This window comes from Labrus bergylta, chromosome 17, assembly GCF_963930695.1.
Source record: "Labrus bergylta chromosome 17, fLabBer1.1, whole genome shotgun sequence".
Lineage (NCBI taxonomy): Eukaryota > Metazoa > Chordata > Actinopteri > Labriformes > Labridae > Labrus > Labrus bergylta.
The window spans coordinates 12,340,157-12,399,810 of record NC_089211.1 but is presented as its reverse complement, the minus strand read 5'-3'; the positions used below and the strand labels follow the sequence as shown (position 1 = coordinate 12,399,810).

The window sequence follows — 59,654 nt, the reverse complement described above, 5'->3', positions numbered from 1 at the left end:
ATTTGGGTTCGTTAAATTTATCACATTTTCTGTGATACATGTTATTAGAACCCATATAAGGCTGAAAATATGTTATCTTTGTAAAAGACTGGATCAAAATAATCTTTTTCTTTACAATAGGCATCTTGATAAATCTAATCCGAGATTAACTCCAAAACCTAAGGATTAATAGTCTATACAAAATATTCTTTATTAAATTCAATGCATTTTAATTGTTTATAATAATTAGAGTAAAATTATGCATTTAGTTCAAGAGAGGCTTACAATAGGCAAACAATACCTGCACCAGTTTAATTAATTTCCCTTTAAAAATGAGAAAGTTTACAGAGATTACATCTACATCATTGAGGCTGGACTGAAAAACACTACATTAAGAGTGATCTTTTTAAAATAGTGCCATCATTTGTTTCATGTTGTTCCTCCCCAAATCACATCCTCATTACTATTTGCTCTGTGTGACACAGTCAGGTTGCTCTAAATGATGATGTATTGAAAGTTCACTTTGGAACGGATCAGGCCGAATCGCTAATAAGGAAGGCAATGAGGCTCTGTCCGTAAAAACAACTGTAAATCTGTGTTTCTGTTTAGCCAGTAAGACACCTACCGGAAAAGTTGTTTAAGCTGGTGAAAAATTTGGACTTGATAGCTGGAAGTGATTTTAGGGAGGATGGACAAAATGATGGAATGCTGCAAGGTTTTTTTATTTTCTGAAAGATAAAGGTTTAAATGTTTTATTTTTCAGTCGTTGTTGTTTATTTGTGTTTTTTTTGGGAATTTAAAAAAATTAAATCTATCATCAACTTGCAGAATGTAACCTGAAGTAGGCCTACTACATATATACACATATATACTGTACATTCTAGATATTTTATTATATTATTATACTAGTCTATATTATATAACATTTAATCATATTACACTATATTGTTCATATTGCACTATATTAAATTATATTATACTACATTATATTATATAACTGCACCCTGCAGTACTGTGGTACAACACTGCCTCTCTTCTCTGCTGTTTACATTACTTGATGCTATTTATCATACCAAGTCACTTTAATCACTTGTCACTTTATCTTGTCATTCTCTGCAAATACTGTCTCAATTCTCAATTCCCCCAGTTAACTTCATCATTCATTTTGTACTGTATATACCCCCTGTTTTTATTTTTATTTTATTTTTATTTGTATTTTATTTTATTTTATTTTATTTTATTTTATTTTATTTTATTTTATTTTATTTTATTTTATTTTATTTTTATTTTTATTTTTATTTTTATTTTTATTTTTATTATCTATTCTGTTTAATGTGTATTTGAGCTTTCTTGTCTGTGCAGCTGTAACGCCCGAATTTCAATAAAGTACTATCCTATCCTATCCTACATGAAGCCCTGAAGTTACACACTCCGGTACAGTAGGTGGCGGTATGCACCATGTTTCCGCCATGATTAAACCAGAGAAGAAGAAGAATCTCCTTCCCCCCCCCCTGTCTGTTTGGGGATGGCCAGTTGTAGTTCTGAAAACTGTTAGCTAACGGTGTTATTCACGGGAGCTGGAGTCGCTTTGGTAGAATCATATTCTCAAGTCGGCTCCGCTGACAAATCACACCTGCAGATGGTTCACATTCAACTCTGGCAGTGAGTTTTGTCAAAGGGAGCAACACTGGTTCTGATTCCTCCAACACAGCTAGCATTAGCTGGCGGATCCCACTTCGTAGCTAGGTGAGTTAGTTGCTAAGCAGTGATGGAGTGGCTGGGCAACGTAGCTTCAAATCAACCTCACGAAGAGTCAAGCTGTGACGAGGCTTCAAGGGACCTCAGTGGTGTTTATCCTCAGCAGCAGGTAATTATCTCATGTGATCCTTTTGGGCCCTTCTTGGCACCAGAGAGGAAACTGAAAGGTATTAAAAAAAACAAAACATTGCTATCCAGCTAAGCCTGTTCGGGGGGTCATTTAAGTTATTAGATAGCTTGAAAGTTAGAGAAAACTGTAGACTTTGCTTATTTCTTTTCCAGTTATATTGTTTTTCCCCTCCATATTCTTGTCTTCTTGTTCAACTATATCAATTAGCTTTTAGGGGCTATCAATAACATTGAGCCAATAACTGTCCTGGTGAGTAATACTAGTGTCCAACCTGCATTTAAGACCGAAAGTTAATCTGATGGAGAACCTAAAGTTGCACAGTCACGCCAACTTGAATGTGGTGTTAGATGGTAAACGGTGTCACGCAGTTTCCAATCAGGATTTGTGCTAATAGAGGGAGATCAGCCGTACATGGGATGGTGAGATCAGAGGCCACAACAACCCTCTCTCTCTCTCTCTCTCTCTCTCCCCCCCCCCCCCCTCAGGTCCTTTCTGTTTTCAGATACTGACAGCTGTGTGTGTGGTGTCTGAACAGGATTGTTTTAGGCAAGCCGAATGAAGCATTGATTTATTTTTAGCCCCCCCTTTTGCCCCACCCAGGACCAAATACAGCATGGTGGTGATCATGACAGCTGAACAATGTGAAAGGCCTTACATTAAGGTTGTGATTCAGCGTGAGCAGGCTGTTTGGAGGGGTTTAGCTGAGCAGCTAAGGGGGAGCATATGAGTTTGTGCAAAGAAGAATATATTCAATGCTTAGGGAGGGTAAATGTATGACAAGCCAAAGCCCTGTTTAAACGAGAGCATCTGACATGTTGTCCAGTCTGAGCTTGATGTTGGCAAACTGTTTTTATTTTATTTTTAAAACACATTCAAAGGCACTTTCCTCTGTTGTCTTTCCAATGCTTGAAGCCTTTGCTCTTTTTGCATTCACTGTTTATCAGGCAAGTCATAAGTACGTTCATCAGTCCTGATATAAGCAGCTACATTCAGTGTAGTTGGCAGACAGAAGCTGTTTTAATAGTTGCATAATTTGTGAAGAATAATATAGATCTTGTTGAGTGTCTATGGAATTAGTGTGCATGTTAAGAGTGTCTACAGTTAATTTGATTATCGGTCTGGGATGAGGGAGGGCGTTAAGGCAAGCATGGGGGGGGGGGGGGGGGGGAGTGAGGTAGAGGACAGATGGAGGAGGAGGTTGATGGGTGGGGCGACGGAGATGGTGTTGGTTGGGGTTAGAAGTACATGAGGGAACCAGAGGAATTGAGACTTTGTCTGTGTGTGTGTGTGTGTGTGTGTGTGTGTGTGTGTGTGTGTGTGTGTGTGTGTGTGGGGGGGGGGGGGGGGTGCTGCTGTCTTTTTGTTGGCAAACACAGACTGTTTTTACCATCTCAAGTTGTTAGAAATGTTGGTGAGAAATTCTGAAGATCAGCCATCAGACTGCCTGTCAGGAATCAATGGAGGCAGGTCTGATGCCTAAGGAATGGCCAAACTATAGCTCAGGGTGATGTTTAAGATCTGACTCTGCTTCAAAGAGGAAAGGGACACGTAAGCTGTCCTTAATGCACAGCGTGGTTTGTGTGTGGTTATTTTCCCACACCTCGTTATGAATCATATTTAACTCGTTGACAGTAACCCTCTATTTCTCTGTGATCTCTTTTCTTGCAATAACCCCACAGCAGTCGCCATCGTTGCTCCGCTGTGATTGTGCCATGGCGTCTCTGTGCCAGAGCCAGCAGCGCTGCGTGAAGGCCTCCATCGTCTCCAGCTGGAGACTGGCTGAAGCTCAGGATCAGCTGTGTTCTCTCGGCGTCCACAGCTCCGAGTCCCTGGAGCAGGAACGTGCTCGCACTCGGGTGTGCGCCACAGAACTCACGCACACTGTGGAGGAGTGGCGCCGCAAGGAGAGCATGCTGGGAGGTCCAGAACCCAGCCGGAGTCCCGTGCTTGGAGCTGTGAGCAGTTGGGATGTTTTTAATAAGGTTAGTCGAACAGTGAAGATGTGTTCTGTTGAAAGGAGGGACAACCAAGGCAGAAGAACAGTTGCAGTCTGTTCCTTTTGTTTGACTTGTTGTTTTATTATTCTCCATCTTTCAGAGTATCATCAATGTCCCAAACCAGCCAGTAGAAATGGATCAAGACAAGTGCAAGACGTTTCTCCAGAAGTATGAGCAAGAGCTCAGGCACTTCGGTGAGTGAGATGCCGAATCTGAAGTTTGTAATAAAAATGGATTCTCACTCAGAGTCATGTTTTAAATGTCTATTGAGATTTAAGAAATGTATTGTATTATGTAGCTCTTAAGTTTGTTGCTTGGAGCTTTTTTGCAAATTTCCCCCTCAGTGTTCAATGCAGGGCAAAATACACACCCTACACATTTCTGTCTAGCTGTCATGTTCTCTGTGTTGTTCTCCGATGTGTGGACGCGTACTCGACTGTGTGTCCCGTTACATATGTTTTATTCTTATTTTTGAGTCCGCCTTTCTTGTAAACTCAGCATGCTTCGTAATTATGTAAGGCCGTGCATGTGTTGTATTACGTCATGTACAAGAGGTAACCGGTGCTCAGGTGCCCGACACGAGCCCTCCTCGCCCTATTTTGTGTCGAAACGAATATCTTCTGCGTTCAGTGGACCTTCCCCACACTGCAGCAGGAAAAGATTTAAAATGCAAAACATACCCATGAGGTCTCCTGTTGATGTCTGCAGAAAATATATACCGATGATGCTTTTAATGTTCTGTTCTGTCAGGAATGTTGCGGAGATGGGACGACAGTCAGCGGTTCCTCGCTGAAATGCCGCAGCTCATCTGCGAGGAAACGGCAAACTACCTAGTCCTGTGGTGCATGAGACTTCAGCAAGAAGGGGTAATGTACTGAAATGATGAGACTGCTGTTCTTTCATCTTTGAACCGCCAACAACTCATCAACGTTGAGCGGTCTACTGCAAACTGGTTTATAGTGGTACCTCCACAATAACAACATCATCAACAACAAAACCAGGAAGGGAATAACTCCTCTAACTAATGCGGCCTGTGTAGTCTCAGCTGGTTTTATGCCTCATGTACTGTCTGAACTCCAGGAGCACTTTGAGTTGAAGTTGGTGGCACATAACGATGAATCCGGATGAACCAGTTTGAGATTTGACCGTTGTGCTGTCAGAGCTAACCTCTTTGTAGACATCTGACATTTTATAGAAGATGCTTATCAGATGTTGCTGAGATTCCATTTGGACACAATTAACATCCATAGCAGCATCAAATACTAAGTAGCTGCAAACACACAAAGCAAATATTTAGTTACAGATTATACAGCACATGTCGTTTGAACAATGTTAAAAAGTTTAGCATTGGAAAAAAAAAGATTTTTAACGTCTATTTGGACAACTTCAAAGTTAATCAGGCGAGCTTCTCGCACAAACAGACGCTGAACATGAAGATTTTTGTTTTTCAGAAAGAAGCGCTGATGGAGCAGGTTGCACACCAAGCTGTAGTCATGCAATTCATCCTAGAGATGGCTTCAAACTCTCAGCAGGATCCTCGAGGCTGCTTCAGACAGTTCTTCCACAAAGCCAAAGTGAGACACACACACAACCCCTAAATGACATTGTTTTTATTTTTAACATATTTCACTTACCTGTGGACCACTCTTACAGTGCATGCTATAACAAATGTGCCAAAGTGTCTTTAGATATGTTTTTTGTTGCTTTTTTTTCTTTTCTTTTTTTTGGGATAGCATAAGGCGAACTGTTTCCTTACACTGTTGCCTTTGTCATTGTGTAGGACGGACAAGACGTCTACTTAGAAGTCTTCCAGACGGAGCTTGAGGCCTTCAAACACAGAGTGAGAGAATATGCACTCAAGTGCAGAGATGACACACACAACAACATAGAAGAACACAACACTGGCACAAACTGCAGACTGGACCCCAAAGAAGCCCTGGACTCTTTACCTCCAGTAAGTGCTCTTTCTCTCCTTTTGTTTTTTTTCCACAAGGATATTGAGATTCTTCTGTTATTGCAGTTTACCCACATAGCTGTAGGGGGCATCATTGAGCCAGTGAATATCAGTTCTCTAATATGTAGAACTCTTAAAGCTCATCAATACTTGAATCCTGGATTTGGAGGCAAATGCAGTCATGGTGAGATTATTTACTCGGAAAAGGGAAAATGTGTCTGATTGATCAGGACATCCTCTTTGCCACATTACTCACTGGAAATGTCATTCTGAAAACCTTAACTTCTGTCACAGTATTGGGATGGGCTTTTTAGGGCAGCTGCAGAGAGACAGGATATGTTGAGATGTGCAGGATGACACGCGGCAAATGGCTGAGTTTGGACTCGTACCATCTGCAGCTGCAACGAAGACTATATCTTCTGTGTGTGACATACACCCCCCCCCCCCCAAAAGACAGATCATTTTATATCTCAGATATCCCATTTCCACTAAAGTGTAATATTAAAACACTGCTACAGATAATAATCTCTATATGTTTTATTTGTAGAGCCTGACGTATATCTCTTTCAGCTCTGTAGCATGTCCTGGACATGCAAAAAGGGGTGAATAACTTTACTATAGCTAACGGAAGCTCACCACACATTAGTTAACTAATTATTGAACTAAATGAGAGCTCACTCCCTGCCAACCTGCTAGTCTACTCTTTCCTAGTGGAAGGAGCTATGTAACATTACTCCTCTAACACCCTTTGGAGGACAGATGAACAAGTTATAATCACAGCCCCAGGATTATCTGCCTAACATTAATTTCTAGAATAATTAGATTCAAGGATAAGCCCTGGTATAGGACTCTAGATTACCCCCCAGAGAGGGAATAACTGTGAACTCCCCACGCTAGGAAGTTAGGTGTGTATGAAGTGTGTAAAATAAATCAGTGTGCCGTGGTGTGACTGCTGAAGCTTACCTTCCGAGGTACACGGGGTCCTTAAGGGGAACTTCCAGTCTTTGTGGTGTAAATGATTTCAGTCAGAAAATGATTTCAAAAAGCTTCACAAAATGTATTAAAAAATTTCAAATGATATTCCAAATGCAAATACAAAAGAGTAAAAGAAAAATATAAAAAATGGAAAAGAAAATGAAAACTCAAAGACCAAAGTCTAAACCTGTGAGTGTAGACACTTGAGGTTTTAAGACCGTGAACCGAGCAGATACACAGAAGAGCTGATACTCAGAAACGCTATACGCCTACGAGCTCCTATGTGGTCTTGCTTCAATGTATGGCACACTGATCTTGACCTCACAGGAGCGTAGGCACTACGAGTGTGTGTAAGTTTAACAGGAAATGTTGAAAGCAGAAAAAGGTTATGACTTTATGACCTATGTATTAAATGATGAAAGAATGAAATGATAATAAAAGAAAAACAAATTCAACAATTGCTTAACTCTTTCTGATCTTTCAACAGCTCATATGAACCTGTCACAGACGTTTCTGGATGGAACTAGGTTATTATTGTCGTTAATAAAAACTAATGGAAAAAATATATATATTTTGTTTTAACTGAAACTAAAACAAGGCTTTAAATAAAAATGACAACATACTAAAACTGTATTATGTGTTTATAAAATTAAATAATATTAACTATAATTATAGCGAAAATGTCCTTACTGTAGTTTTAGTCTTTGACACGAGCACGCTCAGTGACACGTGATGTACGGTTTGTTTCTGTAATAGATGAGTTTATGCAGGGGGGGTGGCTTCATAAAGTTTGTGTGCACTAAACAGTACGATGTTTCCTTTTTCTGGACCTCTTGGGTCTCGACCCTGACAAGTCTCACTTAGGACTTTTACAAAAAAAACTACAAAGAATAAACACTGAGGATTTTTACAACATAATAACATAATAAAGAGTCCAAACGAAACAGAAAAAAAACCCTCAGAAAAACAAAACTATTTTAACCTCGTTATTGACCTGTATGTTTTCTGTAGTACAAAAGTATATAAGTCTGAATGCAAAACATCACACTGGATGATTAAGATGTTGTCTCATCTCAAAGTTTGAACGGCAGGGCCTGCTTCATAGTTTACAGTACAACATACAATCAAGTCTACATATTCTTTAATTGTTTGTGTAAGAAAACAGTCTTTGCAGAACCTTTGGATCAACATGTCAGCGCACAGTCATGGAGAGGCTCTAATTCCATTTCAGCTCGATGAAACCCTCCACAGCGTAATCTGTGAGGTTTCTAAAACTAGCATATAACTGTGTAAATGTAGAGACTGATACCATAGGCTGTGGTGTAGGTGGTATTAGGGCCAAATGAGCGACAGATGTACGCAGAGACATTTAATGCTACGTACTTATAATAAATCCATAGTTGTGTATTTTTGCATCTACTTAACAAAGTCCAAACAGTAGATCAGATCCACTCTTCTACCATCAGAGATCCTTTTAATGCATCATCCTGTTTCCTAAGACCGTATCAGACAGCTTTTTTTTTTTTTTTTTGCAAAAGTACCTTTACTGATCTCAGCAGTCATTACATCTTTGTACATTCATATTGATTCTGCAATGGCGTAATATTGGCGTCTCATGCATTGAACACAGCGCTGCGCTCCCCCTGCTGGCTCCCCCTGCTGGCTCCGCTGAAACTGTCTCACCTCCAGAGTTGCTACAGCGGTGGGATCACTTGCACTTGATGTCAAAAATGTCACAGGGGCATGAATATCATGGGTTTAAAAGGCAGTCTGAATAGGGATTTAGATACATGCTGCCTCACCAGAGGAGAAGAGAATAATGTAGAAAATGTGTAACAAATGACTACCTAATAGCACCTTCCCTCTCATACAAATAAAAGGCTTTTTTATGTGACAGTAACAAGCTTATTTAGACACAAATGCTTTTTTTTTTTTTAATTCAGCAAAGTTTATCAATAGTCAGATGATGTAGAGAGTAAATGTTACCAAACAGCTAAACTCTGAAAGGCGAGAGAGTGAATGAGGCCTCGTCCCCTCTGTGGCCTCACAGCTTGACCGTCTGCCAAACAGCTCCTCTGCGAAAAGAAAAGAAGACTCCTCCCCTTCTCCCACAAGGGAGAGACGGCCACGCAGGAATGCAATCCTGCCGGTTTAGGAAGCAGCTCGTCTTTCCTGGACCTGCTCCTGTGTTTGTGCTGATGTTTTGTTTTCCACACAGTTTTTGGGTAGATTTGACCATGAATCTGGTTTCAGTCCCTCGTTGATCCCTCGCAGACAAAAACCTGAAATAACATTATTTTAATACCAGATCAGTGCATGAAATGTTAAAGCAGCAGAGTGCAGTTACATCATCTGTATAATCCTCTAACTCTGCAAGAGTAGGTTAATCTCCCCATAATCTCATTCCATCTTAACTTTAACCTTTTTTTTTTTTTATTTGACGGGTCAATGACTAGCCTCATTTTCTGATCATAATGCCCCCCCCCCCCTGTCTTTCTCTCCTTCTTCTAGGTGGCAGAGTATCCTACAAAGCGATGTATAGAGTCCGAACTGTGGACAAACACCGTGCGATGGACAAAGGATGACGCCACAGAGACAGATGACATACGCATGATGGAGACATCCTAGTGATTGTAGAAACAGCGCCTCCTTTTTTCCCTCCCATCTCCATCGTCTCACCCATTTAGGATGAACCTGAGTTTTTACGCCCTCTTCCCCAGCAGATGTGTTTGGGGGAAAACGCCAGTGCAGAAGAAGGAATTAAGCGAAGACGTGACTCGATTTAAGAGTTGCAGATTATAAGTGGAGAACCTGCGGGAAATAACGTTTCTCCAGTGACGGACATTTCTCAGTGTAGTCCTCGTTATGTCGCTGTGGAAGGCCCTCCGGTAAGTCGGCTCCTGCTGTGTCTCTCTGCGTCAAGCTGGCTCTAAAAAAGAGAAACATCCTGAGTTCCGAAGTGAAAGCGAAGCAGATCCACTCAATTGTAAATTACTTCCAGACAACACAAAAGAATACCTAGACAATAAGTTAAGCACCAAATCCTGTGCCTCAAGGAGGACTCGTGTCAGAGGGACGCTGTAGGAGTGTTGTAGCTGTGAATGATTCTCAGATTTCAATCATGAGGGGAAAATGTATTTAATGAGGAAATGTTAGCAGTGGAGTTCATGAGAAAGCTGTCGTGTCCAGTCTGGTATGAAAGGGAGATTTCTTTAATGTGAGAATTTCAGGCTTACTGAAAACTTTTGTTAGATGTTTCACAAGAATTGACAGAAAGTAGGCAAATAGCTGACACTATTCTGATAAATAAATTGACATTTATATCACAACAAAGGCCCGGAAGCAGCTGTGCTTTTTCTGGCCGTTTTCACGTTCCTCCCATTTGGCTAGAGGAAAATTCTCCGGAGAATATCCTGCTGCATCCTCACATCAGCCCACTCGGATTTGCTGCAGAAAAAGTACCAGGGGTCTGGCAGGAGAAACTCCGGGGGAAGTCGGAGTGAAAAATGTGGCTGTTTGCAAACACACGTACAGCTCTGTGCCGACCTGTCGGATTCCTGTTTATTTCTTCAGCATTATGCTCAGAATCACTCAGCGAGTACAACCCTTTCTGACTGATCAGCATGAGGAGCTGCACACAATCCCACACGGGTTGATTATCATGAGAGGACCGATGATGTTGATATGTCAGCCAATAGGATCATTCAGAGTTTATGAAACGACAAAGCAATCAGCATCCAGTTTGTAAAACCAGCTTTTAAGAGCCGCTTTTGCATCGCTCAACAAACACCGGTGTAATCTGAACGCATGAGTCATTAAAGGTGAATAGAGGCCTCTGTGGTTGTCAGTTAAAGAGGTTGCTTTTCATCGTTTGAATTAAGATTATCTGATAATTAGCAGAGAAAGGTAGGTAATTGCAGGTGACGGAGTGCAAATCTGCATGTTTTAGCACATTCAAGGTTCATTAGCTTTCTGGATTTGCTTCTCTGGTTCAGAGGTTTGCAAGAGTAAAACTGTACCTTTCATAAACCCAGTATTTCAATCCACAAGTAGAAGACACAAGTGCTCCTTTCTCTCTTCACTAAGGGGAATATCAATTTTAAGTTCACGCTTTTGGAGCTACAAGTGAGTCAGAAGGTTTGAGTACCTTTAAGGAGAGAAGGGGGGGAAAAAAGGGCTGAGTTCACCACAAAGACTTTTACTGTTTATGAGCATGCAGAAAGGATGTCTGCATCTGAATGTGTCCTGCACTTTATATTTCTCTTATCAGAACAGAAGCGTTTAATTCAAAGAGATCGAGGTGTATGAAGCACTTGAAGGTATAGTTCTCCCCTGTACAATATTTCGATTTGGTCACTTTTTCTTTGTTGTGTCCCCTGGAATTTTTATTTCACCCGCAGGCTTTACTTGAGCATGTGGTGGTTTTTGTGTCACATTTTTTGTTTGTTTTGAATTATGTTTGCCAAGTTTTTAAGTTTTTTTTTTTTAAAGATTTGTTAGGCTTACAGTTAAGAAAATAAATAAAAGGACATTTTTGTTTAACTGGGTGGACAAAATCAGTGTGAAAAATCTGCTGAGAGGCGCAAAGAGTACAACTTCCACAACAGATCGTGGAACTGTAGACACCATGCATTAAAGAACATTGTATTTGTTTCTGACTTTCCACTTTTGGGGGATGCATTCTTGTCTCACTCTTCATATTTCACAGATTTGAGTTTGGCCTGAACGGTGCCATTTTTTTTTTCTTTACAGTGAATCTTCAAAACGTATCTGTATAAAAACCGTGAACAAAAAACATTATTGTTAGCATTAAAGCTCAAACAATGTGCCGTAGTGGTCTTAATCGATGTGTCACTGTCCACAGTGACTGACTATGCAAAAATAATTGTATGGCTTTAACTGTTGTACTTGGCCTGTGGCCTGTGTCCATGGGGTCTCCTTATTCAGATAGATATTAAATAAATCTGTGAGTGTACAACTGAGAAACTTTGCTACAAGAAATTCTGTAACCGAGATGTGATCAGCTTAGGAAAATGATACATCTCATTCAGACTCGTAGTAGGCCTCTGTAAGATTTTGTTAGTCTTGCTGCTGTAAGAAACTCAAATATAAGACCAGTGCTAATCTAAATGTCTGTCTTGTTAAAACTGCTACAGTTAATTGTAGATCTGCAGTTTGTAGCCTGCTCTATGCTCCCGATACCTGAAATTGCATCTGTGGTAAATTCATTAAGGATGAGGGAAAAGCTGTTTAAATCATTGTCGTCGCTCCTGTGTGACGTATTTATAAAAGTGTTGTTCGCACCTACAAATACAAATTAGGGTTACAAAAAAAAAAAGCAAGTTGATTAAAACTGTGTTGCCTACTCCTTGTATTCAATTGAGGCTTTAGCGGCTCAAGGCGACATAAGCTGGTGTTGCCAGTGTGCTAACAGTATACACCTGAACCTGTGACGACTCTGTCGCTGGTTGTGTTGCATTGTGGATAATGTAGACCCCCAGGTCTTGGTCATAACAATGCATTGAATAAAAATTCTGCTCTCCTTGTTTCTTCTCTGATTTGTGACGCTTTCTTTTTCATTAATTGGTGGAGTCCTTCTTAGCAGCAGGTGTTGTCAAATTCTACAGAGGAAAACAATGACTGTGAAGCTACAATGATGCTATTCTCTTACAAAGTAACATACACCACACTGAACCTAGTATCAGAGGTTTATTGTGATTTGCAATAAATACTTCGAAGCAGTTGTATGTTGTCTATGAAAAGGAGGTGTGCTTTAAAACATATTCAAGTGTTCAGAAATTCACACAGTAGCAACAATAATTCTACAGTACATCACAAGGCAAAGTTAGCGTTTCACCAACTTTTAACATGGTGAAATATTCTTAAGACAAAGCTCAGCTACAGATCAACCTTGAATTTTGTGAAAAATGATTATCAGCTGTTAAATCAAATGGAAAATGTAAGAACAGGCCTTCATGTACAGACTTGGTTTCCACAAGGAATGCCTGGTTAAAATAAAAACTGTTGTACTTCAGAAAAAGGGCAACATTATTAAGACTTAAAGTTTTAAACAGAGGGTATCACACACTGATGGTTTGAAAGAGATCAAAATGTTCAAAATAGGAGTGGTCCTCATTATTAATATTGACAGACTACATTAGCTGAGCTACCTGTTAGAGATTTCTAAAGCTGCAAAAGGCACTTATGTGTTAAAGTGAATTCACAGTTATGTGTGGAACAATTCCCTTTTGGGCAAGTACTCTGCATAAGAAACATTTCAAGTTCTTCAACTAGGAGACTATGTCATGATTACAATAGTGGCATTACAAGTTAGTCAGTTAGTAACTTAGAAAGGAGAGATTGTGAGAAATACCTATTTGCTTAAAAAAAGGCACATTATGGAATGACAATTTCTTTCAATCATAACGACTTCTGTTTTAAGGACTTTTATGCACAAATCCTGAGAATGCAGCATCAGTGCAACGTGTACTTCGTAAGTGAAGTTTCCCTAACAACATATGTTGTGGTGGTAGCTGTTACTGGCATGTAATGTTAAGAGCCTGCTTCTCCTTGTGAACATTCAGGATATATATATATAACAACACATATTGCTCTTCCTTTGTTTAACAGGAAGTGGCACCTGGTCGATCATTAAGTACAGCGTGGTTTCTGCTGGTAAACTTTAACCCTTCTTGTGCCGTTGTGTTCAGGCTTTCTATGCAACCTTCTGGTTGACGAGCTGGAGTTTTCGGTGGAGAAACGCCTCAACGAGTGGCCAGATTTTGTTGGTCTCTGTCCCAGAAAAGGTCTGAAGTACACCTTTACTTCTGTAAGGGAAAACAAACAGAAATCTGTTATTCCAATATAACAAAGAGAAAGAAGAGTGTAATTGCAGAACTTTATTTTAAATATCCAATGTGAAAAATCTGAAACAGCACAAAAGATAAATATTTTTTTGTATGCTAAAGTGACTGCTACTGTCCTCTTTTATTCCCTGTTCTGTAGGCCTGTCACTGTGTACCTGTGTACATCGGGGGAATAGTGATGTATGTGAATGAGAGGTGGTCTAAGTCTGGGCACATCACCGGTAAAGAACAGCGCTGCACTAAGGATGTGGAGCTGCTGGCTGTAAGCATTCGGCCATATTACCTGCCGAGGGAGTTTTCACACGTGATCGCCTGTGACTGTTTACATCCCCCCCCTCCTCGGCGGACGCTGCCGCAGCCTGTGAACTCATCCACAGTGTAGTGTCTCAGCTACAGACATCACACCCCCAAGTCTCTTATTCTCATCTCAGGAGACTTTAACCACTCTTCCCTGTCTGCCACTCTCCCTACTTTCACTCAGTATGTTGACTGCCATACCAGGGACAATAAAACTTTGCACTTACTGTATGCAAACACCAAGGATGCATACTGATCATCATCAAGATGTGAAGAAGTGGTCTAAGGAGGCTACTGAGGCGCTGCAGGACTGCTTTGACACCACTGACTGGGAGGTGCTGTGCAGCCCACATGGGGAGGACATCGACGGTTTAACTCACTGCATCACAGACTACATAAACTTCTGTGTTGAGAACACTGTACCCACCAAAAAAATACAGTGTTTCTCCAACAACAAACCCTGGGTGACCCCTGAGCTGAAAACCCTGCTCAATGAAAAGAGTTTTTAGATCTGGAGATAGAGATGAGCTGAGGAGGGTGCAGAAGGAGCTCAAGATAAAAAATCAAGGAGGGGAAAGCCAGCTACCGGGAAAAGATGGAGGAGCATTTGCAACATAAAAATGCAAGAGAAGTCTGGAGGGGCCTGAATAACATCTCAGGTCACAGCAGAAGGTGTGGGAGGGGCCCTGAAGCAGGAGACAGGGAGTGGGTAAATTAACTGAATGTTCTTCAATAGATTTGATTCTGCTCCCAACCCCACCCCCACCCACCAGAGCGCAGACCAGCCCGCTTCTCAGACACCCCATCTGAGTACCCTGAGTACCCTGAGTACCCTGCCACCCCCCTCAACACTCCATCTGAGTACCCTGAGTACCCTGCCACCCCCCTCAACAGCCCTCTCCTTCTCCTCGTCCTCCTCAAACGACCCCCCCAACAGCCCCCTCCTCCTCTTCTTCCTCCTCCTCCTCCTCCTCGGACGGCCTCTCCATAGCAGCTGATCAGGTGAGAAGCCAGCTGAGGAAGATCAAGGCGAGGAAGGCCACAGGTCCCGACGGCATCAGCTCCAGACTCCTGAAGGACTGTGCAGACCAGCTCTGTGAGGTCCTTCTGCACATCTTCAACCTGAGACTGGAGAGGGTACCGACTCTGTGGAAGACTTCCTGCGTGGTGTCAGTCCCAAAGACATCTCACCCAGGGAGCCTAACCACTTCAGACCTGTGGCCCTCACCTCTCACCTGAAGAAGACCATGGAGAGGATCGTCCTCAACAACCTCCGCCCCCTGGTGACTTCAAATCTGGATCCTCTGCAGTTTGCCTACCAGCCGAACATCGGGGTGGATGACGCCGTCATCTACCTGCTGCAGAGATCCTGGACTCACCTGGAGAACACCGGCAGCACTGTGAGGGTCATGTTCTTCGACTTCTCCAGTGCCTTCAACACCATCCAGCCTGCACTGCTCAGGGGGGAAGCTAGAGAGGGCGGGAGTGGACTGTCACCTGGCTGCATGGACAACGGACTACCTCACCAACAGACCACAGTACGTGAGGCTTCAGGACTGTGAGTCTGACACGGTGGTCTGCAGCACAGGTGTCCCACAGGGGACAGTTCTCTCCTCTTTTCTCTTCACCCTGTACACCTCGGACTTCTGTTACAACTCTGGGAGCTGCCACCTGCAGAAGTACAGGCAGGTCATCATGGACTTTGTCGACTGGAGTGAGCTCAACCACCTTCAGCTCAACGCCAGCAAGACAAAGGAGATGGTGATTGACTTCCGCAGACTGTCACCCCAGACTGCACCCGGTGAACATCCAGGGCTTGGACATCGAGAGGGTGGAGACGTACAAATACCTGGGTGTTCACCTCACCAACAAACTGGACTGATCACACAACACCGACGTCCTGTACAAGAAGGGCCAATGTCGACTTCACCTGCTGAGGCGACTGAGGTCCTTTGGAGTGTGCAGGACTCTGCTACGGACATTTTATGACACTGTGCAGTGTCTGCTGGGGAGGAGGGAGCACAGAGAGAGACAGAAAGAGGCTGAACAGACTGGTCAGGAGGGCCAGTTCTGTCTTGGACTGTCCTCTGGACTCTGTAGAGGAGGTGGGTGAGAGGAGGATGTTAGTGAAGCTGACATCCATCATGGACAACCCCTCTCACCCCCTGCATGACACTGTGGGGGCCCTGAGCAGCTCCTTCAGCAGCAGACTCAGACACCCACCCTGCAAGACAGAGCGCTACCGCAGGTCGTTCATCCCATCTGCCGTCAGACTGTTTAATCAGACTCTTTAACAACATCACCACCTCATGCTACACACTGTGTTTTTTTAAGAACAAGTTACTGTGTAATTTTACATTATTGTATTTTTTTTATTTTTTTTTTATTTAAATGATGTAAATATGTTTGATCTGTTTTTAACTTCTATTTTTATTTGTAATAAGTATATTCCCGTCCCCTGTTTTCTGGAGCTGCTGTAATGCACAAATTTCCCCCACGGGGGATCAATAAAGTTTATCTTTATCTTTATCTTTACCTGTTTCAAATGATAAATTACCTCTCAGGAAAATGGTGGGAAAATAAGTGGGACACTAGCTGAGTATGTCCCGTTGGTTTAGTTTGAGGTAACACACAATAAGTCTTGTTCTGCCTAATTGGTCCAGAAATAGCAAGTTACGTGTAAGTATACCCACAGTCTTGCATTTCTTGTATTTCTTTTGTATTGTTTGCCTTAAGGAGAGAGTCAGCAACATTTTCATAAAAAACTTAATTATATACTTATACAAAAGTAATGAGGCTCAACCATCACTGATGGTCCTCCGTACATGTGTGTTGGAGACTGAGTCTGCAGAGAGCCTGTCCTCTGTCTGTAATTTGATGTTTTGATTTGCTTTGGTTTCCTCTGGATGTTTCTGGGTGGGGAGTGGATGTGTTTCCCCCAGCGGCAGCCCACAGTGCGCAGGTGAGTTTGGTAGTGAACTATCCAATGATTGGAAGCCGTTCAAACCAGCGGATATTGTGGAGGTGGACATAGTGGCAAAGAAGAGAAAATACAATCATAGTGAGGCCAAACGCCACGCGGATAAAGCTCGTTCCACAACAAGGGTGGACTTTGGGTTGGCTTCCACCCACGGACAAGGAGTTGGCCTGATTTCTGAAGACAGTCAGATGCCAAACTCCAGCTTGCTAGGTTGTGGCAGCTTGCTAAATGATCTGCTTTTCCATTACAACAAATGTAATATTCTCAGGTAGATTAAAGCGCAGGTACAAGCAGTAAACGTACATTGCTAACATGGGCGTGCGCTTCTTGTGGCAATGATCCCAGATGAAGGGGCCCAGGTTCAATTTACAAGCTGCAACGAACAATGCTACTCTACCTTTAAGGATTCTGGTAAACCTTGAAGATAAAAGAAAGAGTGTCTTAAAAAAACATGTTTGTTTTTCATTTACTCCAGTAAAAAGGACAAAAATCAATGTTTGTACTTGTGAGCTTGTACCCTTGGAATGTGGTTTCTTAAGCAGTTTCATGCAGGGAACCATGAGGACTGTGCAAACAGGACAGGGTCAAAGTTCGAGTGTAGAGTGTGAGTTTGGCTGTAACACAGTCAAACATCTGCTTCAGCATTTTTCCTCTTTTAGCTTCTTGATTACTCTAATTAGCGAAGAGGAATATAAATAATATAAATACATAAAAGGTGCTGATATGTTTTGTAGTTATCTTTATTCTACCTGTAGTACTCTAAGACAGGCTCTGTCTGGGTTTCATAGGCCTTCAGTCTGTGTGTGACTGTCTCTGGTGTGTCGTCATCCCTCTGGACGAGAGGCTCCCCCGTTACATCATCCAAACCCTGAAGAAAACACAGACAGTAAAACATGATATATTAGCACCGTGTAAACATGCTTAAACATACTACAGGCTGCAAACGAATCGCTTTTTTTCATTTTTTTTTATAATAATAAGAAAAAACATTATCAGGGGGGGAAACATGAGGAAACTGATTTTCGAAAGATTCTCTTAAGAAATGCTACCGGTATTAAATCACCTAGCTGGTTAACACCCTTGGGATGTGTCCAATCCAAACCCTGACCCAGCTCACAGACTGGAATGTGAACACTGTTAACAAAACCCACTAGGAGCTTTTTTGCATTGGAAACAGTTGACCTAAAGAAGACGCTTGAAGCTTAATGCTAATGCCAGGCTAACATGTGCACAGATGGAAACAAGCTAACGCTAAACATGTATAATGTTCATAATGCTCATTATCCTAGATCAACACCATCTAGAGCTAATCTAAATAGAAACATTCACCACTGATGATGCTTGTAGCCTCGTACATTTTAACGCATTATTACATTTTCAATATACCAGAACATTAACACTGATCATCTACATCCCGAAATAGTATCAATCTACCACTCGAACAGGAGAGATGTTACAAAACATGCAATTGCAAGTATGACGGAATCAGCACTTTTGGGGAAAGAGCAAGCAGCAAACTCTGGTGTTGAAAAATAAAGCTGATACAGAAGTGAAATAAAACTGCAGTACGAGGGCTGAGTGTTCATTTGAGGCTTGATTCAAAAGCCCAGGGAGCCCCAATATTAAAAAAGCAATTTTTACAGCACAGTTAAACATGCTTAATTCAACATGAGTATGTACAAAAACAGTTTAGGTATAAATATCTAATTTCTTATTGGTACACACTGTAAGTTATCATAAGAAGCAAAGTGTTGAGTTGTTACTGATAGTGTAAAATGAGGATGATTATCCCTCTCACTCATTTCTGTATTTATACAATCCTTTTTTTTAAGCTTCTCATTGCACTAGCTCCTCTGTTTATTGGTGTGTTATTGCTGTGGATGAGAGCAAATGTCCCCACATGAATAGTCGGAGCAAACATTTTTTTCTTTGTGTCCTCTTTCCATTTTTTAATTCACTCTGTCCACAATTTGATCAATTTACAAGGCATGCTAAATGTCCCTATTCTAATCATCCTGTAGTGTCTCCTGTCACTTTTTGTTCCTACTCCTTTGGGTCATTCACTAAATGTGCCTTCCCGTGTTAAAACTATCATTTTTGCATCTCATTTTATCCAAGTTGTAGTTTAGAGAAACTCGAAACAGTTCACTAAACTAAACTAAATTGCGAGTGGCAGGCTTTTCTTCATGTCCTAAGTGACGTAGAGGGGCCAACACAAAGCTGGAAACAGAAACTTAAACAGTGATCTTAAATTATGTAAGAGAGGATGTATTTACAGGGACTTTAGGCGGGTTGAAATCTATGTTGTAGACTCTGCCGCTGGAAAGGTGAGTCCACCGAGATGTGAGCCGCTGTTTGATGGTCTGGAAAGGTACATTAAGATTGATGACTGTGTCCACACTGCAGGTGTCATCTAGAGCCTCTGCCTGTGTCACTGTGCGAGGAAAACCTAACAGAGAGACAGAAGGCAAAGGAATACAAGTCAAAAGGGACAGAGAGAAGAGGAGGTTTGGAGTAAAGAATATGCAAGGTCTAAGAAAACATTGTTTCTCACTTCTATAACAAACAATGATGGCAATGTGTTTTAACCAGCAGTTTTTCATTTCAGACGCAGGCAATGATTCAAACTCTTACCATCAAGCAGCCAGCTGCTCTGGTCTGTCGCTCTCAAGTCGCTCAGGATGAGACGAGACATGACATCATCGGGTATCAGCTGACCCTGATCGATACAGGACTTCATAAGCAGGCCGAGCTCTGATAGACACACAGAGGAACAGGATCAAGGATGGAGTGAGGATGCTGTTTAGCATTTTACAAAGCCAACATAAAACCCCTACTTTAATCCCTATATGCCTGATTAGCCTTTTGAAAAGCATACACTTCCTCCTTAATATTATAAACTTGGTGTTTTTAAAGCGTCCAAGACAGCACATGACTGTTATTCACAATTTTGGAAAAATAACAGAGGTTTAACAAATATAGATAGAAGTTTTTACATTTTTATTTAATTATTGTGTCATAAAAACATTGACTGTGTATGGCCAGCCTGCATGGGCTAACATGACACCATGACTTGAAATGTTCCATGATCAGAGTTCATAGTAGGTCTATTCATTGGCATGGAAAGGAAGAAGATAATGAAAACATAATAAACACAAATTAAACAGACTATCTTGTCGTTGTTTCAAAGCTTTGGGGCACAACATTAGCAAAGCTTAAACAGATCAAACTTTAACTGTCTTTGGTCGTCATATTTTGTACAGTGCAAAAGAACATGTGAATGATGCAGAGAAAGCATACCATATTTACTCTGATGAAATGCTGTTTTGTCATCGTGTGACTGAATATCTAAGCACATAGAGGAACAGTGTTCTGTAAAACTTTCTGAGACATTTTATTTTATTTTTTTATCTGTGAAGCAACAATATGGGAAATGTAAAACGGCTCTGTTTAGAAGTTGAAGGCATGAGAGTTTCTTTTTCTCCTGTCACTTCCAGTTTCATTGGTTGGGGTCGAGCTGAAGTAAGGAACTTTCTGACAGTTCTCGCAAAAATGTACCGACTTGTGCTAGTAGGCAAAGGGTGAAACAGACTGTTTAACTGTTGGCAAACTACACCCTCGGAAAATGATTTGTAAAAAATAAAAAAAATAAAAATAAAGTGTTGACATATTGCTCTGGCATACATTAACGAATAAGTTGCTGTTTCCGTGTATTTAGTACATGATAAAAGTAAGGCCACACACAAAAGTGCTTTGGGCCTGAACAAGGTGTTTAGAAAGCAAAGATACTGTTGCATGGATACCAGTTTGGCAAGTACAGTATTGGCAGAGTGACAGCTTAAAGCTGGGTTTAAAGTTTAAATATTCTCTATAGTGTTCATTACAGCTTGTGTGAGGTGAAGTGTAGCAGTCTCAGGAAGTGCAAGGTCACTGGTTCAGATCCAGGCTGTGTTTATCTTAAGCTGCATGGAGAAGTGAATATGGAGAACTGCTCTGACTGCTAACTGCTCCACTGGAGCTGCTCCGCTGAAAGCAACGGAAGCAATGAGTTATAGAGAGGACTTTGAAAATGTCTGCTCATGCACAGTTACAACACATTTTCTTTGACTGTAGTCTTTGCAGGAAACTCTGAAAAAGCTGTAAAAGCACACTTCTTCATCTGTAGTTCCTCCTCTCAAACGTCGAAGCTGTTGCAACTGTTCTTATCTCTGCAGCTTTGTCTTTAACCAAGGTGATATTGAGGAGTAGTATAGGCCTACTTCCAAAGTTCAGGTGATTTACAGCTCAAGTGTTTCCAGTACAAACACTACAACCACAAGCTCTGTGCTATAACTCCTGCTAACCTGTTTGACCTTGGTTAAAGAAAATACAGATTCTATCCTAGTTCAGCCTGTGTGGTTTGAGACAGAGAGATTAGAAATCTAACTGTTGAAGGACGGGTGGTCTTATCACATCAGCCCAGAAAAGCAGTTGGGGTGTTTTCATTGTTCACACTACAGTATAACAGTGGTGACCTCGTTTTCGTGCAATTTATCTGAGTTTTGTGTGCAGCATAGTGATCATTTTGTGCAATGCACTTCCTCCAGAAAACAAAGCTTTAGATGATTAAGCATGCCCATAAGGTGTTTATGTTTCCAAAACAGTGAACAGATCGTGTTACTTGCAGCGTATTGAAAAGTCAAAGTGTGCAGGTTTTCATTTCGGATCAAACCCATCTCTGTTAACTGTCGTAGAAAAAGGACACCGCAATCTTACCGGTTCTGGCGTTGATATTGGCTCTCAAAATGTCCCCACTAGAAATATGTTTAAGTCCAAAAGTTTTGGTGATGCGCGAAGACACTGTCCCCTTCCCCGAGCCAGGAGGTCCCGTAATAACAGCACGAAAAATTCTATGAAGAGCCATCTCTGGGCAATTACTAGGGAGGAGGAAAAAAAAAAAAGTTAAAGGGCAGAGACTAGCCGTGTCCTTCCCATGTAGGACTCTTCGGTTCTGGATGCTCAGTCGTGCCTGGATAAAAGCAGGTCTTCTCTTTTCCAAGAAGTGCGCTACGTCGCCAAGAGTGGGCGCGTCTTCTGCAACTCTCAACCTTGACTGTTATTTCCCCCGGTTTACAGAAACAGACGGAAGAGGGGGAGGAGGAGGAGGAGGAGGGAGGAGGGAGGAGAAACAGATGATAAGAAGTGCAACCAGTAGAGTCAGTTGGGGGCAGACGAGGATACCACGCCACCCTCACGACGCAATCTTAGCTTCCCAGCGTGTTGATAAACTTGATAGTAGATGACACTGTTTCACCAGAGATGTATTTATTGTATAACACGATTATGTAATTTGGACTACAGGCAGAGTGAAGCGTGTTGGAAAGGGTTTGCGATGATTAATCCCTTCCGAGCCTCGATGTCCTCAGACAGACCTGCAGGTTGGCGTGCAGGCTGCATGGGCTTGACCATCAACCAATCTGCTCCTTCATCTTCAGCATCCAAAATATTTCCGATTTATGTTGGAATGAGACTGATGAACTAAAAAGCACCCAGAAACCCTTATAGATGTGTGATACATTCATATTAAAATGGCCTACCTGTCTATCACTGTGGACGCGTTTAAATGAACATTTGCTTTAAGCCTAGTCTATCTCCCGACTCTAGTGAGGAATAGGAGAGGCGATCCTGCATGTGCATGCAAGTTTGTTTCATTTCGTTCATGTTATTGCCTGTTATATAAGCGTGTTGAAAGCCACGCCCACATTGTTTATTATGAATGATGGCATGGCGCTATCTAGTGGCCACCTGGTCCACTGCACCATCAAAACCAACGACATATTTTAGGTCCTCCTGCTTTGCCATGTCACCCCCATCTAACGTTTTCCTCCATACAAACTGTTATACACATGTAGGGTATAAACACACATGGATCATAGGCCTGTTGTACATAACATGCTATAGCACTAATTTAGTGTTTTTTATCCACAGAGATTAGGAAACGAAAGCATAAGCGTAACCTTATTGCTCTCCATTAGCCAGATGTTGCAGGCCTAGTAAAATACCAAATCACACGGTAGGTTATGTAAAGCATAACATATGTTAAAAATAAAACATAAATAAAAATAAAAATAAAAAATGCAATGGCTGTAATGCGCTGCAAATAAAACAAACGTGCTGCAAAGAAATTGGTAAAAAAATAAAAAAATAAAAAAATAAAAAGCATGATTCATCATCAAATGCATCAAGGCTGCAAATACAGCCTTTTCAGCAGAAGTGCTCCAGGCCTGTGTGGCCACCACCACCCCCGCATTAACACACCACAGCTCATTTGGCATTGCTTTTGACTGTGACGCAGGTTTTTGTTCTAATTGTTCTTAAAGTTTGAGCCAGATGATTGATTATATGTGTTCCTGTGATCATCATTGAATGTGTATCAGTAACTGCACTGAGCTGAAATCTGATCTTGTTATATTTCTGCTGACTGAGGAGTCCTCTGGGCTGCATGCACAGAATTGAATACAGTTCAATATTATTTTTGAAAATGAAATGTTGTACGTGTACTTATTTTCCTCAATAAAGCATTCACAGCATTGAGAAACTCTATCTTGATTGATTGATTGATTGCAGGTACAATTGTGGCCGACCCCTCTCACCTCAGACATGGCCTGTTCGAGACCTTCCCCTCTGTTAAGAGGCTGCAGTCTATCAAGACCAAAACCTCACGCCATAGGAACAGTTTCTTCCCCTGACAGCCTCATCAATAATAGTTACTTCCCTCCCCCGATATAACACAGACTCTCATCCAGCTCCACAGTCAGAGAACAATGGAGGCTGAAAACTGAAACTGATATGTGTTACATTATCCTGATCTGATTGAATTTTATTTTTAGACAAAGCCTGAAATTTGTATTACGTCAATGAAGCCGTTCCATTTACAACATAAAAATTGAAAAGATACATTTGCCACATCACTTCAAACACTTCATCGATGATTAGGCTCCATAATCTCATTTAGAATTCGCCGTTACAAAAGAGTGCTTCATTCTCCCTGACCGATCCTGTATCTCAGATTTGATGGTAATGGTTGATACTCACGGTTCATAGTGGTGTTAGGGTTAGTGACAATAATGTTAGCCAGTCTTAACAAGATTTTATAGGAGGCTGATTTAGACTTTGAAGTAGTGGACAGACATGTGTGACATGTGGTGTTACAGTCGGACACTCAGAAAAAAAGCCCCAAAAGCTCTGGTGGAGGCTGAGGAAATAAAATCTTTGTTTTGTCTTTTTGCAGACATATTCATATTCAATATGACATAATCAATATGGTCATCCAAGTACAATAAATTACCGACCATTACATTCAAACATTTATAAGAGCACAATTGTTTATTATGTAGGCCTATAACAAAATGGGCTTAAACATTTGGGAAAAACTGTAAATGGCCATTCCCCTATTATTATTTTTATGATAGGTGATCTGGCACCATCTCGTGGCCAACCAGGGCAATGTAATGTTAAAAAACAAACAAAAAAAAAACGCATTTTTGGCCCTCATGCTTTGCCGTATCCTCCCCATCCCACCGACGTGTTCTCGTGTACAAACACACGTGGATTTCCACTGACGCCAGACAGAAACAACAATAACATGGCAAGCCACGGGCTCATGTACGACGGCTGCAATTTCTTCAGACAGCGGCTGGTTTTGTCCACACTGAGTGGAAAGCGAGTTAAGATAAAAAACATCAGGTCTAAAGATGACAACCCGGGTCTCCGCGGTAAGTTGCAGCTTCACTCTGCTCTACATGTGGCGTCGCAGTTAGCTCGACGGCTAACGAGCTAGCTGTTACGCAGTTGGGAGTGCGTTTTATCACTTGGCTTGTGAGGCGGAGACACCACAGGACATTAACGCAAATGGGAGATAAAAGCAACATTGCCTTTCTGTACGAAGTTGTGTTTGCATTTAACTTCTCAATAGTTTGATTTCAGAGCTTGGAGCACACTGAACGAGTGACTTATTTTGACAGAAGTGTTAAAAGTTCCCACATTCGTTCAACACTTGTTGGCTCATTAAATTTCCATATTGTATAAAAACTTGGGGTGGGGGTAACGCTAGCTGTTACATTCCTTGTGGGCATGTAAAATAATTGTGTTTGTCTTGGAGTTGGATTAAATAAAGATCTGGCTGTAAAAGATGTTACCTTGTGTTTCCTCTCAAGATTTTGAGGCCAGCTTCATCAGACTGCTTGACAAAGTGACCAATGGCTCCAGAATAGAAATCAACCAAACAGGTGAGTCTTAAAGTTTGATGGGAGTGCAATAATATTTATGAATTTCAAGTGGGGATGCTGCACATCAATGATCATGAACGTGTTAAAATGCCAGATTGTATCCATGGGTGTCCCTTTTGGGCAGGTTGGTGGTACACACAGATAGAAATGAACATACAACCACAATTACAAGCAAAAGGCAAGATAAGTTTATTTATGTGGCATTTTCAGCAGCAAGGCGATTCAGTGTTTCACACACGACATCAAAAGCATCACCACAAAGAGAAAACAAAACATTCAAATTTATAAATCACTTTAACAGTGGACAAACAACAACATAAAGTGTACATTAAATGACCGAGACGATTATACTGGTGTACAAGCTTAAAAAAAGTAGCTTTTGTGTGAGATTTTGTATGAAGCAAATGTGGATAAAGTGACCTTAAGAGTTAAAGTGCATAAATATTACCTTGGTCACAGACTCTGAGGATTATGTAATTGCTGTTTACTGTCAGACAGGAGTGCAGAATGTCGACATTTCAATGTCTTGGGTGTGAAATGTTGAATTTAATTGGAAGCATTCACGTTGACGTTTAGGCATTTAACTGTAACCACTTTAAATGAATAAAAACAACAAAAAAAAACCGAATCAGTCTCGATGGAAATAAAAAAGGTCTTGACTCAATATTGATGCCTCCTTGTGGCGTACAAAACAAACCATACCGTGAGGAGGAGGAGGATTGATCAATTCTAGATAAAACACAATCTGATGGGTCAATGTCTTCATTTCCTTCCACAAAGTTTAGCATCACTTTAAAAGAAAACAGGGGACTATCTTTTCACAGAGAAACCTACACATGCGTGTGTATGGCAAGCTCAGCGAAAAGAAAAAAAACAAAGAATTTGCTAAATAAGAAAAGGGTTATGAGGTTCAAGTTCATCTTGATTATAAACTAATCCTGAATCGTCCCTCTTCCCCACCCTGGATGGTTGTGCAATAAGTTAGCTTTATTTATGAAATTCATTATTAGACAAGGTCGTGACAGATGTAGCTATAAAACAACTGTTACTTCATTGCTATGAATCGTCAGCTGTGCTCAACAAAGAAAAGTTGTATTAAAAAGAAGTTAGGGTTTCTTTGCCTCACTTCCTTTATAAATGCACACACAACCCATATAACGTCCACTGCAGCTGCCCAAACCAACACAAAATGAAAATCCCTCAGTGCTGCTTGAATAACCTCTTTTTGTGAGCAAATACTCATTTTAATTCTTCAGAAGGACCTCTTGCGTTTGACTTCAGCGGCTCAACTAAAGCCGGTCTGAAAAACTCTCTCTCTGTGTTCTTTCTTTGCAAGGTACGGTGTTATTCTATCAGCCCGGCTTGTTGTTTGGTGGAGCGGTAGAACATGACTGTAACACGCAGCGCTCAATTGGCTACTACCTGGAAGCCTTGCTCATGCTGGCTCCATTCATGAAGACTTCCCTGAAGGCCACGCTGAAGGGGGTCACCAACGACCCTGCTGACCCAACAGTAAGGACATTCATACATATATGCATCTGCTTACCTTCTGGTGTGCATGCTTCTGTGAAGAAAACAAATGTTATGTTACTATGTGTAAATGTTTTTGCTTTTCCATACGAGTTCGCTTATTTTAAACTGTGTCATGTGGAAGGGGTGTTGTCATGAAAACGGTGAGCAGTAGCTGCGTTTGCTGCCATGATGAGAAATGATCTGGTTTAGTTGACTTTTGTCCTGTTATTCTTTTGCATTATAGTTTCTTTTCCATAAAGTCAGCAAAATGTGTTTCTAAGCATGTAAACAATCTGTCTTCTGCAGGTTGACATGCTGAAGACCACCGCCCTCCCTGTGATGAAGAAGTTTGGCATTGATGGAGAGGGCTTTGATCTCAAGGTGATGACAAAACTGTGGCCTTTTTAAAAAAAAAAAAAAAAAAGAAAGAAACACACAGAGTAATGTTATAAATTTGAGCCTAAATATAACCTGAAAACAGGTCAGTCTATCCGTTTCTGTCTCACTGTCTCCCTGTCGCTTCTCCCTCAGGTGGTGAAGAGGGGTATGGCACCTGGTGGAGGAGGGGAGGTGGTATTCACATGTCCTGTCCGCAGGATCATCAGGCCGGTTCAGCTGACTGACCCCGGAAAGATCAAGAGGATCAGAGGAGTGGCGTATCTTTCTCAGGCTCATGGGCTTTTTTCATCTGTAAACGAACACTAAGTCGTAGAAGGCTTCACTGCAACCCTTTGACTGTCCAGTTATTAGGAAACATTATTGTGTTTTTAGGGCTGCAACTAACAGTTATTCTCATTTGTTTAATCTTCTCTTTTATTTTCCTATGAATTCTTCAGTTAGTAAAATATTAGAAAATGATAACAATAAGTTTCATTCTCATAATTGCCCAACACGACAATTTCAAAAGTCGTCTTTGGTCGAATCCACAGTCAAAAAACAAAAGACTACCAGTTTACAGCGTAAAGAATCTGCACATTTTAGAAGCTCTACAGAGAGATTGTTTTTCCTTTTTCATGAAATGATTACAACACATTGATGGTAAAAATAATGAATCTCTTCCTTTTTAGTTATTCTAGCTTACTAATCGATTAATTTTCTAATCATTTGTAAAAAACTTCAGTGTCTACCATGTTCTGATTGAATGAAACTAAATTTGTTTGCTTCAATCTGGTACACCACGTTGTCCTTGTTAAGTTGAGATGACTATTAATGACGGATGATGTCAGGCTTGGGAGGCTTGCATGTTCTTGAACGTGTTCTTCTAGCTCAATGTTAAACTCCCTTTTTCACTGTTGACTTTTGCTTACCTGCCATTGAGCAACATCCAGTTAGACCAAAAAGCGATGCACTATTTCGAGTCTTCTAAGGTCCTTAACAGTGTCAACTCAGATACTCTGTGCGAGTGTCCCCTCAGATGGCCAACAGGATAGTGGACTCAGCCAGGAGCGTGCTAAACAAATTCATTCCAGACATTTACATCCACACGGACCACATGAAAGGACCCAACTCTGGAAAGTGAGTATCTCAACATAAGTTCTTATACAGGGCCTTCACCTATTGGTCAAAAAAAATAAATCATGCACACTAACACGTGTACTTGCTTTTTATAAACATTTGGGTCCTACAACCTTCTTGTGGTAAAATATATTAAGCTCCTTCAGTTGTTAACCAGGGTTGTACTATCATAACTCATAGGTATGATAGAAAACTTCAATACGCAAGGCTGAATCCATTTCATCCCAACACTATCAGACAATAGGTATTGACTCAAATGTCACAGTGAAGAGGATGACAAAAAGTAAATCATGTTTGTTTGCTGCAGGTCTCCAGGTTTTGGGCTGACTCTGGTGGCAGAAACTCTGAACGGCTGCTTCCTAAGTGCTGAGATGTCATCCATGCCACAGGGGCAAGGAGACACTGTACTACCAGAGGACCTCGGCAGGAACTGTGCCAAACTGCTTCTGGAAGAGATACACCGGGTAAGTACGGCAGAGACCCTCACACATAACTTGACTCATTCCACACACGCTGATGGTGTTGGTGTTTGAGTTATTCAGGTCCTTGGTCAAAGGTCTGAGGTTTCACTTGTGTCTGCTTGCATCAGATTTTATTTGGTCTTTGATATGGAAATGTTTTTTTTATTTTTTTTATAGTAAAATCAGGGGTATGAGATGCTCTTTTAATACCTACATACCTTTTTAATACAAAGAAGCAGAGGACAAAATCTAGAAAGTGATGTTTTGCACACACAAGGCGATGCTTCATTATTCTGCATGGTGAATGTCTGTCTTGCGCTATCTTAAAAATCAAAGGTTATGATGGACCCTTCGATCAGCTAACTGATCTTTGTAACACCTTTTAATCGAAATACAAAGCTAGTCCGGTTTCAATCGCACAACTCAACCAGACAAAGTATTTCCCTGCCTGTACTCATCTCAAACTAAACCGATAGATGTTAACATAACGAATCAAAGTTTCATTTATTATCAGATCATTCAGGATGCATGCTTGCTTTTTCAATTGCTCATACATAAAGATTATTATGTATGAGTTTTAAACTTTTACCAGTTGAATATCAACGTGAAAGTCAAGTATTATGAAATAAAAACAGTTGGAAGGGTTAAGAGTTGCTACACATAATGTCAGTTATTACTGATCCGTCTAGATTAGTCTGCAAACAGCAGCTGAGGAATCAGCCCATGCCTGGACAAATCCAATTTCTCGGGGAATACCTGACATAAGCAGTCAGGACACACAAGAATCTCAGCATGCAACAATTACATCCGCTGCCCTTGTTTACCCACATTCCCCGATAATCACCACAGTCTGGAAGTCAACTGACGGACTGATTGTGAGTGGAAACCCAAATGTAGAAGTGGAGTAAAGTCAATTTGAAGTCAATCAAATGTTTAATCTGACACGATTTCAGTTGCACCAAGATGGAAAATGAAGTTAGTTTTCTAATGTCATCTGTTATCTAATGTTTTTGTGGTAGCCTTGTCCTGTCAGCTACAGTTAAGCCTGAGTAAAAAAAAAAAATACAGTTAACCAAACCTGACAGCCTTTCAGTTCTAGGTAGCATTAACCGTTTTGAATTAAGGTTGTTGAATGTTAACAATACTCCTGCTTAGGTTCAAGTGTTTTTTCCTGATGTTGCTTCCTAACACAAAATGTGTGACACGCCTTTTTATGTCAACTCATCTGCTGCTGTTATGAGTTTGTGTTTCTGAATTACTTTTATCAAGCCTTTAAAAGCTCTCTGTCGAAGCATTCAGAGGTTTTCTAAAAATGATTTATAAACAGTTAAAAAAACACAAGATAAAATAAAAAGATAAATTCAATTAAAGGTAAAAGATGAATAAGTCATAGTTGAAAACCAAAAAACTGTAATAATACTACAAAGAGTAAACAGTACCACTTGCGTATAATTTATTATTACATTATTTATAAATAAGAAACCATGAAATGAAGTCTTCAATAAAAAAGTGGCAAGACCTAAAAAATCCAGAAATATTTTTCAATTATTTCTTGATATCTCAGCCAATCATTGTATCATTTACTGTCATCCTGCTCACATGATATTCATTGGTAGAGTTAAGTTTATGGCAAAAGTTATTTCAAAAGATTCAGAAAGTGTTTATTTGTGATTTTTTTTTTTTTTTTCCCCCATGGATCAATGTTGCATTTTCATTGTTCATGACCGTGTCGATTTTTGCTCAGACTATAGAGGTGAACTTGTTTGCTGGCATTTAGCGACAAACCCCATCTCAGGACAGAAGAGCCACTTCATCAGAGTGTGTACAATTAGATCCAGTCATTCTGTGACTTGAGTTTGCCTCCAGCCATGTGAGTCCAGTTAGCCGGTCCGGGTACTGCTGATTAACTCTGAAACAGGGATATTGTTAGACGCGTCCTCTTCACTCCGGTGGGCAGACTCCGGGTTCTTCTTGTTTTTCTCTTTGGAAGCCTCAGACGACGGTGGATTAAAAATCTATTTTAACATTTTGAACCCTTTTTTAATTATTTTTTTATAAAGCTTCTGGTGGAAGGCTTACATTCACAAGTTTAGAAGTTTCACTGGAAACTCATAAAAGATTTTTTAATATCACGCTGTAGCAGGAGCACAGGGGGATTTTTACAGCAGAGGAGAAGTGATACTTCTACGGAGTGAAATTCATGTGTTGTTCTGGAAGTGTTGATAAAAACAGAGAAAGGACTAGAAGTGTGCTGGATTGGCATTAAAGGGCAAGAGTGCTCTGTATGTGTGCGTCTGTTTGTTTAATGGTTAATCAGTACTGTCTTCTTGTAGTAAACCAAAGCTACACCATGGACATTTTGTTTTCAAAGGCAACATCAACACTGGACAAGAGCCCATGTGAGTGGTGTCCTCTTCAGACTTTGTTGACTTTTAAATTTAAATGACGATTTTTCATATTTGTTCCTTTGAGGGGGCTTTGTTGTGTTCAGAGTGTGTCCATGCCTGTGTCTATGATTTTTGTCATTATTTTCAGCTTGAGAGCTACAGGTTAAAAAGTAGACGATAGACGTGGGTGTTCAGACTTTAAGGTCGGTGAAACTTTGTTTCCCAGGTTTGAATTTTAACTTGATGTGGTGTTGTTGTTGTACGCTAATGCTTCTGTTGAGCTTTTTCATTTGATTAAAAGTGTCCTAGATTGGTTTTCCAAAGTAGTAGACAGAATGAAATGTGTTTCAAATCGGTCTTTAGTGAAGAAGTGGTGTGGGCAGGACATTTTAATTTGCTTCAGTGCAAAAATTACAAAGTAAAATGATGGATTTCTACTGCTTTATTTTATACACATTTTTTTAAAGATTAAGGCCACATAAGTCGTGATTTTTTTGAGTACCAGTACATGGTTTATTTTTATTTTATTTACTTGAGTGTGTCCTCTACGCCCCAGTTGTTGGTGAAGGCGGTTGCCGTCCGTGAAGGATTTAAGGGACTTTTCCATGCGGCCTTGTGGTTGTTTGAGGGGAAGCTGGCGTCTCGGGACATCTGAAGTGTCTCGTGTTCTCCAGTAGGAAGGGCCTGGAACTAGCTGCCGGACATGTGGTCATTGTGTTTATATTAATTGGACTGCAGAAACGCTGCTCTTTTGAAAGCATTTTGTTTTTTTAAAAGTGGCAAACCAGAAACTGTTGAGGGGAAAAAAAAAGTAGTTGTGTGAACATCTTCAGTCCCTGAACAGCTGCTTACAAAGGTAAGAAGGTGCTCAGGGATTCTCTTTCCTAATACTTGACTTTATCTGTATTTAATCCACATTTGAAATGGGTTTAAAGTAAAAGTAACCTTTTAAATGTATACATTCTCTCAATGAGCTCTGTTTAAAGTAAATGTGGAGTTTAATATGAAAAATAAATTCACTAATTTGTTCAGACAGGAAAAACTAAATCTTGTGTCAAACCAGTTTTCAAAGACGGTGTGCACATTAATTTGTAAAGCTCATCAGTTCATCATACTTCTACTTTAATGACTGGTTAAGGAGTAACGTAGTGGCATCAGTGTGTGGTTGTTTTTTATATATTAGGTTAAAAATCACACTAATGTTTGGATTTATTTCCAGAGCATTTAGTTTAATATAACTCAGTATTTATTATGCATAATCTCTGCCTCATCAACAGTTAAGCCTGTTTCTGTACTCTTTCTTTAGATTTGCTTTTATATGATGATGTCATGAAATCATATTCCTGCTGACAAGCTTTAAGTATCATTTTGTAGCTGCAGTTTATTTGTGTAAAGTGTGTCTTCAGTTTATTTCAAGACAGTTGATGTTCATCTTGAGCTCTTAAAAGTAACCACAGAATGGACAGCCATTTTTTTCATTTTATGAAGTGTATTCATTTGGTTAATAAGATCCTCTTGGGTGTGTCCAGTCTTGCTTAGACCTCCTCGTGGCCTGGATGAGCTGTCGTCCAGTAATCACTGATGCAGAGTGGATCCTCTGTCCTCTAAATATCGTACATGGTGAAGAAAAAGGGGGAATAATAGATGAAGGGGCTGTAGGTCAGAGGGGCAGAAAATAAAGAATATTTTTTGGGAAAAGAGAAACACGAAGAAGACTTAAATCAACTAATGTGATGTGTGAGTTTGTAGAAAGTGTTGTGTGGGTGATAAGAAATGCAAATACTGCAGAGAAAAAAACCGTGCATCCTGTATTTTTGATGGTTATTAAATGTGCCAGGACGAGTAACCGCTAAAGAAGTCAAGAAATAATACCCAAAAAAAAAGCAGTTGAAAACATTTTGTACCTTTTACATTTCAATGTGTGTTTGTTTTGTGTTTGTTGTTCTTTTTCCGCTCTCTATATTTCAGTTTGGGTTTAAAACATTATCAGCCTTATGTTTGCCTTGATAGTGGAAAAACCTCTGACCTACAATAACCTCTCTTAGATTCTAACTTTGTTTTTTTGTGTGTGTAATTTGCTATCAGTGTTTGACCTGAGATAATCAAACAGTCAGGGGGTTGCCGAGTTCTTTTTCTCCACCTCCATCACGTATTTCTGTGTTGTTTTTGTCGCTCATACGCCTCAACTTTCTCTTTCCCTGTATAAGGGTGGCTGTGTGGATTCGTCGAATCAAAGTCTGGCGCTGCTCTTGATGACCCTTGGCCAGCAGGACGTGTCTAAAGTTTTGCTTGGACCGCTCTCCCCGTACACGTAAGCTAGCCAGTCACACTCAGTAAAAGACGCCCACAGAGCTGACTGCCCCTGTGAACTTTACAAACAGACTCTTGGTTTATTCATAAATTATTTAACTGATGCACTTTGTCCCAAGGCAGAACTCGAAGGACCTTACATTTTGTTATTCTTCCATTCATCCAATGTTGGCAGGAGACAGTTTTTTAAAGCTTTTTTTTTTTTTTTACACCTTCAGGGCAGGAGATGTTGGAAAATAGGAAATACATGCATCCTAATACCTGGAGTTTTTTTGTTTTTTTACTTAGAGTAGTTGCACTTCCACTTAATTTTCAAATTCCGCAAAAAAAAAACCCAAAAAAACACACAGACAGTTCACAGTTGATAAATTGTTAATGAAAGATTTCAAATTACACAAAGGTGAGAAAGAAATGAGGAAAGTCCAAATGAACAAATAATGACCAAAACAAAGATTTTGAATCGACTTTTGATTCCCCTGTATCCCTTTTAAATCTTTATCTTTATCTGGTATTATTAAACATGTTTTATCAGGAGACTGACTTGTTATGTACATGTCTTAAACATTCAAATGTTCTCGTATGTATTTAAACTCTTTTTAGTTTTCTTTTGAAAATGTCATGTTGGAGAATAACAGAGAAATAGGAATAGGATTGAACATAGAGTTGATTTCAGTGTCGTCACGGACGAGGAGGGAACTATGAACTGTCCATTTTCAGTTATCATGGTACCGGTGCTGTGTCCCTCTCAAGTACAGTACTATGATAACTGAAGATTGGCAGTGCCATCACAAAACACTCCTCCGTTTGCTCGTGCCATGCTGTTGACAGACAACACGCTGGCAACATGGAGTAGACTCGAGACATTGTCTTGTAAATCTCAGTTTATTTCTTTTATTTTTAGAAATGGTTTGAATGTTTTATTCAACATGCATTGATTGCCTCTTCTTGTCTTATAATCAAACACCCCTTTTTTTCTGTCTAATTTCCCTTTTCTCCCCCGTCTCTCTCTCATTCTCTCACCAGGATCGAGTTCCTCAGACACATTAAAGATTTCTTCCAGATCATGTTCAAGATCGAGGTTCAGACGCCTTTAGAAGACGAGAGTAAAGGTGGTGACAAGGTCCTGATGACCTGTGTAGGAGTCGGTTACAGCAACATAAACAAAACCCTGAAATAAACTAGTATTTTAATAATTCAAACAGTGTCTCAAAGTATCTCTTTTATCACTCATTAAGACACAGAAAACAGTATCACTTTGCTTATATTTGAAAATAAGGACAGTAATTTATTTGTGTGTATGATCTATTACATTATACAATATCATGAAAAGTAGATGTTTAGTTAACTACAGCTATCAGTCACATGGAATAATTCACTTGTATAAATTCAATAAGGCATTCCCCCTCTTCATATCCATGAATAACCCTCTTATTAAGGCACAGCACTACAGTTTTAAGATATAAATGTTGGGTTGAACATTGCTGGAATTCCACTTTAACAAGCATTTCTCAATGTTTAGTTCCAGCCGTGCTCTTGCAAATATATCACGCTATTGTAAAAGGTCAGCGACTGGTCATCCTCATATTTGGATGCAGTTCTCCCCCACCTGGGAAAAGCTTCAATTCACAACACGTGTTTCTCGTCACAGGAGTTTGGAGGAGTTAGTCATCTTGGCCACAGAGATGCTTGAGGGCGTCACCATAACTGCCAGAAACTTCAGACTGCACCAACATGAAGAGACGTAGGAATAATATATGTACATTGTAAAAAAAAAAATATTGTCCATTATCTCCAAACAAAAACACAACATACTAATTTTTGAAGTGGAGGAGTAAAATGAGCACTATCAATTTGAGCTCTTTGTGCATCATGACTTACCTCTAACTGGCTGTAGAGGGAACTTCCAAACAGCTTCTTGTACTCTGCTCTAATGTCCAGTAGATCCATCTCTGAGCGACTGACAAGTATTCTGGTCAGAGTTGACTCTGTGGTCCCTGCACCCTGGGAAAAATCAAACGAGATATTTCAACTGAGCAAAACCCACCTAGATAAAACAATTATCTTTTCTTAAAGGAGCAATATGACACCTAGTGTTTAAAATGGGTACAGCCGTCCAAATTCAAACCCCCCCCCCCCCCCCCCCCGTAGTGTCCATTTTCAAGCATGTTGCCAAGTCGCGGACTCCGAAGCTTCAGTGTTTAGCCAGCTCTGCAGTGGTCTTCAAACCTTTCTGCATTCTAACCTCTCTCCATTTTTTCAAAAGTATCTCCAATATAGTAAAACTGCCTACTGCTCTAGTCAAAACAACAACAAACCTTTCTAGACCGGAATAGAAAGGAGGACATACTGACTGCTGCATTGTTGTCACAGACAACACTTCAACATAGCATGTTCCCTTAATATCTGCTGATATAGTAAGGTCATTTTATAATTTAATTCAGTAGATATCTTACATATTGGACCTTTAACATTTTTTTATCAAATACATTACCCAGCAAAAACATCTACCTGTGTCTGTACATTGTTTTGGTTGCCTATATTAACGCACGTTGACACATTCAAACCAGAGTTGCACATTATCACAAAGCAGCAGCAATTCATAACAGGCTTAACATTCCTTTCCACTCTGCTGACAAATACAACTGTTGTTGTGGTTAAAAAAGGACCGGCTGCAATAAGACAATATGTGGATTTAGTTTTTGGAGCCACAGAAAAAAACTGCAGCCATACGACGACATATCAAACAGATTTACCTTCATACTCTTGAAAAGCCTCTCAGCAAGGTACACAGGGACGCTCTTTGCACACTTCACTAGGACGGGGAAAAAAGTCAAATTCAGTTATTTAAGTGTGTCAAATGCGCAGTGATTAGCTCACGTGAAACTGAAGATGCAGCACGTTTAACATAGAATGATGACATTAAGGATCAGAAATATAGCAACAATCTAACATGTTTTTCTTACCAACAGCCACTAGTATTTTCTCCAGGTTTCCAGACATCTCACTCTCAATGCTCTCCTGCAGAGTCTTCTTACTAAGGTTCTTGTACTCGACCAGAGCTGCAAAACACATTAGAGGTTGAAATACTTTCTTGTTTCAGTTAAAATGGTATTACAACGATTTATTTTCTGAGATCGTGGCTCATCACTTTTCCTTTTATCCAGCACCATTATCAAGTTAAAACATTTGGACTTTTGCTTCAATCATTTATGACAAAATACCTGCTTAACTAATGGCTTCCCATTAGCTTTCTTTGTGTTTAAAACTTACAAGCTAACGTATGTGTGCATGTGTGTAAGCCCAACTAGAGGGTGAACAACACTACACCTGTTTTGCATGAACACCCAGACATTAGCATTTAGCTCAAAGCAGTATTATGCCAATTCACAACCTCACATATCTTTTAACATGGCTGAAGGCTCTCCATTCTGTGTTTATTCATTTATATTTTTGTCTTTAAAAAGACATATGTGAGGGATGTACCTACTTTGTCGAAGCTGAGGAATGCTTCTGTGGCACAAGATGTCTATAAACTTGGCCTCATCGGTTCCCCATTTCTTCTCCCCTGCTTCATACATAGCCTTGGAGGGAAACACAAAAGAAACTCTTAAACATAAATACACTATTTTAAAGGACTAGTTGTGGGCTATCCCTGCAATCCAAGGTCTAATGTGTACATGTTTAGCATAGGAAAAGCATGTTCAGGCTTGACTCTGTGTAGAGCTGTGTTAACTGATGACGGAGGTGACTTTAAGCCTCATTGAGGTCAGGCAAAGAACGTCAACATAGCAACTGAAGAGGTTTACTATAACCATTCACAGATCTGTTTGACACAGTAGCCAAACTGCTGTACAAAGTTGTGTTCTGTAGCCACATGAATTAAGTCCCTTTAATACATGTTTACACTTTCTGAATGCGTTACAGAAACAAATGCTGATTACTCTAGTGACTATACCTTAGCATCTGCTTTAGCTTTGGCTGCATCCACACTGGTGCTCTCGTCTCTCTTTCCCTGTGGAGACAAGCAGAAGAATAGTTTTTGATACGATAATGAAATAAGAGTTTGCTCATTTGTCACAATTTTAGAATGACATTTAATACAATCCTCTCAATCAAATATATAAAGTAACAGGGCTAGTCAATTGACAAAATAAACGACTCTTTCCAAAGCTCTTCTATGATTCAGACCTCTTAATAAAGTTTTGCTGTTACATTAATTTATTAGTTTTTCAATGGTCTGTTTTATGCACAAGTTGTATTTATCAATATAAAATAGTTTCTACAGTATAGTAAGGTTTTAACCACATTTTTTTTTTTTTAAATATGACAGGAATGTTGAGAGCTATCTTTGCAGGGAGAATTTAAGACTTAAGTCTGACTTCCATTACTTCAATATGTGCAGGAGTAGCCTGCCACTGTTTCAAATGAAGGTCAAATACCTCGGCCAAGATGAGCAGTGCTGTGCCATATTCTCCAGACACCTCTGACTTCAAATCATGAATCATTGATTTTCCAGTTTCTGGGGGAAAAAAAAAGAAAAATACAGAATTTCACAACATTACAGACAAACAGATTTACAATCTAAAATGACACGTATGTTGTGTTGAAGACTAACCTGCAAGGTATGCTTCAGAAATAGCCTTGATTTGTCTGTTGGATCTTGAGGCAAAGATTTCAGTCAGCGTACTCTCTGTGGTTCCTGCACCCTAAAAGTTATAAAGACAACAAAAAAAGAAAGATAATCATTTACATTTTAGCCTCATTAGCTGACACATTTTTTCGTCGTAATGTATCCGTCGAGTGGATTGATTTGCCTGTGAGGCAAGGGAGGTTGGGTTTGCACAATCTCACCTTGATGGCTGCGATGACTTCATGACAATCATAAACATCAGGAGGCGTTACCAAGGCAACCAACAGGTCCTCAAAGTGTCCGTGAGTGTCGCCCTCTAGGTCAGCTACTAATGTCTGAGGGAGGAGATTTGAATAAACATGGACTTTACTCCACCACCATCATCATGTTTATCACAGAGCTGTGAAATGATATTTAAGAGGAAGTTATTTATTTTTTTAATACCCGTCCTGTGGCTTTGTGATAAGCCTTGGCAATAATCTGACGTTGAGCATTACTTCTTTGGGTCAGCACCTCAATCAGTGTCTTTTCTGTCGTACCTATAAACACAAGACAACCAACTAAATGCTTAACACTTCATGTTCACGTGTGTCTGATATAGTATTTAAAATATGTAGGCCTACTGATATTGTAACTCATTAACTCACCGATACCCTCGATGGCTTTCCGTAGTGCAGACACATCTTCTTCCGCTTTGAAGTTTGCCTTGTCCTTCACAGTCCCTCTGACATTGGACTGAGTGACACAGAAACACACTTAAACATAAAACTTATCAACCAGTATCTGAAGAGTAGAAATAGAAAGTGAGACATCTCCAAAAATCATCTCCCATCATCTTCATAATCATGCCCCCCCTCCTAAAAAGGGAAATGTTTGCCCAACTTACAGTGACAGTCAGAGAGGAGGGGGAGTCTAAGAGGAGGTCCAAGTCATCCTGATAATAGTAAGCACACATAGGTTTAAATTATCACCTGTATGTTGTCTTATCCTCGGCTTAAAGTTTCATAATATCACTCACAGAAAGTTATGAGTTCTTACCCAAACAGACATGGTTGTGGTTAGATGAAAGCCTGAAATGAAGGAGGAGACAAAAGCGTACTTTTAACATCCGAAATATAATTTATTACTATGCCTATAGCGGCTCAGGATATCCACTTCTGTTTGTTTAGCATTCCCCCTATTTTTTATCCTTTGTCTTCGACTTCAGGAAACATAAACCATTTCCTGGATCACGCTTTATGTCTTCCTTGAAAATGCACGATAACTTCCTTCATTTTGAAAGTTGAAAGTAGGAATTGGTCAACATAATCGAGGTGACACGTGTAGGCCTACATGACAAATATGCTGCCTAACACTTAAAAAAACAAACAAACATTGATAACAGACATAGAATAAAGTCGAAACATAGAATAAAGTCGAAACATGGATTGAGACGATAATAAACTGTCAGAAAATAGTTGTCTTACCTAAAGTGAGAGGACAGAATTGATACCAGAGGAGGAATTTCACAGTGAGACAGAATGGCCACACCTTTCAGAGAAGTTGGGAAGGCAACGCCCATTACAAACAGGAGGGAGTTGAATCATGGAGATGTTTGCTTTTTAACTCTTCCTCGGCAGTGACAGCCACCCTGATGTTGACATTCATGCGGTTCCTTTTTAACTTGACTCACTTGGGCAGCAATTTATTCACCTCACTATAAAAAAACATCCTATACCGTAGGCTACTGTATATTTTCCAAAGGCGAGCTATTTATTGTGCTATGTATTGGTATTAACCTACAGTGGAACCAAAGGCATGTTTACCCTCTCTGGTCAGGGCAGGGATATAACTCATGATGAAAAGAGGGAAGACCTTGAGAAATAGGATGTGCGTGTTTTTGGTCGTTCTTTCTTAATTGCGTTGCTGAAATAACTGTATGATTACGTCACAATTTTAAAGGACTTGACCCCCCCCCCCTGCCTGTAACACACAGTGTCACACACTGTTTCCCCCGTTCAAGCCTTTCAATGTTAGGTTTGAAAGAATTGCTGACAATTGTGTAATCATGCAATTTTACAAGTAGTATGTCAGTGGTTTGTGTTGTGATAGCAACAATTATTAGACAGACCTTCTTTACATCCCGAGGCAAATGTAGGTCTGTGTAGTGTATAATTTAAATCACTTCCACACAAGGACTGTTTTATTGCACCAGCGCATCTTGCAATGATTTCAGTGCAAGATGCGCTGGTGCAATAAATCAGTCGGAAGTAATTGCAATAAGGTAGACTTGAAAGTTTCCTTTGCACCAGAACAGAACACCCTGCTGTCAGGAGAGAGACAATAGTGACACCTCGTGGTAAAAAAAAAGTAGAAACAGTGGAATTACCTTTAATGATAAGGAACATAAGAAATAAACAAGTTAGGGGGCAAGCAATTGGGATTGAGGACTAGATACCTTACTTTTCAGTGGACGTGGATCAATTCGTCCAATAGAATAAAGTCATTTGCATGGGAAGATTCACATAAGATGAAATGCATGAAAATATGGATGAAATAGGCTAACTGATGTATGATGTATAACCATGGACTGTAAATAACCCCTTTGACTTCTCTCACCATGTGACGCATGTCTCTGTCAATGAAAAGTTGTGAGCTTTTTTTTTTTTTTATCCCTACTTTAAATCTGCCAGGGATAGTTCCCTTGCCTAGACAACTATTGGACGTCCGTCGACTTGCGAGACCAAATCCCTAAGCATAATTAAGATCTATGTTTCCTTTGCTTATAAATATACGCTCTAACGTGGAACTTTGTCAAACTGAGAGCATTATAAGCTTGCCTACGTGGGCGGTAAGCTTGCCTGGAGTGCATCGCTCAGGGCTGAATATGCCCTTTCATAACTGAAAGCGTTTGCCTGCCTGTCTCTTGACAGCTCGGTACTCGACGTCAGAGTACTATTATACATGTAGTGATACATGGCGACGTGTCATTGTCCATTTAACTGTACGACAATCAGGGTAAACGGAAAGGAAGCGTCTTTTTTAAACCAACATAATATCAAGACCTACGTTTCATCCTTTTCATATTGTCTAAACCTAAATTGAACACGGCGAAGTAGCAACTTGTTAGCTGGCTAGCAACAGCTTCCCAGCACTGTGATGGCTAACTTCAGCTAGCCACAATGTCTGGCTGGGCGATTCAGTTTTGTAAGTAGCCTAATTTTGTAAATAAATGTCAATTTGGGCATTGGACATTTTTTTTGTACTTTCTCTTATTAGCTGGCCTTGTTTTTCTTTACAGGCTAACGTCAACATTAATTGTTTATCCCGACTCAGCTGTAGCTAGCTGCCTCTATTGTTTACATGGATGCGACCAGCTGAGGTCCTCTGTGGGCATGTGGTGGTCCTAACAATACTGAATCAACTACAGTGCAAATATGGAAATGGAGCCGTGAGGTAGCTGACCTCTGTCGATAACCCACTGTCTACTAAAATGAGGATGGTCGTGGCTCTAAAGGGGGACAATTGTGCCTGCTGGGCTGTTTGACTTTGTGTTGGAGGTGGACAAAGGACAGGGGTTTGTTTGTCCATATTGAAGCTTGACCTGAGGCAAGACCACATGGCGAAAATGGGGAATAAACCGTGCTGGTGGCTGATCCATTCTTCTAGATCTAGAATGTCGACAACGATACTACTGATCACCTGTCTTCTTACCTGGGCGAAATGTCAAGAGAACCAGAGCATGACACAAGAGGAGAAACTTGTTATCAGGTGAGGAGAAAACTAAATAAAATACTGCTTGAATATGTTTGCGAATAAGTGACGGTGCAAGTCTTTGTGACAAATTGTTTACAGTCTTTGTGTTATTTTGTCATGTGATTGATGTGTTTTTCTTTTTTTTGGCAGGGACCAAATCATTGAAATGTTCGATCATGCTTATGGCAGTTACATGGTAAGTTGTAACTTATGCACGTATTACCCCAAAACTGCTGCGACACTTTCAGTATTTATAACTACTTTATCAAACCAACATTTGCTGATTTAGGGGTACGGTTGTGCAGCAAGCCAACATGCAGGATTTTGCTGCAGCTGTGTGTCATCCTCGTAAAACAGTGCCTGTAGAACATAATGTGAGACTCGTGGCAGTATGGATTGTGTTTATTCATTTTGGTCCTTTGATGAAAGATATGTCTTCCAAGAATGAGGATTTATTTAATGTGTAGTAAGAGCAGCCTGTTACTGAGAGTTATAAGAAGTAAAAAAAAAAAAAAAAAGGGCAATGAATGTGTTTTGTAAAATATGTGCCATAAAGTAGCAATAGGTGAGCCGTCACAGTAGCTAAGGAGAGTGCTTTAGGACAGAATACAGACCGAGATATTCTCCATTATAAATGAAGCGATGTTGTTGGCTTAGTAATAATATGCTACGCTTGGTATTTTGTCTAATTAGTGATGGCTTGGTAGAATTAAATCTGAAATTAAGTATGCAATACCAAATAAAATTCACCCATTCTTCAAATAGCTAGAATTGGTAGCCCCAAGTTACAAAAAAGTATTCAAGCATTTATGTTAGGTATTTACCTTTAAGCTGTTTTTTTCTTCCTCCTAGAGAATTTGAAACCTTCCAGGCCCCTTTCTTAATGATACCTTAACTTTAGACCTTTAAGTGAAGCTTTAGTACAATTACTGTTATTTGTGTTGCAGAAATATGCCTACCCAGCAGATGAGCTGATGCCTCTAAGCTGCAAGGGGAGAGTCCGTGGCCAGGAGCCTAACAGAGGGGACATAGATGACTCCCTTGGGAAGTGAGTTCATCATCATCATCACACAAGATACAATTTCTAATCCATCAGCTGCCATCAGGTTGGATCAAAATGGCATGTGCTCTTTTTAAAGTCTAAGGTTCTATATCTATAGAGCTTTGCCTGTAAAACTGCAACACAGTAAAGATTTGGATCATGAAAATGTTACTACAAACAATGTAACTATTAAAATACTTACATATGTAATGCAAAGCACTCACCTATGATTTATATGTCAGTAAACAACGTAATAATTCATAAATCGGTTAATACTGTTTTTAATGGCAAGTCGGTTCACAAACTCACAAATACACGCGATACTAAAAACAGAAACGTACGTTTTTCCTTTACTCCAACTCTCCCTTGAAACCCACAACACAGACAAAAACAGTATTCATAATCATTGTGACAACTTCAATCACAATCATTACAGGAGCTGCGTCAGGCATCCCTGTCTTGAATCAAGATGCTCCTGACACAGCACCTCTGCTTCCTTAGTGACTTCATCCCACTGTCGTAGAGGTTCTAAAGTTTCCTGTCTTTCTTTTGCACGCTCTATTCAAGTGGGTTTCTGTCTTTTTTCCAATACTTTTTAATGCCCCGATGACAACATAAGGCTTTTGCAACTAAGTAGTCACTGGTATACACTGGAAAGCTTGATGAGACCCCCATTGTGTTTACTGAAGCCATGCAACTTCCATTTCCCCAGATGGCTCTGGGGATTGTTGTCTGTGAACACAAGAAACTTCCGACCCAGCAGATATTCAGAAAAACTTGTCTGTTACAGCCCTCTTCAAGGCAAGCAGTTCAAGCTTAAGCAGAAGTTTTCCCACATATCTCCTATAGTAGCCTACAAAGCCCAAGAATGACTGGAGATTGGCAAAGGTTGCAGGACATCTCCATTTCACCACTGCTCATATCTTCTCAGGGTCCATTGCAGCACCATCTTCAGATATGACGTGGCTCCAGTGTGACACCTCCCGTTCAGAACATTTGCTCCACTTAAAGCCATTCTTCCCGAAACCGTAAAAGAACCATCTATAAGCAGCTTGCTTAGGTGCTGGTTGAAAGAGATCGAGAACGCCACAATGTTGTCCAAGTAAAGGAGCAGTGATTGATGATACTCATTGCCAAAGATGCGCCCAATAAGTCACTGGAAACCCCCTGGAGCTTTGTACAGACCAAAAGGCATGCAGTTAAATCACACAAGTCAAATAGTCTGCAAAACACAGTCCTCAGGCGATCACTCTCCCTGCCACCACCACTTGGCTGTATTTGCTCACCAAGTCAACACTTGACCTAGCGAGCACCTTAGCAAAACCTTGAGCAGCGGCTGAGGGTTAGGGATACATGAAAGACCAGATGGAAATGATGAACATTATTTGCATTTCTTTATTATATTAATCCCGATCATATCCGGCACCATTTTTTTTTTCTCTCATGTTTCAGAGTCAGGGCGTTCTTTCATAACTACATAACAGTCTTCATCGGGATACACGACTCCTGCAATTGCCAAATCCAGTTGTAATTACCCCAATTATGGCAATGGAGTCCAATTTCCCCCCTTTAAACTGAACCACCCACATGCCCTTAACATATGGAGATAGAATTGTCTCAAAAAGATTTATACATATAGAAATGATATGTATAAATATGCATACATTTATAAATATACAAATACAAATATACAAATATAAAAACATGATATACAAATAAATGAACTAATTGGTATAAATAAACGTGTATTTGTAAATATATTTTCGAGATTTGAAAATAAATATGCTTGGCTTTGTGTGTGGATTCTGCATTTGTGGATTGCTTTTGGGCTTTTCTCTCGATGACGTAAATTTGAGACATTCTTACCGCACACTGCGATCCACAAATAAATACCCCCGAATTTGAACGCAAACACACCCTCCCCTTAACAACCAGTAGATGGCAGTGTTGTGCAGTCACCGCTGGTTATGGTTAGGTATTTGGCAGAGGCTTTTATCCAAATTTACCGTCTATGACTGTTGCAGGATCAACAACATGGAAGCGAACAGTGGACTAACTGGATGGGTAAGTAATAACTAGTGAAATCGAGAGAAAAGCCCAAAAGCAATCCACAAATGCAGAATCCACACGCAAAGTCAAGCATATTTATTTTCAAATCTCGAAAATATATTTACAAATACACGTTTATTTATACAAATTAGTTCATTTATTTGCCTTTTCACGCACCAGCCTTTCCTTGAGTTCTCAAATCTCATACTCCAAATCCTGATGCGACATTCTTTGACTGTCAAAGAGAAAACACCTGCCGTAAGCGTACATAAAAAGCACAATCAGACCGCACAGCTTTCACACCATTGATACATAGAAACCCTCAGTACAAATTTACTGAATATTAAGTTCCCCTTCATTCGGCCTCAATTCAGCATGCAATATTGCCTTACATAGCCCAGCAGCATGTATCTATCAAGCAGGATCCCCAAATTAGGCTTGACACTTCTTTATGACGGTGCTCGTTGAAACTGTATTACCTGTGTCGACCCACCAAGGGCAGCTCTGCAGCTGCCATGCCTTACACATATATGCTTCATTTGTCCAGGTTACTATAAATGTCCACCGGTTTGCTCACTTCAAAGTTTCACTCTTCACTGAAAACTTGAAAGATGGAGATAGGGAGGGGGTTCAAAGAAGAAAAATCCACCTCTGCAATTATCTTTCCACCTTCCACAGTTTCCACACTGTGTTTTTTTTATAACAAATTAAAGGCTGTTAAAGTGTTTTTCATTATATAAAACAAAGACCTGTTTATGTATGAATGGCTATACGATTGTATTTATGTAATGTCTGTAGTATTTTCAAAAAAGACAAAGACCAATTTTAATACTGTGCTGTTCCCAACAGATTAAATTCTACATGGAGTAGATGTCCCAGTTTTAGGGGAACACATTAATTAGATGCTATTATTAATTATTAATTAATATTAATTATTAATTATTATTATTAATTAATTATTAATTAGATGCAACGAGATTAACAAGGAGGCAATCAATCATGGATTTAAAGAAATGTACATCTATTTACAGTATTTGCCAGGCATGTTTCATGTTGTAATTTAGCTGGAAAATTCAGCAGATTAGACATGTAAGAGTCTGTGATTCATTACAGATTCATTACAGATTATTGGCAATGTGAGAGTAGCTCCACTGTGCTCTGCCAGAAGCTTTCCTCATAACATGTCCTCCTCCTTTTCTGCAGGTTTTCTCTCACATTGATTGATACTCTTGATACCTTGGTGGTGAGTACTTGCTTTCACTCTATGTACAGGCACAAAAGAACTTTGATCTGCTTTTGGTGTTTCATTCTTTTTCCGCATGTTGACTCAAGATTTATTCGATTCTGTGTTTTTGCTTGTGTGTATGTGTGTGTTTGTGCAGGTGCTTAACAAGCTTGATGACTTTGAGGATGCAGTGAGGAAGACTGTGAGGGATGTACGCCTGGACAACGATGTGGTGGTGTCTGTGTTTGAGACCAACATCAGAGTTTTAGGGTATGAAGCATGTCTTTTATATATGAACTCATACAATAATATGGCTCGTTTTTAACAATATGTCTTTAAAAAAACAGTTTTTGTCCATATTATTAATATTTTTAATTCCTCTCAGAGGGCTCTTGGGAGCTCATGTGATGGCGGACCTGCTGCGGCAGCGTGGGGAGAGGATGCAATGGTATCAGGATGAGCTTCTACACATGGCCAAAGAACTGGGTCATCGATTACTGCCTGCCTTTAACACCACAAGTGGCCTTCCATACCCTAAGGTGTTCTTTATTCTGTTTTTCGAATGCACAGAAATTAAATGAGTATAATTCTAAGCAGTTTGTGTGTCACAGATGAACAAATGAAAAATACTCTATTTAAATGATTTGATATTATTTAATATCAAAGAATGTTACTCAAATGATTTTGGTTGAGAGAAGCTTCAATTCATCTGTTTTCCAGGTGAATCTGCGGTACGGAGTCCTGAATCCTCTTTCACGCACAGGCACTGAGTCGGACACCTGCACAGCATGTGCTGGAACGATGATCCTGGAGTTCGCTGCCCTCAGCAGACTGTCAGGAGAGTCTGTGTTTGAGGTATTACCACCCTCTGCCTCCTGTGAAATTATACGAGAAATAACACAGGACCAGAGACAGAAAATAACTTCGAAATAATATCTGGCTATCACTGGTGCAAGTTGCAGGAAGGTAATAAAATGTCATATCAAAGGTTTAATCTTTTATGCACATAATACCTCTTTTATAGGAAAATGCAAGGAAGGCTCTGGACGTCCTGTGGGACAGGAGGCAGAGAGGAAGCGACTTGGTGGGGACTGTGATAAACATCCATAATGAAGAATGGGTCCGAAGGGGTGAGGCAATGTGAACAAATAGTGTAAAACAATCAAAGCTTTATTACATCAAGAGGTGAAAGAAGATGACAGTGGATCACTGATAAAACAGTACATACATATTCCACACCTGGAATATGTATAAAGCATTTTACAGTGAGTTGACCGTCTTCTAACGTCTTCGTTTGCAGACAGTGGAGTTGGTGCTGGGATTGACTCATACTATGAATATCTGATGAAGGCCTACATTCTTCTAGGAGACAATGTTTTTCTAGAAAGGTTCAACATTGTAAGTCCTCCTCCATCAGTGTGTGCTTCATCCAGTTAGGCACATCACACACAGTGATTGTGGCTCAAGAAAATTGCTCTTTGCTGATATATTGTTCATGTTGTATGTTTACCACAGCACTATAGTGCCATTATGAAGTACATCAGTCAGCCTCCCCTGCTACTCAATGTGCACATGCACAACCCCACTGTAAGCGTGCGCAGCTGGATGGACTCTCTCCTGGCGTTCTTCCCTGGGTTACAGGTGAGGGATCCCATCTAAAGATTTCATTTGATAAAGTGACATTTACTATCATTAAAACATCCTGGAAGGCTTTTTAGACATTGAAGTGCATATAATTATGTAAGGGACATTTGTTTTTTCCCACAGGTTTTGAGAGGAGATCTGAAGCCAGCTATTGAGACTCATGAAATGCTTTACCAAGTCACCAAACAGCACAAGTTTCTTCCAGAGGTAAAGAAGCTCTGCTCTTTTTTTAACCATTGAATTACATTTTTAGGCATGTATGCTCAAATAATGTATTCTGAACACTGAATAGAGATGGATATTATAGACAAAATCTTTTGTCAATAGTACAGTTTTTTTCACGCACCTATGAACAATTATCCGACTGTAATGTCTGCTACTTCCTAGTCTGCTGATGCTGCTGATGCTACCATTAAACAGGCCCTCTCATCAGAACATTGTCTGTATTAGCAAAAGAGACAATGCAAACCCAAACTACTGATGCCATTAATATACCTAATCTGTATGGTTTTTTTAAAGTTACAATACGACATACATCAAATTAACTTATTCACAGTCTTAAAGAAATGTGATAATTAAGGTCCATCAAAACATTTTTAGTGTCCCTAATGTACGTTTCTTTCCTTTTTTGTTTTGCTGCAGGCTTTCACTACAGAGTTCAGAGTTCACTGGGGCCAACATTTACTGAGACCAGAGTTTGCAGAAAGCACCTACTACCTCTATAAGGTAAAAAAAAACAAAAACTGTCAAAGAATATAACAGCCTTTTCTCTAAAACGTGGACTACAGCTTGTTACAAACAGGCCTATTTATGAAATGATTCCACTTCTGTACTAAATTCACAAAGCATCTTATCGGCAAACTGAATGATCCATGTAGGATAATTGTGTTGATGATATTTTGATCTCTGCAGGCAACTGGCGACCCGTACTACCTCAGAGTTGGACAGTCCATTGTGGAGAAGCTCAATGCCTATGCCAGGGTGCCTTGTGGATTTGCTGCTGTTCAAGATGTCCGCACTGGGACACATGAAGACAGGTATTCACATGCCATTACACACATTTTTTAAATAAGTAACTGTAGAAGTCGTGGATTATATTTTTTTTGGACGGAATATCTGTTATAAAAACCTTAAAATACTTCCTATGAATGTCACATCTTTCCTCCGTGTGTTTGTGTGTGTAGGATGGACTCGTTCTTTCTGGCTGAGATGTTTAAATACCTGTACCTGCTGTTTTCGGAGAAGACTGAGCTGCCAATCGATATTGATGACTACATCTTCACCACAGAGGCTCATCTCCTCCCTGTGTCTTTGTCCACCACCAAGCCGCCCTGTCCAGGCAACGACACGGTGAGAGATCTCACTTTGTCACTAACACAGGTACACACATTGTAATACTATTTTATGTGTGGCATATCTTTATTGAGCTATTGACTACTCTTTCTGTGCTTCAGGAAACTGATCCTGTCTCTCATGAAGAAGATCTGTTTACACACTCCTGTCCCAGCTTGGAGACATTGTTTCCCAACAACCCATCATTTGCCAAAACCATCCGGGACAGCTACAAGTACCTCACTGGGGTGGGACGCGCCTTTCACCCCTTACCTGTCAGGTATGTTCAGTTGTAGAGTGGGCTTGATTTTAGATTCAAATCCCTGTTGAAAGTTGTTAACTAGGTATAACTTTAATGTCAAACTTGTTTGCATGTTACAGAGAAATTGAACTTCCACTCCACGATAACGGCATGGAGCCCGTGGAGTTCCTCAAAAGCATGGGCATTTCACTCACTCCACTGAATGAGGTCATGGCTGGAGAGGGCAGAAGACAGAAGGTATTTAAGTTGCTGTTTCTCATATTCGTCCTCTGGCCTGTCTTTCTTCGTTTTATATTTTTATCTTTGTAAAATTACCAAACTCTTAACAGGTAAATGTTTTGTTTCCTTGGATTACACCTTTCTTCCAAAACAGAAATAGACAGGGTATAAAATTCAGCCACTTTTTCTGCGTCTGATTCCCTTTAGGATCGTAAAGGAGTGTACCGAGTAAAACTTGTGGCAGAGTTGAGCCAGACACAGGAGGAGGAGGAGGTGTTGCCTCATGTTGTTCAGCTCATATCCCCCCCATACCTGGGCAGAACGGTCCTCACAGCTGGACCTGCCAAGTTTGGCTTGGACCTCACCAAGCAGGAGCACGGGGTATAATATTTTTTATACATTAGGAACACACCGGCCTCTCCCTGCACACTCAAGCACATTTTTACATATGCTCTCCTGAATATTTCTTAGAAGATTTTTGCTTTAACATCATTGCTACATATACAGTATTTCCACATAGAGAAGAACATACTGCAACCCCCACCCCCGACTCTCAATGATTATAGGGTCACTTAAAATTCAATGTTTGTTGTTTGCTGTTTTTTCACATGTAACTCTATTATCGCCATAGTTTTGCAAGCAATGACTCATAATAACACAGTCAAACTCTCGTGCTACAGGTGAAGGGCAGCATAGTGAAAGCCTCCCCTTACACTGCATGTGGACCGATAGATAATGCACAGGAGCTTGAAGGCCATATTGCTCTGGCACTGCGTGGTGACTGCATGTTTGCTGCAAAGGCTCGCCGGCTGCAGGAGGCAGGAGCCATTGGAGTCATCTTTATAGGTGAGGAGCATTACAAAGAAGAGCTGCATACACACTTTTTCTACATTCTAGCATTCTAGCTCAGCGGGTCATTTACAGATCTTACGAATAATTGTAAAATTCTAAAGGCTGTACCTTACAAATACAAAAGTTCTAATGTTTCACTTAATCTCCTCAGACCACAGAGAGGGGAGTAACAGCAAGGAAACCCCCCTCTTCCAGATGGTTGGAGATGGTGACTCCACTGAGGACATCAACCTGCCTTTGGTGTTTGTGTTCAGCCGAGAGGGTGCCGTGCTCACAGCAGCTTTGGAGGAACATCAGAATGTAGACGTGCTCCTGCTGCCAAAAGAGAGGCAGCTGGGACATGGTGAGGATGAAGAAAGAAGATTACAGTATAAGACTGATGATGTTCACAGTTTTTGTTATTGTATTTAAATAGTAAAGGTATAAATGCAACTTTCAATATGAATATAGCAGATATCACATATATTCTTACTAAATATATTGTGAAGTCATGATTGTAAAAAGTCAAACTCCCTCTGGGTTTGTTTTTCTATTGTATGTTATGTCTGTGTTCACAATGGCAGGACGGCCTTTCTGTCAGCTTTGATTATGTTATGTCAAGCTCAAACATTTTCATACATTATGTCTCCTTGCCATGAACGCCTCCCTGTCCAACCATTAAACCTGCCTCTACATTGGGAAAGAGAGACGGCCCTTCCCTTCACCCATGGTGGAATGTTGTCGTAAGAGAACAATAGCAGGAGAACCAACAGACTTCACAAACCAAAGAAATTAAAGATTTGGTTTGGTCTAAAGTACTTCATAGGAAAAAAAAAGAAAAAAATCATCTTTATCAGTCCTACAAATTGCTGCGCAACATCTACCAGATTGAAAGTTGCATATTATACCTTTAAGTACTTTAAGGTTGTCTTTCATTGCTTTTTCAATTCTGTATCTTATACTTCTACACGGCAAAAGAAGAAAGGCTTATTAACTCCCAACAATAGCAAGGCACTGTATCTTAAAGAAATGAGTGTGAGTCAAAGTTTGTGTTTGATAACAGTGGCCTCATTTGCATATCATTTTTTGTTCTCATTCTCGTTGTCCAGATAAGACGGAGAAACCCGTCAGCATGAACATCAAACTCCGCTTGGCAGAGGAGGGAGAGCTCGATGAAGGAGCAGCAAGAGGGCCAACCCTGGAGTTTTTCCTGGAGAAAGAACAGTTGCTTCTTAAGGAAGAAGAAGAGGAAGAATTAGAGCACAGGGAACAGCAGCACAAAGCCTGCACCAAGGCAGACAAGGATGGCAGAACTGCACCCTGTACAGCAGGTTCATCACCAACTACAAAATCTAACTGTGGACCAGACACAAACCCTTGACCACTGCTGATCCTTTGTCAGTTTCTGAACGGCTTGTGCCTCAGAGCCCCTCACTGCCCTACATGGAACCCTAACTTACCCAGCCTGCATGTTAGCAACCGATAGACAAGAGTAGATCAGTGTGATGGCAACACTTTAATCCTATCTTGACTGTGAAACCTAAAGATGTGTCTGTACTTATTAGACAGAGAGTTAAAGTGGAAACTACAGTTGGTAGCTAGAGGCTGTAAAGTGTAGGTTAAGATGGCTGAGCTTGTGCTCATCCTGTAGTGTTGCTGCTGTAGGCACAAAAGAAATGCTTGTGGAGATAATGACATGGATAACTGACTAGTTTGTTTTTTTAAATGACCTCGCCCCAGAGAGAGAAAAAAAACCTCAGATAAGGCAAAAACTTACTCGACTAGGTTTTTATGCAATTTAGTTCCTTTCAATGTTGAATGCACCTTTTCACTTCAAGGAACTACTGTAAAAATGTTCAATAATGCTGAATGGAAGTCGACTTGACCAGTAGGGGGAGTTAGCTCCCATAACGTCTCATAGTAACATAGCATGTGAAGATGAAGGAGATGAACTGGGGCCAATTTACAAGGTGATTTTGTACAAGTAAGCAACTTCAGGGAATTCAAAGAGTAAATGCAGTTTGCTGGGTTGAATAGTTTGATAAAATGTGTGTGTTTGTGTGTGCGTTCTGCATTTTTTGCTATGATGTGTGAATGTTGAAGAGTGCTGTGTGTGAGGTATAAAATAACTGAATTACTAAAGAGAGCATCTAAAAAGATCAGTGTTCTTAAATGAAACCTCTCTCTCTTTGTAAAGTGATCGATTGGAATGAAAAGCTCTTCAAGGCTTAAATCAATGAATCCTTTACGAGTACGTTTAGTTTTTCCAAGCTGTTTCAACATTTTCTGACTTGTGAATAACGAAGTAATTAATCACGTTGAATTAAATCATCTTAATAGCCTTGTAAAAAACGACCAAAGATGGGGTTTTTTTGTGCATGTTAACAGGGTTAGTTCCAGATGCATCATTACAGGTTGGGCTGCGGTCCCAGACTGTTCTGCACTTTGAAACACGGGTATGATTGTCTCCACTCTGGCAGAGTCAAACATTCAGCCTGTCTTTGCATTTTTTGTATGTGCAATAGGTTCATTTAATTGCAGTCCTTAAACAACCACTCATGATATGTATAGATGAAACTTTTTGTGCACCTTTTCATTTACAGAATACTCTAAAGGGTTTATTTAAAAACAGGGGATTTCTTAGCACCTCTGAGTAACAGCAGGATTTTTGCATCATCTCAATTGTCATCAACTCAAATGAACTATAAACAATGGGCAATGCTTCCAAAAATATAACTCAAACAGTTCTACTCCAGGACATTTTTGGATCCATTTTGGATTTCAGTTTTGTTTCTTCCATCAAGTCTTAAATGTACCGTCTGTTCATTTCTCTCATTCTTAATACATACTTAAATGTATTGTTGGCATTCTCGTGTGTAGGAACATTATGCAACAATTCCTAAACATGATAACTCTTCTTTTTTTTTATCAGTCTCTCCATATCCCTTGTGTCGTTTATGCTAATAAGTTGTTCCAAGACTTTTTTTTTATTTTTGTGGTATATAAATGTGAGCTTGTGAATGTTTTCAACAAACCCTTTTTGTGCCAGTGTTGGGTTTTATTTTTTTGTTTATAGTGGACCTTTTTCCTGAAGCTGCTGAGTTGATATAAAGTCTTAATCCAACATGACGATGAATATATAGATTTAGCCCATATGAGGCTTTGCCAACAGGTATACCTCAGGACTGTTCATGCTACTCTTCAGACAAAACATGGACAAGAAGTAGGGGAGGATTGTTTTCTTTTCTTTTTTTAATGCTATTTAACATATTGGCATATATATTAACATCAAATTATTTTTCTTTCTAATTTTCTGTTGATCAGGTTAAAAAGTGCCAAAAAAAACGTGCATGACATGGCTCCTGTTTCTGGAACACATCTTCTCTGTTGTTCATTTGAGACTGTGAGCTTAGGCAGTCAATAAATGTTGAAATCACAATGTGATCATTTGTTTATTTAACAGAATTGAACTCAGTTTTAGTGGCAGCTCGTGCTCATGATGGCATACATATTAAATGACAATCACTAAGAATTTAGTAGTGTGGTAAGTTCTAGGCGAACCAACCAGGCTTGAGCAGATCCCATGTTTCCTAGCAGTAAAACACAGATCTGTCCTTTGTAGATAGAGCCATCTAGATGCTCTCTCAGCCCGCTAACTGACCTGCAAAGCACAGACTTGTGACCTCCACAGGCCAACACTTGGCTCTCCAGCCTATTCTTTGGTAGATGTCTCTCAGCTCCTCAGACGTTCTTCTTGTCATACACATAGCTCTAATATCAGCAAGAGATAGCAGATGAAAGTATGAAATACTACCACAGAGCGGTCTCACTCCTGAACACACAGAAGCGACACCCACCCCCCCCCCCCCTTCCCCCCACTGACTCTGCATCACAGAAGCCCCCTGAAGTCTTTAGTTTCCTTTCTCTCTAGCTTATTTTTATTCCTTATTTCTTTATGTTTAAAAAACGTTTTAAATACACTTTTGCCATGATTAAACACACTCCAGTTATTTTGCAATTTGTTTTTGCACTTTTACAGTGATTAGGAAAGGAGTTAAATATTTCAATGACTTGAGCTCCACAGAGAACTTCAGAAACATGCCTTTAATTGGGTCCTTTACATAAATAAATTTGTATGAAAAATTGCCTGATTAAAAATCAGGATGTTGTGTCACACGAGTGGACATGGTTTTTGGTGACAAAATGTACCGGGTTACTATACTTACAGAAATATATAGACAAAAAACTTGATAACCAATTTAAAAAACAGACACTTGTAGAAATATGCCAAGGGTATTTATCAAAAGATGTATGACCTTTTTATTTAAATCATATAAGTTGTAAATATTGAAGCATGATGGTGACAGTCACACCAGGACAATTTTGAGGTTTGTCTTAAAAATGTAAAAATCTATAAACACAGCAGCTTTAATAACAGAAGTTTCACATAACAAGGTAATGTTCAACCATTAAATACATTTAATACATACATACAGAGAGTCAAAAAAGATTAAAAACGTTTTAAAAAAATCTTAATTTACTATTTAACCCTTTAATGGTTTTTGTATCCTGGGGGATACAGACATTTGACAGGCTGTAGGATGGAGGAGGGGCATTAAATGTGTGAACAAACTTTCATGAGAAACACTGAAGGGAGCTGTAGGTCAAGAACTCAGGTCATGTGTCTTCACGCCAACATTCAAATAGATACAAATAATTTGTATCAAAATTCAAAATGCCTGTGTTCTGTGACAAATACATAGACCATGAACCAAGCTTTGTAATTTTTTCATGTTTATTAGTTTTTGTTGGGATTTTGTTTTTGAAAATATTTTTTTAAGGAACATTCTACAAGTTCTTGTTGAAAAATGATGAATTGCATTTTCACAACTTTGATAATCAGGCGTTGAATGTTTGTATCCTGGAGGATACATCATCCAGATAGGGGTAACAGAGTCACTCATATACATTTGTTTTATGAGTTTAAACTATATTGAATAATATAAATCTGTGAAATATTGATTAGTCTTATTTTGACTCCTAACTGTGTTTTATTGGTTATTTTAACCAATGTGTTTCATGGATGGCCCCCAGCATTTTTCAGCTGTGCTGAGGGAGTCTTTTTATTGTCACTGGTCAAAATGTTTGCAAAAATGTTAGTAAAGGGCCACCACAGGGATGGTAATATAAAAACAGGAAGATATTCTCTTTATAATTGTTTAAAAGTCAATTTTTATTCAAAAATTAGATTTGTTATTGTTCACTTCTTTCACTTTTATAAACTGTATTCAAATCATGATTGAAAGAGGCCAATTCATTGTTTATAAAATGTTTTAAAAGTTGGTGCAGGAAATTTTCAAAGAAGGAGAAATGTTGAATCTATACCCTAAACGCGTGATGTATCCTGGGAGATACAGACTCTAAATTGGAGAAAAAAGGTAATATTTTGAAAAAAATCATGAAACAGTGTTTTTTTTTAGCCCAAAATAATTATGTCTGCCCATTTAAGGGTTAAACACATTTTTATAGAAACTTGATCCTCTTGTGTGACATTCTTGTCCTCTGGTGTGACAAAAAAGGTGTCACACCAGAGGACATTTAACATCACCCGAAAGGACATTCTGGCCTTTCGTGTCAGTTTGTGTCAGTTTGTGTTATTCTTAGCTAACCAGTCAAACCCAGTAAGCAAGACAGATTATATAATTTCCCATTATTTTGTAGTTTATAAACTGTTTTTAATATAAAATGTTAATTTAGGGCTGTCACACCAAAGGACAAAAAAACTGGACACTTTAATAGTGATTAGGAAAGAAGTTAAATATTTCAATGATTTCTAGATAGATCTAAACAATGAGAACATCATGAGCTCCACAGAGAACTTCAGAAACATGCCTTTAATTGAATTGGGTCCTTTAAATAACTAAAACTGTTTGAAAAATTGCCTGATTTAAAATCTGGATGTGCAGTCACCCCAGTGGAGCTGATTTTTGGTTACAAAAAAATTGACAAAAAAATTTGATAACCAATTTCAAAACCAGACACTTGTAGAAATATGCCAAGGGTATTTATCAAAAGAGGTATGCCCTTTTTATTTAAATGATATTATGTAATTATAAGTTGTAAATATTGAAGCATGATGGTGACAGTCACACCAGGACAATTTTGAGGTTTGGCTTAAAATGTAAAAAAATCTGAAAACACAGCAGCTTTAATAACAGCAGTTCCATGTAACAAGGTAATGTTCAACCGTTAAATGTTATCTCAAGACACTTTACAAAAAGCAGGTAAAAGACCTTACTCTTTGTCTTTTAACATTACAAAAGAGCAGGTAAAAAGACCATACTCATTGTTATGTTACAAAAAGCAGGTAAAATACCTTAGTTATTGCTATATTACAAAAAAAGAAATGATGTTTGATATGCCTCAGGAACTAGTGTGCATGCTGGAAGTGTGTAGACTGCTGGTGGTGTGGCTTGGATTCAACTTTAATCCAAAGTCATGACAAGAAAGCTGCACTGAACATTGGCAGAGGCTAATGGTGATACATCAACATCGATTGTTTGGTGACAAAAGATTGTACCTGCAATTTACAGGTGGAGTTGGAGGCTTCAGGTTGTGGACTCTGGACAGATGATAGGGCGGAAGCTGTTGTCAACAATCTGTGGCTTGAAATAGTTGCTGCAGTTTTCTGGCAAAGTTTTAAGTGAAGGTCCCCGCTGGGGCTTGTGGTGTCTGGCAGAGACTTGTGGCGGAGGCTCTAGCTATAGCTGTAAGTTACAACCTTTGGAAGGAGATGGTTACAGGTTACTAGCAAAAGCTGCAGGAAAAGACGGAGGACTTCCACCAGCCATGACAGAAGCATTTCATTTTCTGAAGAAGCTGGAGCTCATCTAACTCATAGATTGTGAATGACAGTGTCAACATATCCACATCCAGCCCCTGCCAGCAATTGACTGCTACTGCCTGCACCCAGAGATTATGGCCATTTAAAGATGGAGGTTCAGGCTGTGCTTGCAACAAACGGTAAAAGACAGTTTTTCCTTGCAAATTTGGCCAAAACTTTGAACTTAGACTCCTGAAGACCCCTACAGCTTCTGCTTTAAACTGCAGAATTGTAAAGACAGCTGCTGCTCATGTCCAGCTTAAGCCCCTGACACAAACAAACAGCTGGTGCCTCAGGCACAAATTGCAGGTAAGTGTGCAGACTGCACATGTGTCACTGAGGCTTCAAAAGGGGGATTTGACACCACCTTTTTTCCAAAATCTGTTGCCGTCTGCCATTATCAAAGGGTAAAGGCAGCAGCAGAAAGTTTTTGACAGAGGCTGTAAACTGACACTGTTCAAACTTCATTGATCAAATATATTTTGTAGCTCCAGACTGATTTCTTTGGGGAGCTGCCTGTAAAATGGGTCCTTTCATAGAAAAAGTTGCCAACCCCTATTTCATGGTATCAAAATTTTTCTGTTTTTGTCAATTGTGGCTCCCCCGGTGGACAAAGAGCCACCTCTCATCTCTTGGTGCTTTTACACATGCACACTACTCCTGAAAATGTACTGAAATTTTGGGGAAGAGCTGCATGTGTGAACGCAAACACACAAACCCAGAATTTTTCCTGCCAGCCCCCTAAAGTTGGCGTGAGATGATGTAAGAACACAGCAGGAAAGATTAAATGCACAGTATGTCAAATCCGCTGTTAGGGGGCTCTCAATCAAAACAATAACAAAAGATGACGTTGAGGCTCACAAGGAATCATGGAAGTGATTCTCTCTGCTACCCCCCCCCCCCCCCCCCCCCCCCCAACCCCCCCGGTGAAAACCAGCTCTGTGCTGACCGTAGTCAAGAAGAACGGGCGAAACAAACTCGAGAAAGACAATATGTTTATTGACCATGTATCCAAGTAGAATTTAAATTACGTTTTTATCACAGCAGGCCATGAGCTAACAGTACGGCAGCTTTCAGTAGCATCTCCCGTCTTTGACGTAACATCTGGTGTTTCCTTGGCAACTATAAACATTTCGTGTCTGTCATGGCGGCTCATCATGGTGGCCACACGTCCCATTACTATTATAAAATCACAGATTTCTCCGACTTTGATAACTGTTGGAAATATTTGAGGTAATGTAAGTATTCAACAAAAAAATATATAGGCTTAGTCAGTTTTTAATTAATTTGGATTCTTCAATGTAAACATTGTCATAAAATTCTACATATTATACCTTTAAGTAATGACGTTTATATCCAGCATCCGGCACAAAACCATAGACTGAATAGCACACGACCAGTGCGATATCCATGCATATAATGCGTCATTATGTTTTCTGACTACCAGGATACTTTTCCACTTTTTGTTGATATAAAAAAATATGTTGAATTACACATTTTGATATAAAAGTAAAAAACTACTACTACTACTTCGTCTGTTACTTCTGCCTCGTTCTTTTTCATGCCTTGTCTACTGAGTATCCCCCTCCTCCTGTCTGACAAGGAAAGTATCCAGCGCTGTAAGGGACTCGTGTGAAAAACCAACTCAGGAAGATTCCAGGGGCAGCCTTCCTGAAATTTTCTTGAAATATTCAGGTGTTAATATGTAACAAAAACAGCTTTAGATGATCTTTGCCTATAATAGATAGTTAGTGTTTTTTTCAGGTTTTATATGCGATTTTTTGATCCAGCAGATGTCGCCCTTGAGCACCAGCATTAAACCAAAACAACTTGGGGTGCATTGTTGTGTTAGCATGCTAATGCTTGCAATCTTTATTATGCTCGTATTCAATTAAATTCAAAAAACTTTATTTGTCCCCGGGGGGCAATTCAAAGGCACACAGAGCAGTAAATTAACAACAGTGCAAGTAAACAAAACATTTTAACCTAAATATAAAGTGTCAATTTAAATACAACTTAAAGCTTAAACTTAACTTAAAAATACAAAATATAAAAGAGTAAATATAAGTGGACAGTGATCGGACTAACAGATGTAAACAGATGTAACCAGATCTATGTGCAGTAAACGCAAAATAAATATATATATACAGAGCTATATGCAGTAAACGAGAAATAAATATATATATACAGTACTATTTGCAGTAGTGACCAGATGTAAACAGAACTATATGCTGTAAACGAGAAATAAATATATATATACAGAGCTATGTGTAAGTAGGCAAATACTAAATGATAAGTTATTAAGGTGCAAGGTGAATAATGGAACAACAGAACTAATATATACACTATAACTGTAAGGTAAAAATCAGATAAATAAAGTGACCGTAGTGCAATGATGGATAAGAAACAACAGG

General features: G+C 39.8%; 5 protein-coding genes across 6 annotated transcripts; 3 read left to right on the top strand and 2 right to left on the bottom strand.

Moving 5' to 3' along the window:
• Positions 1-1,480: 1,480 nt before the first annotated feature.
• On the top strand, positions 1,481-12,339 carry cdc37l1 (cell division cycle 37-like 1). The gene is made up of 7 exons (XM_020638070.3): positions 1,481-1,846; positions 3,547-3,849; positions 3,965-4,058; positions 4,615-4,730; positions 5,316-5,438; positions 5,645-5,818; positions 9,305-12,339. Exons 1-7 carry the CDS (start codon positions 1,748-1,750, stop codon positions 9,419-9,421), a joined length of 1,026 nt encoding a protein of 341 aa, XP_020493726.1. The 5' UTR covers positions 1,481-1,747; the 3' UTR covers positions 9,422-12,339.
• A 148-nt stretch (positions 12,340-12,487) lies between these two features.
• ak3 (adenylate kinase 3) lies at positions 12,488-22,572 on the bottom strand. The gene is made up of 5 exons (XM_020638071.3): positions 21,692-22,572; positions 19,571-19,690; positions 19,213-19,385; positions 17,686-17,804; positions 12,488-13,620 (listed from the first exon to the last, which is right to left on the bottom strand). The coding sequence occupies exons 1-5, from the start codon at positions 21,837-21,839 to the stop codon at positions 13,509-13,511; spliced, it is 672 nt and encodes a 223-aa protein (XP_020493727.2). The 5' UTR covers positions 21,840-22,572; the 3' UTR covers positions 12,488-13,508.
• A 1,925-nt stretch (positions 22,573-24,497) lies between these two features.
• On the top strand, positions 24,498-34,587 carry rcl1 (RNA terminal phosphate cyclase-like 1). Its single transcript, XM_020638089.3, has 9 exons — positions 24,498-24,690; positions 25,132-25,203; positions 26,540-26,715; positions 27,022-27,096; positions 27,247-27,371; positions 28,105-28,230; positions 28,538-28,694; positions 33,286-33,389; positions 34,412-34,587. Exons 1-9 carry the CDS (start codon positions 24,561-24,563, stop codon positions 34,563-34,565), a joined length of 1,119 nt encoding a protein of 372 aa, XP_020493745.2. The 5' UTR covers positions 24,498-24,560; the 3' UTR covers positions 34,566-34,587.
• Positions 34,588-34,638: 51 nt separating this feature from the next.
• On the bottom strand, positions 34,639-39,597 carry anxa3b (annexin A3b). The gene is made up of 14 exons (XM_020625948.3): positions 39,485-39,597; positions 39,057-39,088; positions 38,905-38,952; positions 38,666-38,753; positions 38,463-38,557; positions 38,240-38,353; positions 38,004-38,094; positions 37,828-37,907; positions 37,344-37,400; positions 36,876-36,969; positions 36,352-36,447; positions 36,142-36,200; positions 35,267-35,389; positions 34,639-35,109 (listed from the first exon to the last, which is right to left on the bottom strand). Exons 2-14 carry the CDS (start codon positions 39,066-39,068, stop codon positions 35,050-35,052), a joined length of 1,017 nt encoding a protein of 338 aa, XP_020481604.2. The 5' UTR covers positions 39,069-39,088; positions 39,485-39,597; the 3' UTR covers positions 34,639-35,049.
• Positions 39,598-40,911: 1,314 nt separating this feature from the next.
• On the top strand, positions 40,912-53,796 carry si:ch211-282j22.3 (ER degradation-enhancing alpha-mannosidase-like protein 3). 2 transcript variants are annotated; one of them, XM_020638100.3, is made up of 21 exons: positions 40,912-41,204; positions 41,299-41,768; positions 41,904-41,949; positions 42,701-42,801; positions 46,048-46,087; positions 46,227-46,339; positions 46,455-46,608; positions 46,790-46,924; positions 47,094-47,199; positions 47,370-47,467; positions 47,585-47,710; positions 47,837-47,920; positions 48,356-48,439; positions 48,626-48,750; positions 48,898-49,063; positions 49,168-49,325; positions 49,427-49,544; positions 49,734-49,907; positions 50,207-50,372; positions 50,530-50,721; positions 51,467-53,796. In XM_020638100.3, the coding sequence occupies exons 2-21, from the start codon at positions 41,617-41,619 to the stop codon at positions 51,736-51,738; spliced, it is 2,610 nt and encodes an 869-aa protein (XP_020493756.2). In that variant the 5' UTR covers positions 40,912-41,204; positions 41,299-41,616; the 3' UTR covers positions 51,739-53,796. The 2 variants fall into 2 exon arrangements, with proteins under 2 accessions (XP_020493756.2, XP_020493755.2); XM_020638099.3 differs by having other exon boundaries at positions 48,898-49,093.
• The last annotated feature ends 5,858 nt before the right edge of the window (positions 53,797-59,654 follow it).

What these genes read in the sequence shown, in the direction of transcription:
- anxa3b (XM_020625948.3), bottom strand. An exon ending in CCTCCTCTCTGACTGTCACT is followed by an intron (nt 38,754 to 38,904) that starts GTAAGTTGGGCA and finishes TGTGTCACTCAG; the next exon opens with TCCAATGTCAGAGGGACTGT. An exon ending in CCCTCTACAGCCAGTTAGAG is followed by an intron (nt 35,110 to 35,266) that starts GTAAGTCATGAT and finishes ATGTTGGTGCAG; the next exon opens with TCTGAAGTTTCTGGCAGTTA.
- rcl1 (XM_020638089.3), top strand. Translation starts at nt 24,561, where the DNA reads ATGGCAAGCCACGGGCTCATGTACGACGGCTGCAATTTCTTCAGACAG. An exon ending in AAAGGACCCAACTCTGGAAA is followed by an intron (nt 28,231 to 28,537) that starts GTGAGTATCTCA and finishes TGTTTGCTGCAG; the next exon opens with GTCTCCAGGTTTTGGGCTGA. An exon ending in TTCTGGAAGAGATACACCGG is followed by an intron (nt 28,695 to 33,285) that starts GTAAGTACGGCA and finishes TCCCTGTATAAG; the next exon opens with GGTGGCTGTGTGGATTCGTC.
- cdc37l1 (XM_020638070.3), top strand. Translation starts at nt 1,748, where the DNA reads ATGGAGTGGCTGGGCAACGTAGCTTCAAATCAACCTCACGAAGAGTCA. An exon ending in TGAGACTTCAGCAAGAAGGG is followed by an intron (nt 4,731 to 5,315) that starts GTAATGTACTGA and finishes TTTGTTTTTCAG; the next exon opens with AAAGAAGCGCTGATGGAGCA. An exon ending in AGTTCTTCCACAAAGCCAAA is followed by an intron (nt 5,439 to 5,644) that starts GTGAGACACACA and finishes GTCATTGTGTAG; the next exon opens with GACGGACAAGACGTCTACTT.
- ak3 (XM_020638071.3), bottom strand. Translation starts at nt 21,839, where the DNA reads ATGGCTCTTCATAGAATTTTTCGTGCTGTTATTACGGGACCTCCTGGC. An exon ending in CAATATCAACGCCAGAACCG is followed by an intron (nt 19,691 to 21,691) that starts GTAAGATTGCGG and finishes TGTGTCTATCAG; the next exon opens with AGCTCGGCCTGCTTATGAAG. An exon ending in GAGCAGCTGGCTGCTTGATG is followed by an intron (nt 19,386 to 19,570) that starts GTAAGAGTTTGA and finishes TCTCTCTGTTAG; the next exon opens with GTTTTCCTCGCACAGTGACA.
- si:ch211-282j22.3 (XM_020638099.3), top strand. Translation starts at nt 41,617, where the DNA reads ATGGCGAAAATGGGGAATAAACCGTGCTGGTGGCTGATCCATTCTTCT. An exon ending in GCACCTACTACCTCTATAAG is followed by an intron (nt 48,440 to 48,625) that starts GTAAAAAAAAAC and finishes TGATCTCTGCAG; the next exon opens with GCAACTGGCGACCCGTACTA. An exon ending in CATTGGAGTCATCTTTATAG is followed by an intron (nt 50,373 to 50,529) that starts GTGAGGAGCATT and finishes TAATCTCCTCAG; the next exon opens with ACCACAGAGAGGGGAGTAAC.